This window comes from Zalophus californianus, chromosome 1, assembly GCF_009762305.2.
Source record: "Zalophus californianus isolate mZalCal1 chromosome 1, mZalCal1.pri.v2, whole genome shotgun sequence".
NCBI lineage: Eukaryota > Metazoa > Chordata > Mammalia > Carnivora > Otariidae > Zalophus > Zalophus californianus.
In genome coordinates, this window is record NC_045595.1 from 151,466,068 (window position 1) to 151,525,558 (window position 59,491).

The 59,491-nt window shown below is 38.5% G+C and overlaps 1 protein-coding gene and 1 long non-coding RNA gene across 9 annotated transcripts; one reads left to right on the plus strand and one right to left on the minus strand.

The window, feature by feature from the left end:
- Positions 1-13,795: 13,795 nt before the first annotated feature.
- LRRC58 (leucine rich repeat containing 58) lies at positions 13,796-53,063 on the plus strand. 8 transcript variants are annotated; one of them, XR_003518592.2, is made up of 6 exons: positions 13,796-14,437; positions 23,260-23,388; positions 24,045-24,322; positions 34,622-34,759; positions 35,921-36,319; positions 52,475-52,489. XR_003518592.2 is itself a non-coding variant. In XM_027587011.2 (4 exons), exons 1-4 carry the CDS (start codon positions 13,938-13,940, stop codon positions 52,525-52,527), a joined length of 960 nt encoding a protein of 319 aa, XP_027442812.1. In that variant the 5' UTR covers positions 13,796-13,937; the 3' UTR covers positions 52,528-53,063. The 8 variants fall into 8 exon arrangements, 6 of the variants coding, with proteins under 6 accessions (XP_027442812.1, XP_027442814.1, XP_027442813.1 ...); XR_004819547.1 differs by lacking the exon at positions 52,475-52,489 and having other exon boundaries at positions 35,921-36,605; XM_027587011.2 differs by lacking the exons at positions 34,622-34,759; positions 35,921-36,319 and having other exon boundaries at positions 52,475-53,063.
- On the minus strand, positions 14,913-31,784 carry LOC113918514. Its single transcript, XR_003518595.1, has 3 exons — positions 31,772-31,784; positions 22,940-22,946; positions 14,913-15,061 (listed from the first exon to the last, which is right to left on the minus strand). It is a non-coding gene; the product is annotated as an uncharacterized LOC113918514 (long non-coding RNA).
- Positions 53,064-59,491: the final 6,428 nt, after the last annotated feature.

Consider the following 59,491-nt stretch of genomic DNA (forward strand, 5'->3'; position numbering starts at 1 on the left):
CACTCCTTCACCAACTCAATCAGAACCATCCCTAATTTACTTTATAAAGGAGGATAGAGGATAGTGTTTGATATAATGAGGTGCGATGAAATGAAGAAAAAAATAGGTGAAGCACCAGGGGAAAATCCAAATGGTGAAAGTTCATAGGCAAGGAAGCTTCCAAGCCATCTACCCAGCAAAAAGCAGCCAGAGAGATATGCGGTAGAGTACATTCCAGCTGAACAACAGATGCAATCTGCTCATTCATCAGTAGCAATCATGTGGCTCTTGGTGGGGCTGGGCACAGACTGTCCCCAGAGTGCAGAGACCATATCTTAACCATCCTGTTTCACCAGTAGCTAGCACAGGACTTGACGCAGTTAAAAAAATATCCAGTGTGATTTTATGTGCAAATGTGACTGGGTCACAGGGGTGCCCAGGTATTTGGTCAAATATTATTCTAGGCATGTCTTGGAAGGTATTTTTGGATGAGGTCAGTATGTGAATAGGTAAACTAAGTTGACGGCCCTCTCTAATGTAGGTGGGCCTCAACCAATCAGTCAAAGGCCTGAATGGAACAAAAAGGCTGACCCTCCCTTGAGTAATAGGGAAATGCAGTCTGGCTGTTGAGCTGGACTTCAAACTGAAACATAGGCTCCTTTTGGGTCTTAAGCCTTCAGACTTGGACTGGAACTATACCATCACTTTCTTGGGTCTCCAGCTTACCTACTGCAGAGATCCTGGGACTTCTCACCTCCATAATCACATGATCTCTTCATATAGATTTTGTTTGTTCTGTTGCTCTGAGAATTCTGACTAATACATCAGGTGACATTTAAGTGTTTACAATGCATCAGACATATTCTAAGAGATTTTCTTGAATTTAATTCATTTAATTTGTACACTAACACAGAGGTAGTTACTATTATTATCCCCAATTTACTACTGAGAAAACCAAGGCACAGTGGGGTGAAGTAAGTTGTTCAGGGACACACAGCTAGTAAGTGATAGAGTTATGATTCAAACCCAAGCAGTCTGGCTCCACAGCCTTCCGTCTGAACTGTGTTCTTCTAACTGTAGACACTCGTCCTAAACTTGAGGAATGAATCGACTAATTTAATAAATGAATGAATATAAAGCAAGACAGATGAGAATGGAAAAAGAAGGCAAGGAGAAACAACCTGTATAACCTTTACAAGGATGGATATACATATAAAACATGAAATGTTTTCTTGCTCAAATTGTTATTTCTCTGATGTGGTTACAATCAAGAATCAGTGGATTATAGTTATTAAAAAATTCCCGTCTGAAGATTTGTAAATCTAAGTTCTAGGGGTTTTTTTGTTCTGTTTTGTTTTTTATTTGTTCGTTTGTTTTTTAGGAAGCTCCACGCCCATCGCAGAGCCCAACGTGGGGCTCAAACTCACGACCCTGAGATCAAGACCTGAGCTGAGATCAAGAGTCAGATGCTTAACCGACTGAGCCACCCAGGCACCACCTACATTCTAGTTCTAAGCCCCCTTTACTAGTCATTTGGCAATGGGCAAGTCACTTATTCTGAGTTACAGTTTCCTAGTGTATAATTATGATAAAAATACCTGCCTTGGGGCTATTACAAAATACCTTGGGATCTCAGGGGCTGTTTTTATATGACATGGCTCAGTAATTTTCCAGAGAGACAGAAAGAGTGGACCAGATGGGTGGATACCTTAGTAAGCTGCCCCTCTTCCCAATCTCTCATAAAAATATGTAGCTTACTCATGAGAGGTCCTTAATTCTAGCTTCTCAGGTTATACTCAGGAGCTCTTGCTGCAGCTGAACCCCTTCTGGTCCCAAAGGAAAGGGTCTCAGACTCAGGAATCTCAAGACTCTAGCCAAAGAACCATGAAACACAATCTACTAATGATGTAATTGGTAATATAAAAGCCAACTTCTGACTGATGTGTCTGCAGATGGTGCTACTTAAATCTGAATCACTCTTTTGTCTATTTCAATCTGTTATTTGTAGACCATTGTATCTTTAGCTTCGCAATGCCTGAGAACCTGGGCAAAAGCTCAGCAAACAACTAATAATGTGAGAAGACACTTTCAAAACTGTAGAAAGGTACTATGTCTAAAGCACTTGCTATAGTACCTAGTACACAGTATTAGGCTAACAATATTGTTATAAAATGTAAGATATTATTAGAACTAATACACCTTTCTCTTTCTCACCTACATACACACTCATTCTTTTATCTGGTTGGGTTTTTCTTGGCTGTGAGTGGATTGCCTCCCTACACACAAACACACAGTAACCAAGCATCAAAAGAAAAGAGCCAGTAAATGTAATCTGGATGGACCAGGTCTTGCACTAACTCTAAATAGATCTCTGGAGCTTGAGGATGTCTTCAAGCTGCTGCTACCTTTGGCAGAACTGCTGCAGGTTCCTAAGAGATGGCCTATGCCTGAAAACTGTAAATATGTTTGATCACTTTGTGAAGTAGTTATATTGTAGGTTTTGGACATATGTGCTCCTATAAAGCATTTTTGCATAGATACTTTTGGTTAGTTGAATTATATTAACAGTTTCAACATCTGTACATTGTCCATCCCAATATTTCTAAAGAATTGAGAACGAAGAATTATAAAAACCCTGTGTTGACTGCCCATCCAGATTTTTCAGGACAGGCCTGATTTCAAATATTCTGTGATACTATACCCTAAATCAACACTTGTCAGAGTCACTTGAATTGGGGAGGAATATCTAGATATTTTTGTTTTGGTTAGAGAAGTTCAAATCATAGGTGTGAATAACTGTAATTATCTAACATGAACTCAAATGGACAAACCAAATTGGGAGGGAGGGTTCTCATTTAAAAAAAATAAACACCTGGGTGTTTTTTTTGGGGCACCTGGGTGTGTCAGTCAGTTAAGTGTCTGCCTTCAGCTCAGGTCATGATCCCAGGGTCCTTAGACTGAGCCCCACGTCAGGGTTCCCTGCTCAGCGGGGAGCCTGCTTCTCCCTCTCCCCCTGCTCGTCCTCTATCTCTCTCTGAAATAAATAAAATCTTTAAAAAAATGTTTTACAATTTGTACCCGTTAGATTTTCCCATCTGTCCTTCAACATTACCTATGAAACAAATATAGCATTGTCATTCCCATTTAATGAAAAGACTGAGGTTCAGAAAGATTAAATCATTTGCTTGGTTTTTTAAAATCTCCAAATCACTATTTTCCTCACTATTCTCAACGTTGTTTCAGAAATACCCTCAAAGTTTTTTTGAAAAGTGACTCACCTGCATCATGAACTAGCAGCAGTAGGTTGACAATCACCGAAAAGAAAGACATTCTGATAAAAAGGAAGGTAGAAAATTTGTCTCAGCCTAGAAAGAGTATGGGCCAGCATAACCCAGCCACGCCCTGCTGGGCCTGAGGAAGGCCTCACAGGCACCCCCTCCAGGCTGCACACCCACCACACGTACTGTCAGCAAACAGGCTGCTGCACCTCAGTATTCTATGTGGGATGCCCACTGAATCCAGGTCACTCAGGCTGATACTATGCATATTTGTCAGATTTGCTATAGGAACCTGGAAATCTATTTCTATAATGTGCAAGTCTGTCTCTCTAGGTGAGTCACATTTGAATTCGTTTGGATCAGAGTCAGCCCCAAGATGATGTTTGAGGGGTCAGGGACAGCTTCCCAATTGTTGCTGACCTTCTGGATGTTGCCAGGGGAAAGTCAGCAGTGGAGGAAGTATAACAGTAGATATGCAGGTGTGTCTGGGAAGTTATGGAGTGATGCTTCCCAAACAGAGAAAAGTAACCAAGAGACAGTACTAAACCAGTCTGCCAAGCCAGGGCTGTACTTTAATTGGGATGGAATTAACAGGCCTAGGGCAGCTCTGCAAGAGGAAGGAGAAAGGGCTCAGGGAGCACTCAGTCCCTCTGAGAAGCCCTGAAACAAATACACATCTCCATATGGGTGAACTCAATCTTATTCACTGGCTGGATCCAGTCTCCCTCTCTGGTCTCATCTCTCAAGATTCCCCCACAGTCCAAGTTCCACCAGTACCATCCCTAAGTCTTGGTGCTAACCCAACCCTCCTCACTTGGCACATCCCCCATCATCACCACCCTCACCTGCCCCTCCCCAGACCCATTTATCATTCAAAACTCTCCCAAGTAGCACTTCTTCCCAAAGTCCTCCCTGATCCCAGTCTGGTTCATCATTCCCCCTTCTATATTTTGAACATACTTTTGTCATTGCATAGATCACATTGTATAGCAATTATTTCTGTACATGTTCTTTTGTCCCTTACTATGTTGGAGAAAGAAAGAAAGGTAATATAATCATACCTTTCAGCATACTATCCTTCCTCCTCTTCTTCCTATAATCTATTAAGGAGAAAAAAATCTACCACAGTCCTCCAGGTCTATGATACACCATACTAATAGCAACTATACATCGAATGCCTATGAATGACAAATTCAATCTTAAAAATAAGCCTATGAAGTAGATGCTATTATTGTTTCCATTGGACAAAGTAAGGAAACTGAAGCATAGAGAGGGTAAATAATTCATCCAACGTCATACAGAATCAAGACTCTCACCTTTCAGGTTAGCTGAAGTCTGTGCCTGTCACCTAAATGCTGTCCTGACAAACCTCTGCAACTTCACCACACACTATGGGAAGTTCCACCACCCAGAGCATCCAGCAAAAGAACAGGAAGCTTGTCGACTGATGAAGCAGGTGGATTGTGGACTATTACAATAAGTCTCTTTCTTAGAGGCCTTTTAGACCCTGGAGAATATGCACTCTACGGATTGACTATTAACAGATACAGAAGAACAAGAGAATAAAGGAGCAGGCCTCGCCAGCCAATGACCAAATAAAACACTTCTGGGGTCAGTGGGACAAGTGGAAAGATTCTTTACCAAGCTTATATATTCTAACTAGGAATATGACTAGTGAATGACAACAACCATTGATTCAGAAAATATCTCCCTGTGGTATATGTAGTAAAAAATTTGAAAGACATATCTAAAATAATATAAAATTTGAAAGGAAATATGCAGCTAACAGCTACTAGAGCTATAGTCAACAGAGAGAGAGAAAGAGAAAGAGATTGTAGACAAATGTCATGGAGAAAAAAAGTTATAGGAATGTAATATGTCTTTTCAACTCAATAAAATTTCATTATATATTTCCAAGATATTTATTTCCAAGGGAAGTTTTTCATCATTAGGAAAGACATAAATCTTAAAGCCTTCCCAACTGCCCTTCCCCCAGTAGATACAATCTTTGTTCCTCCCTACTTCCATTATATTTCGTCCCTTTATATAGTACTCCCTCATTTAATAAAGCATATTTTTAGTGATTCTAATAGTAATACAGATTCATTGTAAAAACATGTTTGAAAGAATAAAAAAGAATATTACAATCTCTTTTAAGTCCATCACCCAGACAACCACTATTAGCATTTTGGAATATTCCCTTTCAGTCTTTCATATGTGTACTTTTTAAGAGAACTCAGTTTGTATATACATTTTAGTGTACAGCTTAATTTTCCTCATGACACTGTTTTGTGAGCATTTCTACATCACTAAAAATATTCTTACAACCTGGTCTACTTTATTTCATAGTTATTTGTATGCATATCATATCACCCCTACTGGACTGTAAGTTCCTTAAGGGCAAGGGTGGGTTCTGTTTGTCTTCCATATGTCCATCATGGTGTTCCATATGTTTGAGGCACCCATAAATAATTTTAACACATAATCAAAATTAAATTGGATCCGGTGTTACAAAGTTTACTATATACAGGAAAGAAAGAAAAAAAAAAAAAACAGAAAAAAAGCAATTCATACCCTACTAAAGAAGAATATTAACTACACTGAAACAGAGAACTCCAAAAGTGCACCCAGGTATTGCCTCTAGGGCTGGTACCCTTTGCACCTCTCATTTACAGAGAAACTATGAGAAGTCTATGAACGAGCTCTATGCAGAAACATAACATGTAAAGGAACCAGATACAGTTGGAGTGGACACCTAAATGCTTCAGTCACATTACCCTTCATTTGGCTCTCCAGTTCACAATCATAGCCAACAATCTCTCTAAACAGTCTGTTTATTAAGAGAGCTTACCTGTATCACAGCTGGTCCCTCTGATCAACCAGGTGAGAGGAAAGTGAGGAAGAGTCAGCATGTCTTTGAAAGGACAGTTGTGTGGTAGTCCCCAGGGAGAAGGCTCGGTGATACTGTTACTACCAAGCTGTTGCAGCAAAAGGTCAGTAAAGAGCTCCATGAGACTTAATATTTCTAATAGCTGCATCTGTTGGCTAAAAAAGGAAGTGTTTGCAAAGGCATTATGGTGAAAGAGTGAAAACAAAAGAACACCATAATGTCCAATACTGGGGAATCATTCTGGGCCCATTTTAAGAAAAAAAATCACATTTTTGAAAAAGAATTAAATGACACAGAAAATGCTCACTATGCAATTTTTAGTGAAAAATAAAAATACAAAACAATATATGTTTACACCTATGTATGATTTCAACCTTGTGGAAAAAATACGCCAAAATGTTAACAGTGGTTATTCTGTATGGTGAGATTATGTGTGATTTTAATTGTTTTTATTATATATTTCTGAATTTTCTATAGTGACCTTTTAGATTAACATTATGATAAATATGTTATAAATGGAAAAATAAGGAAATGGACAGACAGAACTTATACACATAGTGTGGTGCAGAGAGTGAAGGTACAGGAAAGAAAGGAAAGGAAATTTAATCTCTATCCTCTTAGGGATAAGTATGATTTGTATCTCCATTAACCTTTAAGCTCAAGTTCTATGGTGGCCAGCTTTTTATTAGGGTGCCTTTCCCCCACAGCACATGGATTACTGGATCTGGGTCTGAATTAGGCTGCTCCATCCTTACACTCACTACATAGCCCAGGTGGACTCTAGACCAGAGTTTGAAGAACACTTCTCTTTGTAAGCAGATTTGTTAGAATAAAGCCAAGAAGATAAAGACAGGAACAGGAGGCCTCCTGCTGGGATGGGTGCCAGAAGCAGCGTCACCCTGGATCCCTCACCCCACCTGACCATATACGAGGCAGTTAGTTCCTCGCTTTGGATCTCCAGAACCTCTCAGTTCCTCCAATCACTTTCAGTGGCTGAGTGAAGAAAACACATATGAAGTTTCAAAATAAACTTGAAACTACATCCATTAACATGAACTGTTGAGCAACATCTTTTTTTAAGCCCCTACAACATCTAGCATAGACTTGTTTTTTACATAGTATCCTCAATAAAATAACTATGAAATGGAACATGATAGAGTGAAATAATTGTGATCCGTTTATATCACTTCTCTAACTCATGCTATAGGGCTTGAAGCTTGACATATATTTGACTTCCACTCTGACGCAGAGGAGGAACATCCTGATGATACCACAGTACCAAGAAACCAGGAAGAATACATTGTACTCAGATATAAGGCTCTATATAAGGTGCTACTTTCCACAGACTACTCCAAGCCTGGCAGTCTTTTCATGTATGTCTACATGAGCTATAAGGAAATGGGATGTAGAGCCTCCAGAAAGAAAAGAATCAGAGATGGTCTCCTCAACTGGTATTCATACCTCTCCCACCATGATCTAAACTAATTTATCATTTCAAGCTTTATTCTTCCTTTGCACCATATCATAACAGCACACCTTAGATTTGGGGGACAAAGTCACAATTTGTTAAATACTTTCTCCCATTATTCTCCAAAGTGTGGCAATACTTGGCTATTGTAACCATCAGCACAAAGCACATCAGCCAAACCAGACCCATCACCATTTCCCAGACATAGGCTGTAATTTCCTTCCTGTTTTTGTCATTCTTTCTCAAGAAATACCTTCTTCTTTTCCTTTCCTCCAATTCCATATACCTCATCCCATTTCTACCAAAAGCTTTCCTAATTACAGCAGTCTGGAAAGGTGCCTTTACTCTGAATTTTCATAGTATTTGGTTATGCATCTGTATGCCAGTTACCAAATGCTACTTTCTATTTCAGTAACTTTAGGTTTATAACAGTTTTATTGAGATAAAATTCATATACCATACAATTCATTTACTTAAAGTGTATATAATTCCATGGTTTTTACTATATTCACAAGTTGTGCAACCATCATCACAATTTTAGAACATTTTCATCACCCCAAAAAGAAACTCTGTGCCAAGCAGTCACTCCTCATTCCCTCCTCCCTCAGCCTCTGGCAGCCTCTAATGTAGTTTCTGTTTTTATAGATTTGCCTATTTTGGACATTTCCTATAAATGGAATGACACGTTATATGGTCTTTTGGGACTGGTTTCTTTCACTTACGTGTTCTCATAATGTTTTTCAAAATTTATCCATGTTGTAACATGTATCAGCTTCATTTATTTTTATTGCCAAATAAAATTCCATTGTATGGATAACTACATTTTATTTGTCAATTTATCAGTTGAGAGAACTCTGGGTTGTTTCCATGTTTTAGCAATGATGAATAATGCTGCCATAACATCTGTGTACAAATTTTTGTGTGAACATGTTTTCAGTTCTCTTGGATCTATACCTAGGAGTGGAACTGCTGGGTTACATGGTAATTCTAATTTTCATTAGCCTTTTGAGGAACTACCAGACTGGTTTCCAAAGTAACTGCAGCATATTATATCCCCAACAGCAGGGTGGGAAGGTTCCAACTTCTCTACATCCTCACTAGCACTCATTATTTTTTGGTTTTAGCCATCCTAGTGGATGTGAATGGTATCTCTTCATAGTTTTGATTTACATTTGCTAATGATATTGAGCATCTTTTCATGTATTTATTGGCTATTTATATATCTTCTTTGAAGAAATGTCTATTGGATTCTTTGCCCATTTTTAAATTGGATTGTTTTATTATGGGTTCATGTTTAATTTCTGTTACTTTAAGTATCTTAAAGAGAGTGATTATATTTGGACAAAATCATGAATTCTAGAGTCATATTCCACTATTTGGTTATCCAGCCCCATCATAACTGTATGACTTGGCAAGTTACTTCATTTTCCCACAGCTCAGTTTTCTTATCTGTAAAATAGAGATAATAATACCTACCCTTATAGAATGAGTATGAGGATTAAATAAAATAATGACTACAAAGCTCTTAGGACAGTGCCTGGCACTTAGAAAACCACCAATAAATGTTAGGCCTTATTTTTAGTTATCTCTATACATTTCCAATGTATAGTTCACTTTTTACACACAAAAGGTGCTCCGTGAGTATTTGAGAATGAATAAATTGGGGACTAGAAGTATTTTAACTTGTTTATAGTTGTTGCTATGACTAGCTATCTATGAAAATAGACATTTTTCCAAAGAAGACATCCAAATGGCCAACAGACACATGAAAAAGTGCTCAACATCACTCGGCATCAGGGAAATCCAAATCAAAACCTCAATGAGATACCCCCTCAAACCAGTCAGAATGGCTAAAATTAACAAGTCAGGAAATGACAGATGTTGGCGAGGATGCGGAGAAAGGGGAACCTCCTACACTGTTGGTGGGAATGCAAGCTGGTGCAGCCACTCTGGAAAATAGTCTGGAGGTTCCTCAAAAAGTTGAAAATAGATCTACCGTATGACCCAGCAATTGCACTACTGGGTATTTAACCCAAAGACACAAATGTAGTGATCCAAAGGGGTATGTGCACCCCAATGTTTATAGCAGCAATGTCCACAATAGCCAAACTTTGGAAAGAGTCAAGATGTCCATCAGCAGATGAATGAGTAAAGAAGATGTGGCATATACATACAATGGAATATTATGCAGCCATCAAAAAATGAAATCTTGCCATTTGCAACAACGTGGATGAAACTAGAGGGTATTATCCTAAGCAAAATAAGTTAATCAGAGAAAGACATGTATCATATAATCTCACTGATAACAGGAATTCTTAATCTCAGGAAACAAACTGAGGGTTGCAGGAGTGGTGGGGGGTGGGAGGGATGGGGTGGCTGGGTGATAGGCATTGGGGAGAGGGTATGTGCCATGGTGAGTGCTGTGAATTGTGTAAGACTGATGAATCACAACCTGTACCTCTGAAACAAATAATACATTATATGTTTAAAAAAAAAAGAAGAAGATAGTAGGAAGGGAAAAATGAAGGTGGGAAATTGGAGGGGGAGACGAACCATGAGAGACTATGGACTCTGAGAAACAAACTAAGGGTTATAGAGGGGAAGGGGGTGGAGGGATGGGTTAGCCTGGTGATGGGTATTAAAGAGGGCACATATTGAAAGGAGCACTGGGTGTTATACGCAATGAATCATGGAACAGTACATCAAAAACTAATGATGTCATGTATGGTGATTAAAATAATAAAATTAAAAAAAAGAAAAGGTAAAACAACGCTATTATGGAACATATGCTGAGCAAGTGGATAAAATTAAAAAGATATATAGTCACTCAAAATCCCAAAACAGTCACCGAGGGAAACACCTCCTCAGGTATGAGAAAAACCCCTAAATGGAGCGCCTTCGTTGGGAGTAATCATCAGGATGCTTTTATAGCTCTAACAAATGCTTAGCCAAAGACATCCAGATCTGAAAATGCCATGTCATTATTTGAATCTTCAAAAAATTTCAATAAAGAAGACTGGTTTGGGGAAAGATACTCAGGAAAGCTTCTTAATCTATCAATTCTCCAGCAAGAATACACTAAGGCAGAGAAAGAAACTGCTAACAATAACCAAACTGTAGACCTTAACTGACAAAACTGGCTGCAAACTCACTCTGGGCCCCTGTAAATATAGAGGCCATTGTCTCCTCATGATGAATTCAAAGACTACGGCTCCCTCTGCCTTCAGTGCTGCTTTAAACAGAGAATAACTGGCTTTTTGAGATCTGGGCTACAGTTGGTAGGAAGATGGCAGAACTTTAAGCCATCCAGGCCAAATTGGATAAACCAACCTGAGATTCAGCAATGGAAAGAATTCAAAGTAGCTGACCTTCATCTGACAACTAACGAGGAGACATGGAGTCAGAAGAGGAGGGAGAGAGATGGATTGAAATAACGAAAGCAGTGCTTCAGAATGCCTATCAGTATCCAGAGGTAGCTGGGTTGAAGGTAGAAATCCAGTTTAGCAGGCCTAGTGTCTTGCTATGACTAGGAGACAAGACAACAAGCATAAATTTGGGGAGTCAAAACTCAGGGGCAAGGAGAGTTCAGACCAACCTCTCAAACTGTAATCCCTAAAAGATGGCATGACCCAGGCAGAAAACCACAGTTTATGCAGGAAATTGTGCCATCATGAGTAAAGACTGTTCTCAACTTTCTTTTTACCCTGATCATGATAAAATAAGTGTGAGAGAATAATAGTTTTAACAATAACTACTATTACTATTATTGCTAATAATAATTGCCACTACTCATGGAGTATTTACTTTGAACTAGGTACTATGGTAAGCACTTTAGATTTAACCTTATAATGACTCTATGAAACAGATAATATTCTTCATAATCAAAGCTCAAAGAGAATTAAATAAGAGAAATCTGATTTCCAGTGGTGGGATCTGAAACCTAGACCTTATAAAAGCCATGCTTTAACATCAGTATGTTGCCTCCCAGCTAGTATGGTTTACAAAAGGATTCTCTACTCAGCTTATTTCCTGGTTTTTCTGCAGTCAATTGGGCAATAAGGCCATCTTAATCAGGTATGCCAAAACCTATTCATGCATTTATTTCATTTACTATTTATTGAGCACATACTATGTCTCAGGGAGGGGTGTCATGGTAAATAGACACAGTACCTGCCCCCAGGAAACGTAGGCAGGGTGGCTGAAGGAGGAAGTGCCCTTCATTTGATGTCCCTTCTTTTTTCAATAACATCCTAATCAGGAGACTTATCCTGAAATATAGTCAGTTTGACCCAAGAGTCACTTGATGGTTAAGTTTTGATAAGTGGACAAATATGCCATATACTCTCACAATTCCCTGAAATCCATATCCCTCTCCCTAGATAATGCACTTCGCTGTCTCCTCTTCCCTTCACACTCTCCAGTGCTCCCCCTGCGTCTCTGAAATCTCCTTCAGCTAGCCACAAGACCGAGCCCATCGCTGTGAAGGACAAGAAGCCACCAATGCTCCTTCACCTCCCACAGGGTTTTCAGAACTCTCCAAGCTGCCTGATAGTTTCAAGGCCCACTATAGTGGGACCGCTGAATTTAGATTTATCTGGCTGCAAGGAAGAGAGATGCATCCATGGTAGCTGAGATAGGGCTTATTATAATGAGCAAAAAGGGGATTCTTACATTATTTTGAACATTTCTTCAAAACTTTCTATCAGGCAGCTTCATTCTCTACTATTTGAGGCTATTTCCATCTTTCCCCCTTCATTTCACTGATTTGTAACCTTAACTATTTCTGAATCACATTCAAATCATTTTTTTCTCATAGTAAATTCCTGTCACTTAATTTTTATCACAGACACATAGCACATTTTAAAAGCATTATTTATATACTTTTATATAATAAAAGTATTATTTTAAGTATTTGCAATTTTCACATATGAGGGCTCCTACCAGTATGTGATCCTGATCCAAGACAAAGTCTAATTTTTAAGAGGACCCTTTTGAAACAGGTTTTGAAACATTCTATTTCTGGTCTTAAAAGTCTTAAAAACATTCTATTTCTGATTTAAAATGACAAAGTATGTCCTCCTACTTACTGTAACTCAGGCAGAAATTAAAATTTGGCAGCAGGTAAGAGGAATAAAGTTTCTCACACAAATGAGTGACAAGAAAAAAAGTTACTTTATTCTTTTTAGGAGAAAGGCAACTTAATGTCATTGATTATATACAATTTTTGAACAATTATATGCATAAAGTTTGTAAAAAATTGTTAAATATTTTTCTCATTTCTACTCATGACTTTCCAAAATTATGAAAAGTAATTTCAGAAAAGACTGAGCTTAGGGCAAATATGTTAATTAGAAGTACTAAATTAAAGCCAGCGTCGGGATTTTGCCAGTTAATTGTAGTTTTAACCTGCAGTAAAATCTCACTGCTTTCTTAGTTCTTAAACTGATCAATTAATTTGAGCTATCTCAAGTTAACGAACCTCTTCCATGGCTCCCAAATTCATTTCCAGCCACTACAACTTAAACCAAAAACCACAGAAATGCTTCTATAGCTAAAATGTAGAAACATCTTTACTTGGTATACCTTACTTTTATCGGGTTTCAAAAAGAAATTAATCCTGCAGGCAAACAGGGCAAGTAATTATCCATGCTCTACGGATGGAGAAACTGAAATCAAATTCTTTGTCCAAGGACACAAGGCTTATTTAATAGCAGAACCCGAGGTAGGATCCAGGGGTTCTGATTTCTAGTCCAGCTGTCTTTGCACTTTGAAGTCGGCTTGGTTAATCCCGCGCCTTTAAATTCCTGGGGCTTGCTGTAATGAAGCTGACTCACCACTAAATTCCTGTGTTCTCACTGAATCCCGCAGAGTAGGGGCCCCACTCCCAAACTGGGAACCAAGGGGGCGGTGCACCATGACGCGCCAACCTTCAAGGCCAGATAAGCAAACAGTCCTCGGGCTGTTTACCGAGGCAGTCCTGCACTCTGAGGACAGGTAAACCAGACTCCAGGGACTATAAACCGCCCCTGTTCAAACCCTCCGCGGTTCAAAGGACAACTTCCCAGCCACCCGGCCTCTGCCCCCGCCCGCACCCCTTCTCGGTGCCGCGCGCCACGTGAGACGCAGCCCGGCCCCCCGAGCGGCGCGCGCACCCCGCCGCCTAGCGTCGCGTGACTCGGCTGGGGCGCGCGGGGTTAGCGCCCGCCCGCGCCACTTCCGACGCAGCCCTCGGTTCAGGTTCCGGGGCGTCGCGGAGCTCCCGGCCTGTGGATCGCGCGGGGCGCTCTTCGGTTCCGGGGCCACGCGCCCCGCGGCGGCCGGGATGGAAGAGGCCGGAGCGGCGGTGGCCACGGCGGGGGAGGCCGAACTGAATTTGGCCCGCCTCAGCGTGTCTCCGGAGACTCTGGAGTTGGAGCTGGAGGCGCGGGGCGAAGAGCGGCGCGGCGCCCGTGAGGCGCTGCTCCGGCTGCTACTGCCTCATAACCGTCTGGTGTCGCTGCCGCGGGCGTTGTGCAGCGGCTTCCCGCACCTCCAGCTGTTGGACGTGAGCGGCAACGCGTTGACCGCGCTGGGGCCAGAGCTGCTCGCGCTGAGCGGCCTGCGCACGCTGCTGGCCAAGAACAACCGGCTCGGCGGGCCCGGCGCGCTGCCCAAGGGCCTGGCCCAGTCGCCGCTCTGCCGCAGCCTCCAGGTGCTCAACCTCAGCGGGAACTGCTTCCAGGAGGTGCCCGCGTCGTTGCTGGAGCTGCGCGCGCTGCAGACCCTCAGCCTGGGCGGCAACCAACTGCAGAGCATCCCGGCCGAGATCGAGAACTTGCAGAGGTGAGCGGGGCCCTGCCCCAGAGTAGGGAAGCCCCGGGCGGTGTCCAGGAGCCCCGGAGCGCTAGGCTTGGTCTTTTGTCACGTAACCAACCGTCTGCCTCCAGGCTCGCTCTTTAACTCTTTGGCAGTGATCACTGCCGGGCCATCTCTGCGAGTTGTAAGTGAAGATTCGGTACGATCGCGTGTGTGACAGCGTTTGGGACTGTGTTTGCCCTAAGTAGATTTTCGAGGCAGTTTTTCTTTTTTCTTGGGTTCCGGGGGTGGGGGGAGTGATCCCAACTGAGTAGGTACTCAAACAAATGTCAATCTGAGGTGGTCACTTCCTTGCTTTGACGTCTGTGGGGGTTTTTCATGCCTTTTAGCGTGACAGACAAGATACTCTGACCAAACCCTTGCTTTCCATTCCATTTCCTGCTGTCCTTTCTCTGTAGCAATACTAGCACTGTTTGTGAAGTTCAGTGAGTCATGCAGTTTACCAACACCTTAATGGCACTTACTAAATATGTGGTGAATGGATGCAGGGCCTCTGTTCATGTGCAGTTCCCTTTGCCTGGAATGTTGCCTGCACCTGGCAAACTCCTATTCATCCTTCAGAACCTATTGCCAGGGTTGTCTGTTTTCTTCCTTTACTGGTCCCTGGACAGTTATTGACTGAACTGTACTTCCTGTGTACCTCTTTCATCCTGCCATTGCATTTACCTTATTGATTATAATTCCTTGTTCAGAGGTCTGCCTCACCCACTAGATTATTCAGTAAATATATGTTGAATTAAATGGAGAGAGGAAGCGGAGAGGCAGGATAGCAAAAGTCTCCTAAAAGTGCTCTGCAGGGGTGTGAGAAATAGAGCAAAAGCAAGTGTATTGTCCAAAGTGAAAAAAAAAACCAAAATGTTTGTCATCTGTAAAATATTTTCACATCCTTTATTGAGTTTTCTGGGATAACAGAATATTAGAGCTAGAAAGAGGTAAGTGTAGTGAAAAGAACATTGACCTGAGAATAAGAACTCTTGGTGTCCCAGCCTTAGGCAGGTCACTTAACATATCCTGACCACAGCTTCCTAATCTGCAAAATAAGGCATTTGGACAAGATGTCCATTGACTCATCAACATATTTATGAAGTACTTACACCATGTGTCAGGCACTGTCCTAGGTACTGGGGATGCAGTGGTAAACATGGTCCTGTTTTCATGGAGTTAACCTACTAATAGGAGACATTAAACAATGAATTATAAACCTCATTTTTTAATTACAGTTTTGAAAAGTTCTATGAAGACAAATGAAGTGCCTTGAAATAACAGAGGGACCTGACTTAGTTTGGTCCTTGAACAGGTAACATTTGAATTGAGAATGGAGAATTGAGAATTTTGAAGGAAGAATAAGAATTAACTAGGCAAGGGTGGGTGGGACCAGTCTAGGTAAAAGGAACAGTGCATGTAAAAGCCGGAAGGCGAGAGGGACTGAAGGCCAACATTTTGAAAGGAGGACATTGTACTAGAGCATAGTGAGAAAGTGGCCAAGAGTGAAAGTTGGCAAATAGAAACTTGGACCAGTCCCAGGCCATGTTGGATCTTGAAGGCCATGGTAAAGTTTGGATTTTATTCTAAGTACACATAGGAAAGTTTTAAGCACATCAGCCTTGTTGCTGTGCAGCAGTGGAGTGGGGAGAGGGTGGAGAGATGAGATTTTGAGGGCTGGTTAGAAGGAGGTCATTCTAGTACAATGAGAGATGATGGTCACTTACACCTGTGTGATGCTAAGAGAGATATTAAGAAATAGAAAAGTTGGAAAGAGATTTAGACATAAAATTGACAGTCCTTGGTTCCTCCTAATTTTGAAGTTACATAATTCCAACCTTCCCATTTGAGTCTTCTTAATATACTAAGAAAAACCTAGAGCAATTATTTCCATCACGTGGGGGAAAAGGTAGGCAAAAATCCTATTTATTGAGTACTTACAATGCTGTAGGCCCTGTAGTAGAGACTCTAAATATCCTTTTTAATTCTCACAATGCCTATGTGAGATGAGAGGAAGAAACTGAGGCTTTGAGAGGTTAAGTTATAAGAACCCAAAGCCAATGAGTGGTGGAACTGGATTTGATCTCTGGGATCTCTGAGTCCAGACCCAAGAATTTTCCGCTGTGACAGAATAGGGCTAGAACCTAATCCTTCTGACTTCTGTTGCATATGTGATCAGGAGGATTGGTCAAAACTCTTGACCGATTGGTAAACTCTGGTTTACCTGATTTTCTAGCCAATAAACTATGCTTTTTGGTCATTGTACCTTTGGCTCCAGTTGTGTGTGGGATCTTTGTCAGTGTTTTCATTTTTCAGTTTTATGCTCCATATCTCTTTACTGGTAAGAATCAGTAAAGATTTAGGCCATGCTTCAAATTGAAATTCTAGTTGAGTGTAGGCTAAAAGAGTCATGTAGAAATACAATCTTAGAAATAGAAACAACCTGGGCAATGGCCTGATTCACCCCCCTCCCTTTTTTTTAACAGATGAGGACACTGAGATTTAGTATCAGTCACTTGCTTGAAGCCAGATAGTGACAATGAGACTCATGTGGTTCATGTACTTTAAAAGCTTGTGGTGAGTGATAGTATTTGAAAATGATTCGATATGCGGATGTTACCTCAAGAAAACTTTCTTTATCCACAGATGTATGGTTCTTACCTTTCTGTGTTTCTCTTCCTGTTTCCTGCCTTCTTGTACAAAGCTGCCTCACTATAATTCCATCTCTCTTTAACCAACCATAATGTGGAATGAATTTATATTTTTGTTATTCTTAATGTCACTTTTTTAAAGATTTATTTATTTGACAGAGAGAAAGAGATAGTGAGTGAGAGAGAGCACAGGTGGGGGAGCGGCAGGCAGAGGGAGAGGGAGAAGCAGCCTCCCCACTGAGCAAGGAGCCTAATGCGGGGCTTGATCCCAGGACCCTGAGATCATGACCTGAGCTGAAGGCAGACGCTTAATGGACTGAGCACTCAGTCGCCCCTCTTAATGTCATTTTTATTTGGGTGGAGGAGCAAAACATTTTCTACTTACATCTCTAGTTAAAATTATTGGCACTAAGGGCCTCGTCTATTTTTTCAGTGGATCATTGGCCCTTGCTAGAGAAAAGGCATGCACTTCAGTATCCCTAAGGATTGGAGAATCAAGATACTTTCCAAGAAGCAAATTTAACGTTGGTGTGTTAATGCTATACAGAAAGGAAAGGAAGAATTCTGTGAATTCTGTGAATGAGTTTTCGGTTTCAGTGTTTGTCAAGCACTAAAAAATAGAATTGTTCCAAGCCCGATGAACAGAAGTGCAGTGTTGACAAAAACACATCACAAGAACTTTTAAACACTACAGTTTTGCTTAACATTCAACAGTAGTTTCTTTTCTCCTTTCAAAAGCATTTTTGGAAACAGTAGAGTGTGTTTTAGATATTTAGTTCACCCAAATAATTGAAAGGCTTTAAGTCCCTAGAACTTTGGAATTTAGTTGAGTTTCAAAGTGAGAAATAGGTCTGAAAGTAAATTTAATATGCTGGTTGTGTACTCTGATTAATGATACCCACAAAGAATTTATATGATTTTGAAATAGTGGGCTTAGTTATATTTTAGAACATCAGATACTTTTCTGATAAAGTCACAGTAACTACTAAGGTTTGGTATCCTTTCTGTGTACACTCCAAAGCATTGATAGAAGCAGACATTGAGTCATAACTGACAACCAGACACTAATTTCTCTCAGTTCTTGACTTAAACAAATAGAAAGGACAAGATTTAAATTTGCTGTCAGAATCACTCTTCCCTTTCTTCACCTTATTTTCTTTTCTCCATCATTGATTCTCTTGCAAATTGTTATTTATTATTTGACTATTGAAATCTTTATCAAAGGACTCCCAAGAATGCTAAATTTTTCCCCGGATAGTCTTCTCATTAAAATAGTTCCTTTTCCAGGATAATTTCTGTGATTTGGATTTCAAATGTTCTTTCTATTCTACTCTCTTTTGTTCCATTCTATTCTAGTAGCTCCCCTCTTTGAAAAAGAGAGATTTCTGAGTAACCAAGCATTAACTTATACCATATTTGGTAGATCAGAAAATCCTGCTCAGGAACTCTTTCTTTCTTTTTTAACCAGTGCTCAGGTACTTATGTGTAGGAGAATTCAGTCTTATATCCAAACAGTTGATTTTTGCTACAAGATATTCTTTGAAAGAGAAAAAAATATATCAGAATTAAAGTTGTCTGCTCACTTTTACTAAGCATTATAATTCAAAAGAGAGATGTCATCTTGGAAAGATTTGCACAATCAGAAATGGGAAAAAAGTATCAATATATTTTTAAAATGACAAAACTTTAGGGGCGCCTGGGTGGCTCAGTTGGTTAAGCGACTGGCTTCGGCTCAGGTCATGATCCTGGAGTCCCAGGATCAAGTCCCACATCGGGCTCCCTGCTCAGCGGGGAGTCTGCTTCTCCCTCTGACCCTCCCCCGTCTCATGCTCTCTCTCTCTATCTCATTCTCTCTCTCAAATAAATAAATAAAAATCTAAAAAAAATAATAAAAAAATAAAATGACAAAACTTTAGATTCAAGTTAGCTTTTTAAATCACTACATATCAAGGAAGTCTGAGATTATGAAATAACAGAAATTCAACAAATGAAAGAAATTGTACCTGAGAAAATACAAATAAGGTACTTTTTAAAGGACTTTAAGTATGTTTTCTAACTTCAGAAAGGTAAAGGCAGGAACTTCATCAATGAAACAAGAATAAGAAAGTTAAAAACCAACAATTATGAAAACCCCAGTTAGAATTCCTAGAAATGAAAAAAAAATGTAATTATGAACTCAGTGTGCTGAATAGTATACTGAAGTCAGCTGATGAATGAATCATTAAGCCAAAATATCTTACTGAGGCATTCTCCTGGAATGCAGCACAAAAAGATAATGAAATGGAGAGTACAGGGGTACCTGGGTGGCTCAGGTCGTAACCCAGAGTCCTAGGATCTAGCCCTGCTGCATCAGGCTCCCTGCTCAGCTGGACATCTGCTCCCTCTCCCTCTGCCCCCTCCCTGCTTGTGTGCTCTCTCTCTGTCTCTCTCTCTTTCTCAAATAAATAAATCTTTAAAAAAAAAAAAGGAAATGGAGAGTATGAAAGAAAGATTTCTTTCATGTAAAATTGATCCTGAAGTTCAAACAGCTGTTTAGTAGGAATTTTAGAAAGAGAATAGAGAAAATGTAGGAAAGGCTATGTTTGATGTAATAGTAGCTGACAATTTTCCACAATTGGACTCTACCACCAGTTTTCCACAAGAGCAGTCTAAACTAATATCTTGAAACATCATAGTAAAACTTTAGAACTATAGAGAGAAAAAGACCCTAACAGCTCCTAATAAAACCGATTACCTACAAAGGAACAGTAGTAATACTGGCTGTAGTAAGATAATAGAATAGTATCTTTTTAGTGCTAGGGAAAAGTAATGTCAACCTAGAATTTTATGCCTAGCCAAGCTGTTACTCAACAGTGAAGGAAAGAGATAAAAACATTAAAGACAAAGAATTCAAAGATTAACAACCGTGGGTCTTTGCAGAAAGAACATGTTAAATATATACTCCAAGAAAAATGGACTTTAAAAGAAATAGCAAGATCTTTACTAGCAGGCTTATATTTCAAAGCTTGAAAACAGGCTTATCTAGGGCCAACCTATTTTTGGGTATGAGAACTAATTTTAGTAAAATTCAGAGTTATAAAAAAAGAAAAATAAAAAAGAAATAAGCTCCAGAAACAATGGTGAACAAAGAAATTGGTAAAACATATTGATGAATCTGAATAACTATTAATTGGAAATAAATTTAAATTTATTTTCAAATCAAGGTAGAACTAATTCTAAATGATATGAAGAGAAGGACAGAAAGGAGCATGGATGTGTGTTTGGGAGTGAGAGGGAGAGCAAAGGAAATTCAAGGGGTAACTACTAGCAAGATAGAAATAGCACATACAGTTCAAAATAGTAGAGGGGGAATGGGAAGAAAGGAAATTTGAATGAAACACAAAAGAGCAGAAGAGAAAGAAGATATTTAGATATACTGTGGTAATAGAAAACACAAGTCTAAACTTACAAAATCAAGTTGTATCCTGCTTATAAGAGTTACACTTAAAATAGAAATACCTCAATAAGGTAAAAGTAATAGGATAGAAGATGTACTAGCAAATCTCTACCATTTCACATCTGCACTACTCCATTAGGCTCCAGTCTAGTCATCCTACTTACACTCCTCCCATCGTACTCTCCTCTCCCCACCACTTACCAAGCTACTTTCCACACGGTAGCCACAGTGATCTTTCTAAAGTGTAAGTCAAGTTACACAACTTTGTTCAAAACCCTTCCTACTTAGAATAAAATTCAGAATCCTTACTGAGGCCCAAAAGGCCCTCTGTGATCTGGCCTTCCCATCCTACCTGTCTGACCACCACTGCTCCCCATCTACCACTCTGATGTACCCACAACTGGCAACACACCAAGCATTTTCTACCTTAGGAATTTGTACTCATTCATTTCATTCTGATCTCTGTTCACATGTCATCTAAAAGAAACCTTTCTTAACCACCCTGTCTAGAATTTCACTTCCGTAACCATCTCATTACCTCCCTTTTTAGGGAGGTAACACTTAAAGCTCTCGGACATAATACATACACATTCACTGATTTTTATTGTCTATCTCACAAGATTGTAAGGTAAAGAACTTGGTCTTATTTATACTGTGCTCCCTGGAATGGTGCCTGGCACATGGTAGATGCCTGGTTCATATTTGTTAACTAGGCACTTTATGTGATGTATAATATTATTCCATTTTGAAGAGGAAAAACCTGGGGCATAACAAGAATAAGTAAATGGCTTAAGTTCTTATACTGGTGAATGGTGGTTTAAATGAAATAAATACGAACAAAAATAAAACCGACAGACAATATTGATAATGAAAAGAAATAGCTTTTAAGGCAAATGGATTCAAAGGAAAAAAAGAGAAATGTTTCATATGAGTTAAGGAGCAGTTCAGCAAGGATTTATTTGCGTTATAGCCTCTATATTTTCAGGGGAAAGAGCAAAACTTGGTAATTATAAAGGGAAGAAGGAAAACTATGGTTCTGGTAGAAGACTAACCACCAGAGCAAGAAGGCAAAATAATAGATGCTATGAAAATTTTGAATTGCAGTTAATAAGTTCAATACTAGTAGCTCCACATTCATTTTACACGTGCAAAATGTGAACAAAAAAGACCATGCTCTAGGCCACAGAAGAACAAGGTTATGCAGAACATATATTTAACAACAAAGTTCCCAACAAATTAATAAGAGAAAGCCATAAAACCTGTGAGAAAAATGGGTAAAGAATAGGAACAGGCAATTCTCTAAAGATACACAAATGACCAAAAATATATACAGAGATGCTTAATTCACTAATAACTAGAGAACTGCAAATTAACAGAATGGTATCATTTTTCACACAATCAAATAGTTAAAAAAAATTAAAGCAAACAATAATAATAAGTGTTGCCAGGGTTATATGGTAAGAAGTACTCTTAATTTGCTAATTGTGGATTTATAATTAGCTGTAGCCCTGCAGAGTAACTTGGCTTTACCTTTTTAATCCTACTCTATCTTTTAACCTTATATCCTGAAATCTTCCCCTGGAACTCTGATTTAGTGAATCTGGATGGGGCCTAGAATTTGTAGCTTTAAAAGTCTCCCAGGTAATTCTTACCCTGGAAGTTTGGGTAATAGTTTAGTAGGCTATTTTTTCCCACATTCAAAGGTGTCTTAAAAGAATGCTAGTGTCCATTGAATTAGATTTAACAGGAAGACAAAAATAACATTATAATGGAAAAAATCTGTATGTATACATTTTAATTATACGTCTTATAAGAACTGATTCTGCTACTCCCTGCAAAAATCTTTTGGAGAAAGCCTTTCTACAGTCAACACCACAAAAAGTAGCAGTACATTTTGGTGCAATATATGCTATATATGTTGTTAACTTGATGGAAAATAAGGTAACTATCTGGAGCTTTAATTTCATGATAGTCGTCATTTTTACACAATTTATTTAGATAGCTCCTGAAGAATGCTTTTGCTATAGAAAGAACAAAGAAGAAATTTAGAGTTCAGCCATGTTTTTCCATTCTTTTCAGAAAAAGATAGTGGTTTTTTCCATTGCCTAAAAGTGCACCAAATCCGTGCCTACAGCACAAAATTCAGGCTTCGTATAATCCGGCTTTTCTTCAGCCTTTTCTCTGGATTCTTCAGTAGGAACTCTGCCCTTCTGTATTAAAAGATGTGTCCATTGTCAAAAAAAAAAAAAAAAGATGTGTCCATTGTCCCATAAAAGCTCTCCCCTCCAACCTGAAGTGTCTTATTTCCTCCCAGCTGCATGGACTAACTTCATGGTCCATCTGAAGTTACAAACTTTTGCAAAGCCTTTCCCAATCCCAAGTACTGTGTCCTTTTCTTACTTCTCTGCTTTTTTTAAACTCCTCTATCATTTATGGATTGCTCTGCTTATTTTGGTATTTTAATCATGTTATACTCACTTTTGGCCTTGTTTTGTGTTTAATTATAATATGGTCTAACAATACCCTGTCTTACCTGTTTACCTGTAATATAAACTCTCTAAAGATTGCATTATTTCTCCAGAGCCTGTATAGCATATAGCAGATCCTAAGTAAAAGATTTGCTGAATGAATAAATGAAATGTGTTTGTTGTAATAAAGACATTGGGATGTCTTGTCCAATTTTTGTTTACATTTTTGTTTTTGTTCATTTGTTTTTACAGTTTAGAGTGTTTATATCTCGGAGGAAACTTCATCAAAGAAATCCCACCAGAATTAGCAAATCTGCCTTCTCTAAGTTACTTGGTATTATGTGACAACAAAATCCAAAGTGTGCCTCCTCAGCTTTCACAGTGAGTAGTTTCAGGCAGGCTAAGTATACACAGAGATCCTTGCTTAGGAATTTTTGTCCTGCATTCATCCCACATGTTTTATATATGTAGAAGAGAATTAGGCATTCTCAAAGTAAATGATACATGAGAATTACAGTTCTGAGGTTTGCTGTGAGTTGAGTTGCTTATTTTTAACATTACTTTTAAATGTGCTGGTTTATGTCTCAAAATATTTGTTTAGCCTGTTTAATCAAAAATAGAGTAATTTGGCATCGATTTCCCCAGGTTTTATGGAATTTTACTGATTTTATATTTGATATGAAACATTCCTATCCTGATGACATAATGTGAAGGATCTTGATTTCTATTGCATTTTAAATCTTTCTTCTTATAGGTATCTGAATGATAAATCATGCTAAAAAATCTTTAAATCTAGCATTTATATTAGGCTAGCACATCAGAATACTGATTATTATTCTACGTTCTCTAAGATCCCATGGGCACATATCATCTCATGATATTTACAAGTCTACACTCTAGTCTAGTTTCAGCTCCTTTTTATTTTACCTCTGTTGGCCTTAATTGCTTATCCTCATGGGGAAATCAAGTTCTTCGCTTAGCTTTCTTGGTAGTTAGCTTGCTCGCTGCCATTGATGTTTGTACTGCATTCGTTGTAGGTTGCATTCACTTCGTTCCCTCAGTCTTCACAATAACTTGCTGACATACCTGCCTCGAGAGATCCTCAGCCTTGTTCATTTGGAAGAATTGAGTTTGCGAGGAAATCCATTAGTTGTTCGTTTTGTTAGAGATTTAACCTATGACCCTCCAACTCTCCTGGAATTAGCTGCACGGACCATTAAAATTCGAAATATTTCCTACACTCCCTACGATCTTCCTGAGAATCTTCTTAGATACTTGAGTTTAGCCAGCAATTGCCCAAACCCAAAGTGTGGAGGTAAGTTAATTCAGTGTATCTGTTTCCCACTCATTTAGCTATTTTTTATTTTGATGATCTAAGTGTTTTTAATTAATCACCTTCTTTCAGAGAAAGGCATTTAGCCTCTTTCTGTTTCCCTTATCCTTTCACCCTCTTACCAGTAAAGTAAGACATTTCTCCTTCCTCTCCCTTTCTTTTTTTTTTAGTGCTTTACAATTCATACAGAAGGAAAATACCCAGAAAGTCTCATCGTGTCTTGGGACTGTCACAAGATAGTAGAATAAGGCGGTAAAATAAGAGGAAACACAAAGGAAGCATAAACAGTCCTAACAGTTTAAAAAGAGTCTCCAAAATGTTTAGCCACTTTTCATATTTATTTGATGGACGTTTTCCTAGACCCACTGTTCTGAGTATCAGGTACTTTTATAGATTATGATTCAGGATGTAGGAGAATGGGCTGAATGTGCCAATTTTGGAATGTACCCTGGACTTTTATATTCTTGTAAATCCATGGTTCAAAATTTCTTGAATTTAGGGACACCTGGGTGGCTCAGTTGGTTAATCGTCTGCCTTCGGCTCAGGTCATGATCCCAGAGTCCTGGGATCGAGTCCTGCATCAGGCTTCCTGCTCAGCGGGGAGTCTGCTTCTCCCTCTGCCTGTTGCTCCCCCTGCCTGTGCTTGCGTGCGCTCTCTCTCTCTCTGAGACAAATAAATAAAATCTTTAAAAAAAAAAAAGTCTTGAGTTTATAGCATTTGGAGAGAATTAAAGAAATGATAGACTGCAAGGCAGAGTAAAATAGAAATTCAAAGTACTATTGGAAATCAAAGGAGGGAAAGGATACATGTAATTAGATCTGGAAAAAATGAGCTGATTCTTAAAGTATGAGTTGGATTTTTATATGGTAAGTAAGATTGAGGATAGGAAACTTTTCAGTTGGAGAGAGCAAAATTGTAGACAAAACAGTATGGGGCACAATACTGGATGAGTAATAATTTGGCTCAAATATACAGTTAGGGAAGTACATGAGAGAAGAGTAAAAGATACATTGAGGACCAGTTATGAAGGCCTGAAGTGCCAGGGTGTGTGGGTGGGATCTGGTGACAGAAAGCAGGTCGTTTTATTTTGGCTCTCTCATAAAAGACTGCTTTTTAAAAATCCAATCTCATGGGAGTACAGAAGGGTTTTTACCGTTGTAGGAGAAATGTAGGTGCTGAGGAAATGCTACATCATGATGATCAGAGCCAGATGAGATTTTCCCTGGAACTCCCATCGTGTCTTAAAACTGTTTAAAGGTTAAAAGAGAGAAAATGATTTAAATTTTTCAAATATTAAAAAATAAAAAAGACACTCTTGGTTTAAAAAAGATGACCCTCTAGGCCATTTCTTGCCACTCACTCTTAGAAATGGAAGGTCCTGTGCTGTGCCAGATTAGAAGTGCTTAAGCTCTTCTCTGTAGCTCTCCTTTCCCAAGTTGGCTTTTTTTTTTTTTTGGAAGTTTTCTTTATTTATTTGACAGAGAGAGAATGTGCACAAGCAGGGGGAGAAGCAGGCTCCTCCTCAAGCAAGGAGCCTGATGTGGGACTTGATCCCAGGACCCTGGGATCATGACCTGAGCTGAAAGCAGACGCTTAACTGACTTTAGTCAACCACCCAGGCATCCCCCAAGTTGGCTTTAACAGTGGTGAGGGATAGCATTCACACTAGGCCTTATAGCATAATAATCTATGTCTGATCTCTTCTTTGAATTCTAAAAATGGACCTCTACAAGAATTCTCTTTTCTCTTTTAAATGCTTTTGTAATGACTTTTTTAGTATACTGATATGTTATCTTAGAAACAAATATACTTCAAAAATTATTAGTTTAAAAATCGAGATTATACAAAAATTGAACCAGTAATGTTTTCCCCCTCAGACTCATTAGCTATTGAACACTGAGTTAAGCAAAAGTAGATTTATTTTTTTTTAAGATTTACTTATTTATTTTAGAGAGAGAGCTTGAGTGTGTAAGTTGGGGGAGGGGCAGAGGGAGAGAATCTTGAAGCAGACTCCCCACTGAGCACAGAGCCCGAGGTGGGGTGGGGCATGGGCTCGATCTCACGACCCCTGAGATCACCACCTGAGCCATAACCAGAGTCGAAATCTTAACCAACGGAGCCACTTGGGTGCTCCAGCAAAAGTAAATTTATATTTTGAGAGATTTTTTGTCTTTGTAGAATCTGAGATCATAGAAATGACAAGGTAGTATTGTACTGTTTTAGCTCATGGTAACTCTATAATGCTTTATTTTATTTCTTCCTTTTAGGATGCTAACACATTTTGGGGGATTTACTATCAGTATCGATTGACCCGTTTATTGAATTTATATACTTTCCTAAATTGTTCAAAGTAACATACCATGAAATCCCCTTTTTATTTTTATTTTTTTTTTTTTAAGATTTTATTTATTTGACAGAGAGAGACATAGTGAGAGAGGAAACATAAGCAGGGGGAGTGGGAGAGGGAGAAGGAGGCCTCCCGCAGAGCAGGGAGCCCGACGCGGGGCTCGATCCCAGGACCCTGGGATCATGACCTGAGCCGAAGGCAGACGCTTAACGACTGAGCCACCCAGGCGCCCCAATCCCCTTTTTAAAATATGAATTATACTGACTACAGGATCAGAAAATTAGAAAGTTAGTGGGGGGAAAAGATAAATAGAAATCATTGTTACTCCTTTGCTTGAACCACATCTTCTTAGTTTAGAGTCTTATGTGATACACATAGAGTAGTCGGTGCTGGAGGAATCTTAGAGTATAGAGGTTGAGATGGCTCTGCAGAAGGGTGACGGGACCCAGAGTTGTGGGTGTTCCAGTTATACCAAACCCTGAGCCACAGTGACCTCCGCTTTCCTCTCAGCTGTAGCTCTAGTTTTACTTAGCTGAAGGGCCCAGCTCAGGAGCACTAAATTAGGAATCAAAAAAGGTGAATACTCTTTCAGTCTACCTAACAATATATAATTATGTGAGAATCAAGTGAGATCATTCATGAAACAGCTTTGAAACCTGTAGATTTAGAGCCTGTGGAAACGTAAGATGGTATTTTGTTCCTTTTAATTTTCCCTTCCCAGTATATAAGAACAAAATACCAAAAGTGATCTCTTTTCTGCAAATTTTGTGTGTAACAACTAATCTTTTAAGATCATTAAAGGAGTTTTGTGGGTTTTTTTTAAGATTTTATTGATTTGAGAGAGAGCATGAGAGCACGAGCGGTGGGGAGGGGCAGATGGAGAGGGATAAGCAGACTCCCCCGGGATCATGACCTGAGCCGAGGGCAGTCGCTTAACCAGCTGAGCCACCCAGGCGCCCCTTGGGGGATTTTTTTAAGCTTCTTGACTGTAGGGTAGTACCAAGGAGTAGCTTGGAGGATGGTGGAAGAACTATACTAAACACTGTAATTTCTCCATCAGCCATTGTCCACTAAGTTACCCAGAGAAAACAAGCTAAGTAAACAGTATCCTTTTAATGCCAGCTCCCTTTAAGATAAATCTTATCTGGCCTTCTCTTAGTAGCCAAATTGCCATCTAGGCCTTCTAGTATTTCTGTAAATAGCTATAGAAGTAACTGTTGCTTCTACTTAAAATTCACAGAAAAGAAGACTGTATATGACTTTTCTTCAGAATGCTGGAGAAGGAGTTGAAAAATAAATGGCTCTTTGCTTTGTAATGATTATTTTGTACTTAATTCCTTCTTCTCTCCAGGAGTCTACTTTGACTGCTGTGTCAGACAAATTAAATTTGTGGACTTCTGTGGGAAGTACCGCCTCCCACTGATGCACTACTTATGCTCCCCAGAATGTTCTTCCCCTTGCAGTTCCGCCTCTCACAGCTCCACATCCCAGAGTGAATCTGACTCGGAGGACGAAGCTAGTGTTGCTGCACACAGAATGCAGAAAGTTCTTCTTGGTTGAAACGAATGCAGGGTTGTATGAAACATTAAAAGAACTGGGCAAAGGTGATTAGAAAAGAAAACAGACTTTGAAGTTCACTAGAAACCGTCACTAGAAACCATATCTTCATCTTGAATGTCCATGAAAGAGTTGGAGATGATGAAAAAGATTTTGCATTTCATCTTCCCATTCAGCAGGAATGAGTCCAGTTCCATGTTTGGATTCTTTGAATATAAATCACTCTGAATGATGGTTTCAGATTTAACTGATTGTTTGCAATTTTCACGCAAGTTTTGCATGAATCACACAGCACAATGGAGCATTCTGAAGAGCAGTGCTATAATAAACCATGAGTGGTATAACTTGTGACGAGATGAAGAAAGAAATGATCAGAGCTCTAATTATTACCAGAATTGTCCTTGGGTTTAGACTGAACACTATACCTTAACAGAATTAGCCCTCTCTTCCTGTACTGCCATTTGTCTAGATTACAGAGCTATTCAGATAAGCTCACAGATGGGTTACATAGGACCTAACCCTTTCTGACCTACTAACTGGTAAAGTAAGGGATATAACTTCTATGTGGGATTTTAAAACTCTTCATCTCTGCTCTTTTGTTCTATATGATTGCTGTTTCCTTTCTGTAATCCAGCAATGACTATTGTAGTGCCTTAATCCTAGCAAGATTTTAGAAATTTATTCATGGAATGATGCCAGAGCAGCCTATATAACCTGACATACTATGCAGAACACTTTAAAATATGCTTTAACAGAACTAGGTAAACAGCTGTATATCTGACATAAGAGCTCATGCCACCTTAACTTGAATTTTTTGTTTAAACATGAAGTGATCCCCTTGTAAGGAAATCACTTTTACACTTACTGGGAAGCAACAGTCTTGATTAATCTTTTCATTGTAAGACAGAATAATAGCTTTTGATTTAAAAATCTGTCCAGTTTCTTTTGACAGAAAAGAGATGTAAGCTTAGAAAGCTTCTTTGTATCTTGCATTAAAGGAGTGGGAAAATGATTTTAAAATTTTTAAGTCATGTCTGACTCCTTTGCCTGTGTGTACTGAACTGTAACTTTCTGTACATTTAAAAAAAAAACTAGAAAACCATTACAAGCCAAATAAAGTTGTGGGCAGCCATCATTTGTGTAAAGACTTTAAAGCAGTCTTTAAATTGTGTGAAATAGAATAATTTCCAAAACTAGTTTAACTATGGAATACTTTTCGAAAGTAATGTATTGATAACATAAGGAATTTGTTAAATATATCCCTAAAGTGTAGCAGAAAAATGTTTCACAAATTAATTGCTATTAGAAATGACCAAATTTTTATTAACTAGTTAATTTGCAATAAAAATTGAATAGTACAATTATAAGTTGATATTATAAAATATACAACACATACTAGCAGTCATTAGATAACCAATAATAAAATGATGTTTTATTGATAAATGTTACCTATACAATAATATGTAGGTCAGAAACGCATTAGAATATCAGGATCTCCCTTCTGGCTTCCTGACATTCACAACTGGGGCACACCATTTCTTAAAAGCAGATTGTTGTATAATAATAATAATGTACATATGTTAGGTTTTTGTCTTGTGTATTATTTTTTACTTTAGAAGAAAATATATTCTAGGATAGTTCAGATTTATTATGTGTTATTCATGAAACATCATGGAGTTTCATGACTGCAGTTGTGAAACGCTGCTATAGAGTGAATCCCTTCACCTTGTTATAATGTAACAATATGTTTTCCTTTTGACTCAGAAGTTTTCTATGTCTGTAGAAGTAATCTAGTATGTTTCTGCTGCCTAACAAAGTAGTACATGGGTGATTAGATCATAAAATGGAAGTAATGTAGAGTCTTTGTTCACTTCTCCATTTGAGCCACAGCAGGCTACGTATGAAATTATGAAAGATAAAGATAACTTAGGCAGTGCCTAAGTGAGAAGCCCAAAGTGTTTTGTACCTGACTTAGTTAATATCAATACATAACATATTTTCATAGAAAATAATGTATTCATAGGAAAATACCCAAATTGATAGGACCAAATTTTTCTGGCTTAAATGCCTCAGTTTACTTCCTAATCCATTACCAGCTTGGGTAATCTTCCAAGAGTTAGTCTTTTTAAAATAAATTGGTAGGTATGTAAGTACAATTAAGTACTTCCTGGCTTCCCAGAAAGAAAGTATACTAATTGATCTTTCACAGATGTAAACAGGTCCAACCAGAAACAGTTGCTGGCCTTGCTATATATGCAGATATATACCATAATATATAATAACTGTTATTCATGTACATTTCAAAATCTAAGATCAGTGTGCAACTGGCTTTAGTGACTTTTACTGAAATCTGCATTTCAGTTGTCAGTTCTATCTTTTTTTTAATCTTTGACCTAAACTTTTATAAGAGCTGCTAATAATTTCTAAGATTTTCCCTGTTTCTCTTCTCTACCTTCCCTTTTTTTTTTTTTTATAACTGGTGATTGTAGAAATTAGCCAGAAGATGAGATAGAAGGGACTTGATAATTTAGAAACCAGGTAATCAACTCCTAAATCATATCGCTGACTATGTATTTGAAATGATAGTCTATCTCTTTAGTTGCTAAGTCATATGTTTGTGTTTAAACTAGTTAATAAACTTTATTTTTGAGACTTAAGAATCTACACTAATTTTCATAATGAAATAAGTTTTTGATATTGCTCCAGTTGGACAATTTCAGTGACCAGAACTTCTCTGGGTAAAACTACTTAACCCACAGCATTAATGTGTTTAGAATGGAATTCTTCAGTGTTAATATTTGAAATGGAAATGGGTACATTGAACATTCTTAGTAATCTTTGTTCCTAGAATCCAATTCTCAGTGTCACCAACTCAGTTTGAATAGTCCTAGGAGTTTAGGAAATAAGATTAGCTGATACAATATTTTGCTTCCATGGTGCCAGGGATTGGCCGACCTAAGGACAAGCTAGTCAAGGTGTTTAGGATTCCTTGTATTTGAATACCAGAGGTAGATCTGAAGGTTAGTTCATATTTCACTTCTAAATGTGTGCCAGAGGAGTCTCTTATTCTGAAATTCTTACATCTGGAACTTTAAATTACCAAACGTACAAGTAAAGATGCATTGTAAATTGTACCTCAAATTCGAGAAATTTTTATGTCAGTGTAAATAAAAGTTAAAGACAGTCCATACTAGTGCAGTGTAATACTGCAGACCAATTCTACCAAACATCGTAAATACCAATTTAACCAAAGGAAGAGAAGGAAAAGGCTGATTGCTGGAGTATTAAATGAAAGAAATCTTTAAAAATAACAAAGGGCAGGGAAGAGGAGTCACCAGACACCCAGGGATATCCCTGAGCTAAGAAAGTTCTTTAAAGTAATAGTGAATTGTTTTAAAATCCTGAGGCCTGTTTGCCATCTGAAAGCCTTTATCACTAAATTTCTTTGGTTTCTGCTACTGGAAGATTATCCACATCCCTCCATAATGATGGGCCAGCGAATAAATAGGATTTTCTTACAGCCAACCTTGCTCTTTCCAAAGGGAGAAATTAATACCTCATTCACCTGGAATTTGTGGTACAGCGTTGGTTAATGTTTACCTTGTCACTATGTAAAAAAGAAAAAAATATTAAGCAAATAATTAGTGCAAATAAAGTTTGATCTTTTAAAGCATTTTAGCAGTATTTATTTGTATAAAAAGTTATTCTACATAAGACCCTTTGTAGGCAAAACAGTTATAGAATGTGTATATAATTAGTTAAGCTGCATTTATCTAGAAATACCTAATTTTTACTTAAATGATCCCCTCTCTTCTTACCCAAAGTAGATATTTTATTATGTTAGTGTAAATATTACTCCCTCTTTAGTCCAAAATAATCAGCTTTTAAGTTGTGCTGGATGTTAACAGGAAAGGCTGATGTGCATGTTTTTAGGCAACATGATCTGGAATGCATAGTTCCGATTCCCTCTGTATAGAAAAGTACTTGACTGTCACTGTTTCTGTATTAAGCACTCTTCTCTTATAACATTAATTTGATAAATTTAATAGCATCCACTTTTGTATTTTCATGATAGTCGTGATCTTTTTAAAGGCAGCAGTATCTTCATTTATTCTCAGAAAGGTGTGCCTTAAAACCTCCACTGTAGACCCAAAGTCTGGGGAACTGTGTCATTTAGTAAGTTGTTTGTGACGGGTAATGACCCTTTGCATTTGACTCTAGGGAGAAAGAATGTGAGTGACCTGAGGGATTCCTTCCCCTAAAACAGGGCCTAATGTCTATGAGTCTAGGGCTTTTGTAGAGGGAATCCCAATCATGCATACTATCAGAGAAGGTCAAGCCATAAGGATCAGAGTCCCCTGAGATAAAATCAGTGAGAAGGTATATTCTTTTTTATATTATAAAGAAAATGTATCTGCTACCACTAAGGGATGACAGCAGTTCCCAACCAACTTCATATTAATAGCATGACATAAAGATACTATTGCTGTGAGGCCTAGGATATTTTGTGAGTGGTTTCTTTGTAACACTAGCCTGCAAGGGGCTATGTTTTAACATTTTACTTGTAAATATCTCCATTTTTTCTATCATTCCTTGGTCCATATTTGCTAAGAATTGATGTAGAAAATAATAGTTCACTAACAACAAACATTGAACAGTCACAGGGTAATACTGATTTGGGTGCTACTAGACTTTTACCTCAGATTTGTCAGTCTCAATTTATCCTAAGGTATAGTATACAATCTAGTAAATATTAAAATTTATGAGTTTAATGGAGGTTATGTATATACCGTTGTACCAGAAAGCCATGGTTAGATTAAGTGCATTTACCAGAACTTACTTTCTTTGGCTGTGAATAAATTGGATAAAACTGTTTTATTCCGAGTGTGGTTAGAAGAAATTGGGATAAGATTGAAAGTGCTATTGCTGGTACAAAAATATTACTAAATTGGTTAATTCTTATGTCTACAACTGATGTTTTAAGAGAATCCTTTCTTAAACGGTTGGCATTGATGTATGTTATTGAAAAGGAATATTAACTTCAACAATCACTTTACAACAGTACAATCAAGGAGAGCCCTGTGTGCCTGTAATTGGTGTTTGTTGCATTTCTGAGCCCACTTGTTTTCATGAGAAACAAAAATATTATGGGAGAAATATTTTAAGTTACCAGTATTTTAACTTTTTATAAAGTTTGGGACTTTAAAGTATTGACAAAGGATATTAAAAATATATGTACTTTTACTTTAGTCAAATTACTAAATTTCATTGTCTTATTCCTTAGTTTTATGTATTTGAAGTCTTGTGTTTTAGGAATATCTATATAAGTATCTAGATACTTAAAACTTAATGATAACAATAAATGTAATTCAATGTGACTCAACAATTAAATTTTCTTTTCAGGACAAGAAATACTTAAGTGCATCAAATTTATATATTACTTTGTAATGGTAAATGCTCTAAAAAAATATTTAAGCTACTTCAATTCTATACCTCCTTTTTTCCCACAGGACACACAAGAAAATGTGATGTTATATTAACCCTCTGTGTGAATTTTGCCTTATTAAACATTGTGCCTTATTTTATTAAAAGTGCTTTCTTGGAATTTGAGTCTGTATTCTGAAAAGTAACAGTATTTTAACTGAATTGAATTTACTTTAAGAAAATCTAAAATCCTTAAAATGTTGGTATTGGCCTGATTACTTGCTGTACCACTGCTCATCTGTTTGAATTTCTTCAATACATGAATACATACATTAGGCATGCATTAGCCTTTACTGTCTTGCTAGATTCAAAGGGTAAAAGATGAATTAGACTAGGTCCCTTTCTACCATAGTTTCTTCTGCTTCCACAGTCTTAACAGACTTATGGATGCATGCTCAAGTAAGAAGTTGGTGAGGTCATTTTGCTAATGAAGGTCAGGTACTTAATTGTGTTTAATCTGGAATCAAACAGCTGTAACACAGAGTCGTACTGACTGAGCACATTAATATAGTACTTAGTATTATTCTTTAATGCCATTATGTTGGTGACCCTATAACACCTGACATTCTTCTAGATTCCAAAATTTGGAAGAATTGTGGCTGGTTGTGAGTTGAGTGAGGTAAGCAGAATAGGTAGGAAAGACACACTGCAAAACAGGTCGTGTTTCAAATTTGCTGACAGGGAAAAAGCGTAACACTTCCCTGGTTAGTATATAGGAGGACTCCTTGGTGCAGAGAGGCTCAGAAATAGAAGGGCACAAGAGAAAAACATCAGGTGTAACTCTGATCTCTTTCCTGTCTTGAGGATAAAGCTCCCTAACCTGCCCAGTTGGGGATGTTCTTAGAATAAGTGTCAGACGAAAATTTTTCTTTAATGGCTTCTCTAATTGTAGATACCAAATAGGAAGCCCGAACACCCCGGGGGACGGTGAGACTCAGACGTGTGCTATCCGTCACAGCGGTCACTGTCCACTTCATAAGCAATTCCTTCAGCGTTCTCGAGAATGTTAGAGCTAGAAGAAACTTTCAAGGTCTGAAATTAACTCACTTGTTTGAGATGAAAAAATTTAAGCTCAGAGAGACTTGCCCAGGATTCCAAACGTCTGAGTCCTGAATCCTATAGCCTCTGGATTCCCGCCTCTCTCACCCACTGTAGCGTCCTGCTTGCTTGTTTTAATAATGTGTTCTGTGGCAAATCAGTAACAGTATTAGTACTGCATTTTAACTTGGCAATCAGCATCAAAGTGGTGCTCTCTGCATTACCTCTCAGCGTATTCAGAATTTTAGAGCTGGCAGGAAACTGGAGATAGGAGTAAATATCTGGGTAGCTTGTTACTGTTTACAAGCACATTCAAGAACCTACTTCATTTAATCCTCATGACAATTGAGTTAGGACTAGATTTGGTAAAGTTTGTCGGTATGTTTTCCCTCTTCTGAGTTTAAAATTAATAAATTGACATAGACTTGAGAGAGGGATCTAAATACCAGCTTTATCATAATTGGGCTTCTTATATTCTCCTTAAATTGAATGTAACCAACGAAAACCACAGACTTCTCCTGCAGGGGCTGTGCACCCCTGGGTGGCATTCCACAAGGCTGACCATAACACACCGTAGGTCCAAAGGAGGTCAGGTCAAATTGTAAACCCTGTAGTGCTGCCCAAAAGAGAAAGCTGGAACAATTATCTTCAGACTTTGGCCATCTGAGGAGATGAATTAGTCTTTCTCCCACAGGGAGGAAGAAGATGATAGAAAGCTTTCTTCTGGGCAGCTGTTCCTCATTCTGGTTGCACATTAGAATCATCATGGGGGCTTTCAAACAAATGCACGGATCCCCATCTCCAGACCAACTGAAACCTGATCTCTAGAGATGGAGTTTGGGCATCAATAGTTGTGGAAGCTCCCAAGTTGTAGGTGACTCAGTCGCCCAGCAAAGATGATAATTCTCAAGTGAAAGTCCCATCATGGTAACTTGATGTCAGTGGACTGGTTTTTAACAGATGAAGAAATGGGCCCAAAGTGATGAAGTGAGGTGCCCAAGTTCTCTTAGATAAATAGTGACAGAGCCGGGGCTAGAATCCATTGTGTGTGTGTGTGTGTGTGTGTGTGTGTGTGTGTGTGTGTTTTAATTGAACACTTACTTTAGACCAGGCACTGACTGCTAATCTAATGTTCTTTGCTTCTCCTTCTCAGTCACTTTCTTTTCTGAACTGAAAGTGCTTGGAGGATATAAGACGGTATGTTCAAGTAGATTGGTCATATTGAAGCCAGCTTCGACTACATCAGAATGTCTGCTGAATCATGGAACACAAAAGCAGCAAACAGATCAACTTTATCAGAAAAATTCATCGAAGTATGGCTTGGTCACATATTTCAGGTTACAGCCACAAGGCAAGAGATAACCTTTCCATGGGTGAGGAAAAACTTAGCAAGTTGTGTACTGCTTCTTTTGACCACAGATAAACACCTGGCTAACATCCTAAGCAGCAGTGAGGAACAGGTTGACATTACCAGGAAAGATAAGAAAATGTAGACATCTGCCCAGAGGAAAACACTATGGCAACCCATAAACATAGATTCCATGTTAGGAAAGTAAGTTCAACTCAACTACACATTTTTATAAGCACTATGCACAATTTCAACTGCAGTTTCTTTTAGATCTAGCTATGAGACCGTATGATTATTTTACTGCTTAAATCGGAATAATAAGGCACTCTTAAGATCTTTGTAAATATGGAAGATTTAAATGGAAAAGTAAACTTATTCATGAAGCCATGGAAACTCATGGAAAAGAAAATATTCTTAAAATGTTATTATGAGTATTTTCTTCCTACAAATAAAGACTGGGTATAAAATGTTGCTTTGGGTGTTTTAAAAGCTGAGCTAAAAAAAAAAAAGCTGAACTAAATAAACATGAAATAAGTTTAACTTGGAAATTAAGCTTATGTTATAGCTATAAAGCTACAATTTTAGAAGTTTGTCATTATTGTTAATTTTAACCTCTGGTAACCTTGACAGTGGTCTCCGAGGCTCTTCCTGATTTTAAGTCCACAGTTATCTGTGCTTAAAACTCCTTTCTGTTTTGGTAGCTCTCAAATATTTGTAAGTTCTTGCATCACTCCCTAGACCCTTTTGAATCATCTCTGTTTAGGTCTTTTCATCTTTCCTCCTAGGCCAATGCACATGCAGCCAGAGGCAGAGGTAGTAATGAGAACTTGACCCCTGAATCTGCAATTAAAATTCTACCCTTTATGTAACTTAACAAGGGTTTGTTGTAGTGGATGACATGTCAATGGGCAGCTTGGAAACAACCTTTTTTATTTCTGCAGAGGGCAGCATGTCATACAAAAAAGGCATGTGTGCAACTGACTCATGGATAAGAAGGAATCAGAGGAATACCAGGCGCATATGACTTAGGCTGTGGCATAAATTATAATTAATTTTTAGCTCTGGCTTGCTCTAGGAATTTCTCTCTGGTTCTAAGTAATGGCAGAACCAAAGATGTAGCAGTGAGAGTGTGAGAATTCACCATCACACCACTTTACACAAGAGGACAATTCAACTCTCAGGGTGAGAACCCAGCTTATCTTTAAATACCTCAGAGAAGATTTTACTTCTTTAGCAATTGTGAAGCTTAACAACCTTAGAGGAAGTATTCCTTAAGGTTCTTGTGATGTGTACTGGCCAGATTAGATATGGAGGTGACTTTTAAATCATGTCAGCATAGGGGCAGAGGGACACTAATCATACACGTCTGTAAGTGTGTGTGCATGCGTGTATGCACATACAGGCACCCGTGTACATGCACGCTACCCATGATGCAGTTTTTGTACCTCTGGCTCCAAAATGTCACTGCTTCCTTCCTCTCAGCACTTTTTTCTGTCCTTTCTTCCAATCCAAAATTCCTCCCACTGCTCTAAAAGCCAGTGAGTCACCCTTCCAACAGTCCCTACCTTGTGTTTGTGCAACACCTATTAGGAAGAGAAAAATGAGAAAACAACAAGATCACAGCTCTATCCAGTTGAGACATAAGTCCAATAATACAAGAACTAGACATCAAGCTGTGGTAAGCTGAGAAAAGAGAATTCTTCACAGTGAAGTTTTCAACATTGACACTAAGAAGCCGCCAGACTAGTGTAAGTACAGGAATTGATGTATCTAGGAGGAGGAAAACAGGACAAGATGCTTCCAGACCACTCCTGGCTGAGTGTTTCATGGATGCCCCAGTAAGGAAGGTTGAATCACAGTGAAGTTATGTAATATTATTTGTAAGTTGCTACATACATGTATGTACATGTTAATTGTTGTAAACTTATCCCGAAGAGAAGATTCACTCTTTTACATTATTTTTGGTTATCCTTATGAATTCTCAGGTATTATCATCTCTTCAAGGTGCTGTTAAGGAGAAGAACTTGAGGGGCGCCTGGGTGGTTCAGTTGGTTAAGCAACTGCCTCTGGCTCAGGTCATGATCCTGGAGTCCTGGGATTGAGTCCCGCATCGGGCTCCCTGCTCAGCGGCGAGTCTGCTTCTCCCTCTGACCCTCTCCCCTCTCATGCTGTCTCTCATTCTCTCTCTGTGTGTCAAAGAAATAAATAAATAAAATCTTAAAAAAAAAAGGAGAGGCACTTGAATTGGGTCAAATCAGTATTTATATTCAGATAAGCCCAAATCCTTGTACAATCCTACATGCACATACACACACAGGCACGCATGCAAATATACACATCTGCACACCCAAAGATTGAAGTTTGATCACTGGATGCAGAGAGCAAAATGTGTCTGTCACATTCACCTGACCATGTGGCCCAGAGAGGAATAAATGAGCTGCTAGGTGATCCTGCAGGCAGTGCTGGGCTTACTGTGTGATAGGATTGGGTTTTTTTTTTTTTTTCCATCCTTTGGAAGATGCAATGCCAAAGCCATCATTACAGCAAATCTACCAAGAAGTAGATTTGACATAAAGCAGATGTTTCTTTCCTCAGAGCAGGATTTGAAGGGATCTGCTTATCATTAATAAGCCTATTACCCTAATAAGGGTCATTTTCCTGTGTGTGCCCTTTAGCCCCAGATAGCTAGCATTGAATCTCTTTTCTTTATGCAACCGTACATAAGGGCAAGATTAGGCAATCCTTCATATACTAACAGATCCAGAAATATGGGCCCATGGGTGCATGCCTCATAAAATTAGGCAGTTAGGGAAGTAAAAAGGTCGTTAGATGCACACACTGATTTAAGGAAATCCCTTGGTACTAAGAACCAGTCTTCAAAAGATAGCTGCATCACTAAAGGTTTTTGGCACTGGTGTCTTGCTTTCCTTCCTTTTCTTCCTCTTCATTCTCTGATTCCCCTGTCCCTCCTTTTCTTCCTCTCATTTTTCCTTCTCCACCTTCATTATAACAATGATGTGTAGGTCACAGAGTTAGACATGGAGGTCAAGAGGAACTCATGCTGTCTAAGAGCTTACTAAGTAATTGAGGACCAGAACACCAAGAAGATGGCAGTTTGAGTACAGTTGCTCTCTCTCCAACTAGCAACTGTAATCTTTTGTCAAAGGGCAGCTAAGACCTACGGGTGTATGAATAAATGTGAGGCTGTGGGCACTGTATGAGTTCTGGAGGGGAGGGAGGGTGCCGGGATTCCCCCATCCAAGACGACAAGACAGACCATCATTGGAAGTGCTCAGGGCAAAAACAAACCAATAAATCCGGGAGAAACTTGGCTCTCTAAGATCTTCTGGATCCTAAGGTTAAAAGTTGATTTCAGCCCTACATGGATGTTTGGCTTTTTTCTGGTCCCCAAAAGACAAGAAGGAACTGAACGGTGAGCTGTCTTTCCTGCCCCTGAGGCTGAGAGAATCCATAAAGACAGGGAGAAAGGTATCTTCCTCCCCGTCTCAGTAAACGTCTTATGAACAGTTTATCTCTATACAATGAGCTCAAAGAGAGAAAACGCACATCCACCCTATCTATGATGGCTGCTTCTTAAGATCCTCCACAACCAGATCTGAGCCCCACTGAGTCAACAAAGGAAATAACAATATAACCAAAGAGACTCAGTAGCAGAGAGGAAGATCAATCAGAACAGACAAAAGAAATACCAAGAAGATACACGTGCAAGAAGAAAGAAAAACCTGTGGCACTAAGAAGAGAGAGAGAAAGAGAGAGAAGAGAGGGAGGGAGCCAGAGGGGAGGAAGAAAAGGAGGGAGGGAGGCAATGGGAAATGGAAGAAAAAAAGAAAAGATTTTTTAACAATACTGTGCCTAAATGAAAGGAGAGAATGATTTCCGTTGAGACCTAAATTAGTGGGCTAGAAGGTCAAATGGAGAAAATATCTCAAAGCACAGAGCAAAGATAAAAAGTGACTGAAATCGTGAGAGAGAAGATGAGAGATTTGAGGATAGATCCCAGAGACTTAATATATAATCTAGGAAATCTGGATGGAGAAAAAGGTACATATGGAGGAATAATTAAACATGTAAAAGGAGAAATTTTTCTTAGACCAAGAAATACCTGAGTCTAGAGATTGAATGGAATCTGCAAGTTCCAGGCTGAACTGATGAAAACACACACACACACACACACACACACACACACACACACACAGGAACATCCTGGTAAAATGTTTGAACTCTAGGGGGACAATTTTTTTTATAAGCTTCCACATAGAAAGTTGCCTTATGATAAAGAAAACAGAATCAGACCTCTCCTCCACCTCACCAGCAGCTAAGTGAATGGAATAACATCTGCAGACTTCCGATAGCAAAGGACTGCGCCTCCAGAACTCCATGACCAGCCAAGACCTAATTCAGTTGCCACAGTGAAAGAAACTCGCAGATATGTAAGACGACAGGGAGTAACACCCATATTTTCCCACTAAAAATCCTTAAGAAGAGGCTCTAACCAGATAAAAGAGTCCAAGAAGATAAAGAAGGAAGGAAATGGTAGTAACAAAATTTAAAATAAATAGATCAATATAAAGACAGATCTAGATATATAAAATATATCTATGTAGATAATCATAGGCTAAGCAATGTGTAAACTGTTAAAAAACAAAGACCAGCTTTGAAAATCCCCTGAGCAGACAAAACCAGGTTAATCATACAAACAAAGGTTAATTTAGCTTATTTTGCAACACTAACTTGACCTGGGTCATTTCTTGCTTATGCCTCTGGAAATCATAAGCAAAACTTGAACTGTTTGTCAGGGTGGATTAACCACGGATCAATTCCATATCATGTAAGAAGATTCTGGGGACGCCTGGGTGGCTTAGTTGGTTGGGCGTCTGCCTTTGGCTCAGGTCATGATCCCAGGGTCATGCGATTGAGCCCCGCATCGGGCTCCCTGCTCAGCGGGGACCTGCTTCTCTCTCTCCCCCTGCCCCTTCCCCTGCTTGTGCTCTCTATCTCATTCACTCTCTCTCTCTCAAATAAATAAATAAAATCTTTTTTTAAAAAAGAAGATTCTAATATTATAACCAATTGCTGTGAAGAATAAACAGTCACTGCTTTCTCACTACATAAGCTGCTTTTTAACAGTATACCCCTGAGCCTCACTTCATATTTTGGTTTAAGTGCTCCCATTTTACGAAATGTTTCTTTGGTATGTGCACAATAAACTTTTACTAACTACTACTTCAGTGATTCATTGGCTTTACTTCTGTTATTTCTCAGCTTTTGATAAGTGTATAATTCAAACAAAATAATAGCACAAAAGGCAAAAAATTATAGGAAGTACAAGAAGAATTGGATAAAATGCACTTATAGCAGAAGAGTTCAGTACTTTATTTCAGAATTAGACACATCTGGTATATAACAAATATGGGATGACATAGGAATTGAATAATACAATCAATAAACTTGAAGTAATAGCTCTGTATAGAATCATATATCCCTCAAACAAACAACAGAACATTTTGGGGGGTACCCATAGAATATTTACAAAAATCACTCATATTTGACCACAAAGAAAACCGTGACAGATTCTAAAAACCGCATTCTCCTAATTCAATAAATTTGAAAATAAATAATGTAAGGGTGACTAAAAACCATATACAGAGGAAATCAAAACAAAATTACAAATTATCTATAAAGTAATGAAAAAGAAAATACTTTTTACCATAACCCAAATGTCACAGTGGAAACTGTAGTCAGAAGAAAATATGAAGTTTAAGTATATACCTTAAATGTTGTCATTATTAAAGAAAATATCAAAAATAAAGTTCATTTTTATCTTTAGAAATTAGAAAAAAGCAACAAGGTAAACTAGAAGAAATTAGGAGAGGGAATGAATCAAGATTAGAGCTAAAATGAAAGTAATAGAAAAGAGGTAGAAAATACAAGTAAGTAAAAAGTCCTCCTTTGCAAAAGATGAGTAAGATCTGACCTGATTAAGAAAAAAAAGTGAGGGGCGCCTGGGTGGCTCAGTCGTTAAGCGTCTGCCTTCGGCTCAGGTCATGATCCCAGGGTCCTGGCATCGAGCCCCACGTCGCTCCTGGCTCAGCAGGGAGCCTGCTTCTGCCTCTCCCTCTGCCTTTCCCCCTGCTCATGCTCTCTCTCTCTCTGTATCTCTGTGTCTCAAATGAATAAAAAAAAAATCTTTAATAAAAAAAAAGTGAACAAAAAGAAAAAATTATGAGTTCTGTAGAAAATGACAAGTAGAGGAGAAATTAAAAGTATAATAAGAGAAACCTCTGACAACAAACTGGAATCCTAAGGAAAATGAGTGATTTCCTAGTAAAAATACAGATTACCAAAATGGATCCTGAAACAAGGAAAATATAAGCAGACCATCTAGCATAGAAACACTTAAAATTGTACTTAAAAACTTTGCATTGGAAAGTGATGGATCACTAAATTCCACCCCTCAAACTAATGCACTGTACGTTAACTAACTTGAATTTAAATAAAATCTTGGAAGAAAAAAAAAAGAAAAGTTGGGGGAAAAAATCCCAAATGTTGCATTGGAAAAGACCCCAGGATTACATGAGTTCATAGCTGAGTGTTAGTTGACCTTTAGAAAATTATGGTATTATTTTAAACGGTCAAAGACTAGAGAAAAAAATGTGAGTCTTCATTTTAAGAGAAAAAATGGGACTCTCTTCATCAAAACTTGATATTGTTATCATATTTCATCTAATCTAAGATGCCAATGATTGTAAAATTCACATTATCCTATGTACCATTAAAAAAATACTGTTAGCTAGCACTTACAGTGTGTATTTTAAATTTATGGAAAGCACTGCTTTAGTCTTATTTTAAAAGATTATTTATCGGGGCGCCTGGGTGGCTCAGATTGTTAAAACATCTGCCTTGGCTCAGGTCATGATCTCTAGGTCCTGAGATCGAGCCCCATGTGGGGCTCCCAGTCAGCGAGGAGTCTGCTTCTCCCTCTCTCTGCCTCTCCCTCTGCTTGTGTGCTCTCTCTCTCGAATAAATAAGTGAATCTTTAAAAAATAAAAGATTATTGATCTTCTACCAGTCTTGTGCGTTCGTTAAAAAAAAAAAGAATCCACCTTCATACTCATACTCAAGCTCTTCTGAATCATTTTCAACTCAGAGCTGCTGATATCTGTTTTTTTCCATACAATATTGTCCTCCATACCATCAAAAGTATTGGCAATGCTGCCCCTCCCAAAAGGAGGTCCATCATTGTGTCTGGGTTTGGGTTTGTTTGTTCGTTGTTGGGTTTATTTTCCCTAAATGTGTATGTTCCTTTGGCGTTCACAAGTTTAATGCCATAGCTTCCTTACTCTTGTTGCAGGTGTCAGTGGAAGGTTTCCGACAAGTTCACACAGGCATAGGTACGGGCCACAACGGCTGTGTCATGGCTTAGGTCCGGCTGACAGCAATTGTCAGCCACATCCTTATTTCCAAGGTACTAAAATATGAAAAAATAAACCTCACCAAACTGGTAAAAAAGAGTAGTACAAAAATAGAACACGACACACTACGCTCACATATGGAATAGAGGTGAACACATTCTAGATAAGTTATTAGCAACCAGAATCCTGCAGGGTAGCAAAAGAATAATAACCAAACACTAGCCTTCACTTCTGAGGAGCAGTTGGGTGACTAACAGGGAGAGAAACTGAGTGAAGATAGTCAAGCCACGACTAGCACAGTGCTGGTATCACTTTTTTTTTTAGAAAAACAGTACTTAACCGGAAGTACAACCCTAGTTCAGTTGTTTAGCATCCCTGTAACTTGGCCCGTACACGTCCCTCCCTGGGTCTCGGTATCCTCGAGTCAAGGAGGGCACGCACAGCCAGGGTCTTTTTAAGCTCTGTTGTTCTGGGCATCCATGGGTCTAGGACAGTGTCTCATCCACCAGGAATCCAGCCCGGGTTTTGTGTGGAACTCTGTGCAAGTCAAACCCTTGGTTACTCAGGTAGAAAACTGGTCACACTGCCCAATAAATCCTCCTGCTCTTTAATTTCACCCAACAGTGCCGAGTCTAATCACAACTCGGATGGAAATAAAAAATTACCAGGCTCCCCTCCCCGACTTATTCCAGACAAACATGCATGTCCTGGCTCCTTTCTGAACCCCCCATAAAAGCCTCAGTCAGGCCTCATGCAAAATAGGCTTCAGGGAGAGTCACAAGACAAGGCATTGAACTTAATTTTACTGCCACCTCAGCGCACTCTCACACATTCACTCTCTTCCTGCAGCTCTTTATTTTCCCCTTAATACTTCTTTCACTTAAAATTAATTTACATGTATTTATTTTTTTATTGTGGAAAAATTTACATAACATAAAACCATTTTAAGTGTACAGTTCAGTAACATTAAATACATTCATCTTGTTCTACAACCTATCACATATTCATTTTAAAAACTACATATTCACTTAAAACTACATATTCATTTAAAAAAAATAACCTTATGCCCTTAGTAACAAATTCAAATAGTACCTAAAGGTATCAAATGAAAAATGAGAGTCTCTCAGTCATTCATTTCAAAGAAATCACTCTTAAGTTTCTTTTTGGATCCTTCCAGAAACATTTTTAGTTTATATGTCAGTACATACATTCTATACAGTAAATACTTTAAAAACATTTATACAAGCAGTTTCTTATTTTCAAAGATTTGTGCATATTGTACTGCCCCTTGTTTTTTCCATTTAACAAAATATCTTGGAGCTGTTTCTATGTCAACTCATACAGCTCTACCTCAATCTTTATTGTTTTAAATATGAGATTATGAGACAATTGATTTAACCAGTATCCTATTGATAGCTTTATGTTGTTTCTAGTTTTTTGTTGCTGTTTTCTCATTGCCGTTGGTTTTGCTATTACAAATAATGCTGCAATAACCATCCTTGTATATATAACTTGTCATACATTAGCTGCTATATCTGTCATCTCACTACCTGTGGAATTGCAGGATCAAAGGGAACATGCATGTAACTGGTTTATTTTAAAGACTCTCTTCTTGATACAGTATTAACATAAAGTTACCAATCATCACGTTTACCTATGTTTTATTTAATACATTTCAGGCTCTTAAGGGCAGCCTGAGCAGATTCCATAACTTCCCAGCCCATTTAAAACTTCAAAGCTGATTCAAAGCTCTCCCTTCCCTTGAGATACTTGGGGGTGGGGGCTCCTTCAACGATAGAAATGGAATGGAGGCCAGGGAAAAGGCAAACATCTCTTGACTTTAAACAGCGTGTTGGCTGTGCTGCTTCTCTGGCTAACCCAGGCAGATGGTTATGTTATTTGAGTGGCAGGCATCAAAATTTTGAGTTCTTTGAAGGGGTTTGGTGAGGCTTCCCTCTCTGTTGCACAGTTCCTCTGACATAGACAATCTGGCTCCAGCTCAGCCTTCTATTCATTCTTTACCTTAGCTCTTAACATTGGACTGACCACTGAACTCCTTCACTCCACAGCTCTTGCTCCCTGAATGGGTAACCTTCTTGGATGGAGTACTGACAAGATAATTCAAGCACAGATACTTTCTGTAGGGTCATCTCAATCCATAGGACAACCAAGTGTCCTTGCCACACCAGATCATGGAAAGCCGGCTGCTATACACTTTCTCCAACTCTTTCTCTCATATTAGGTAGGCACAGGGGAAGCTAGACCTGTATATACCCAAGCAGACCTCCATTAGGGAATGAAATGTCTATCTCCCTTTCTTGCTGGTGCCCCATTTCTATTAATGATTCTCTTGGCATACCCATTCACTTGGATTCAGAGAAGGGAAAACACTCATCCTTCCCTCCCCCAAAGAAGGGTAAAACCTCTCACCATGATCACTGTAGTCTTTTTTCACAAGACCATCACTGACCATTTCTTCCATTCCTCTCCATTTTTCTTAAATTGACTCAGAATGCTGTTGGGGGGCTGGTGGTGGTGGTAGTGCCAGTTCTCCTTCCTTCCAGAAGCCCTACGGATGTGTGTGACCCCATCTCAGGGTGATCAGTTGATGGTTCTCTTGAAAATGTATACATATCTAGTTTTCCTTACCTAGTGCCTTGTGGTGTCAGATGTGGGTTTTAAATGCAGTTTAGAAACAGATGAAGTCCCTCTCAGTTTCTTGTTACATGCATTTAGCTACTTATAAACTACTCTCCAAAAAGTAATGCCATCAATAGCATATGGGAATGCCTGGTTTGCCCAAGCCCTCTCTAACACTCCCTTAACATTTCTGAAGACAAAACTTTCTGACAGAACCAAACCTCTCAGCTTTCTTTGTCTTCTACAAAGGGAGGAAGAAAAATAAACCAGATTGGAAATGCACCAATCCCCCCTGCTATCATATGAGTATTTCCTGTGTAGATGTTGGACTACATTTTTAAAGACTTATTTATTTATTTGAGAGAGAGAGAGAGAGCCGGGGCGGGGGTGGGGGTAGGAACAGAGGGAGAGGGAAAGAGAATCCTAAGCAGACTCCACACTGAGCATGGAGCCCTACATGGGGCTCGATTCCACAACCCTGAGATCATGACCTGAGCCAAAACCAAGAGTCGAATGCTTAACTGACTTGCACCACCCTGGTGTCCCAGTGTTGGACTATTTTGTGTGGATTTGCTTGACCTCTAATAATTAGCTACAGGGTAATGTCTTGGTTCTGCCAGCCTGAGAGCAGGTACTACCAGCCTGAGAGCAGGTACTACCAGAAGGCAGTGCACCTGTTGTGAATACAGGGCCTGCAGGGTAGAGGAGAAACCATCAGTCCCTGAGGTCAATATTAAGGTGCTTAGGGAGAGACCTCAAGGGGAGACTGTGTAAAAAAAATTTGGCTGGCCTTTGTTCCTGAGCCCTGGGAGGTAATCTTCAAATCCTTGAAATTTTTGGAGTGATAGGAGAGTCTGTTATTTGTGGTCAGCCCCTCTGACCATACCTGATAGTTTATGTTAATAAGTAACTCATGGTGGGCCCCTAGATAGTTTATGCTAATGAGATGGCTCAGGATGGAGACTAGCCACGCCAGAACGACTACCATGTGATTAGACAGTTGGGGTTTTAAGTGACCTGATATCGGTTCAACTTCCAGGAAGGGAAGGGGTCTGGAGATTGAGTTCAGCTACACGAGTGACGATTCAATCACACCTATATAATGAAATCCCAACTAAAACTCTAGACACCAAAGCTCAGCAAAGCTTTCCTCTACTTTGTGTATTGTCACACATATATGTGCAATGTGACCTTGAGGATGATGGAAGCTTTCTTTGCTCTTGAGATCCTCCTGACCAGCCCCACCCTCTTCCTTTGGCTGATGTTGCTTTGTATCCTTTTGCTGTAATAAAACTGTAATTGTAAGCATAGCATTTTCTTGAATTCTCTAAGTCATTCTAAAAATATTTTCAAACCTGAGAGGAGAGTGGGAACCCCTAAATTTGCAGCCAGCAGGTTAGAAGTTGGCTTGGGGACCCCTGAACTTGCAGCCAGTATCTAAAGTGAGGGCAGTCTTGTGGACAATGGTGCCCTTAACCTGGGGAGTTTGGCCTAACTCTGGCTAGTTGGTGTCAGAATTCTTTATGGGGAGACAGAATCTCTAGGCAAAAGTTGGAACCATGAGGTCCAGTCACCCTTACTCTTGTGAAGAATCTATTTCCATGACAAAAGAATTAAGAAAATTAGGGGCACCTGGGTGGCTCAGTTGGTTAAGCATCTGCCTTCGGCTCAGGTCATAATCCCAGGGTCCTGGGATCGAGCCTCCTGTAGGGCTCCCTACTCAGTGGGAAGTCTATTTCTCCCTCTGCCCCTCCCCCTATGTGTGCTCTCTCTTTCTCTCAAATAAATAAATAAAATCTTTTTAAAAAAAGAATTAAGAAAATTAATTTCCATCAGTTCTTCTGCTCGTTATTGAGAAGAGTCAAACAGCCCTGTGGCTTAGCAGATAGATTGTGTGCCTGCAATGTCCTATCCTATCTCTGCTCCAGAGATTTGGCCCAATGGGCTACTTCTATAGGCCAAGGGAAGAGAACAGTATGTTCGTCAGGGACAATACGTTATTCAACTTTGCGTCCCTCACTGAACACATACAATAGTTCTTCTCTATGATAGTTATTCAAAATAATAATAGCAGTAATAGTAGTAATACTGATTAATGAAACTCAGGAAGGTCCACATATAGTGGCCAAAGAGCTTGAGAATCATCCATCTCATGGATTAAAAAAGAATAGACGAGGCCAAAACAATGAACACTGAGAGGAGATGTGATAAAAATTTATGAAATAATGAAGGGTGTGGATGAAGTAACCAGAGAGTTCTTACTCTCTGTTAAATTTCAGAGTATTTAAATCTTGAAGCATGAAAATTTAATACAAGAGGTATACACAGTGGGTAATGGCCTAAAAATATCCATTACTCAGAGAAACAGTGCAAGTTGAAAATATCAAAAGGGTTGAGTGGAAACTCAAGAAGACCAACCAAAATAGATTACTTCCTAAGAAAAATTAAAAATTTAGAAGATTTATCATAACTTTTTGAGGTCATGGGGCAGAGCCAAGCATTCACACGATATGTGCTTAGGATTCACTCCAAAAGTAGAGCCCTCAGCTGAGTGGATAATGGAGATGACTCAGTCTTATCTCCCAAAATGAGGCGACCCATTACATCAGATCCTGGCTTAGTCTGCTTAGGATTCTCTGGGACTCATTCAGTTGTCATGCTGAATTCTCTGTCCTGCCCTCAGATGTCAGTTTATATACCACAAAAGAAATCATTTCGGTTCTCCCTACTGAGTCCCTGACAAACTTCCATTTCAACTGGCATTCTCAGATACTCTGGTGGGTAGGGATACTGGACAAATTTTGGCAATTTGTCATTATTTACTGAGGAATCCAGCTCTAGGCCAAAATCCTATGTGTGATATTTCAGACCTGATCACAGGAAATTACAAGATTTTGCCTGGCTGGCCTAATGGGGAGAAGCTGCCCTCCCCACACCACACTTCATGCAGTGCCAAAGCATTGCAATTTTCTGGTGGGGGAGTTTCAGTCAAGGACTCAGCCCTCCTCCCCACTGCAACCAGCCCCGCTCACACACACATCTATATTCCTAACCCTAATGCCTCCACTTAGAGCCCTCTTTACTGGGCTTGGCTGAGATACAATTCTCCACTTTGACTCAGTACCTTTCCATTACTGTCCCTTCCCTCTCTCTACCTCCCCCTGGCCCAAAGGTCCATAAAGAGGCAGGAGCCTTCTGTTCAGGTCTGCTTGTCATTGAGATGATTCCCCTCACATGTACTTCATTCACCTGAAAATTTTTAAAAATATGTACATTAACAAGCTATATACCCAGCAATACGAATTATGCAAATAAATGTTGGTGCATCTATAAGATATAATACTATGTAGATGTTAAAGTGATAATGGAAATAAATGAAAAGATGCTTATTGTAAGTGTTCAAAGCAGCATATAGTCTGTATTTGTATTCATGTAGAAGAAAGTATTCAGTCAGAATAGTTACCAATAGTCACCTCCACTACATTACCAATAGTTACCTCTGGGTGGTGAGGTTATACATGTCTGATTTTCTTGCCTATCTGTATTTTCTAATCTAGGACAACAACCTATCATTTCTTTAATAAGAAAAAACAAAAAAAAAGTTATTATTCTTAATGTGCATGCTCCTTGAATGAACAGTTCTAAATCTAAGAATTCATCTTAAGAGTATAACTTTAAATGTGCATGCAAAGACTTAGCTAAGTAATATTTATTGCAAAGTTGTTTATAATAGTGAAAATCTAGAAACAACTCAATTTCTAGTGCTAGGAGATTGGGAAAAAATATTAATACATTCATAGGTTATGATATTAGACAGCTAAATTTAATATTTAATGAAAATAGGTTCAAAATATATAATAGGTTTTACAAAAAACAGTTTACAGAACAATGTATTTCCATATCTTTTGATCCAGAAATTCCCTTCTAGGAAATATTAACACAAAGAAACAAGTATAAATATCTTGATTATGTCATTTCAGTGAAAATTTAGAAGCTACGCAAATTTTATCAATGGAGAATGCTAAAACAAATAACGGCACGTTCATATAATGGACTGTTAAAGCAACTGTTAAAAAGAATGAAATAAAATCCTATCACCTAACATGAAAAACATCATGATATTTTCTTAAGTGAAGTCATACCTGTATGGATTATAAAGTACATTCGAAATTTATATTTCTATACTATTTCAATAGCTTTACAACAAACATCTATAAGTTTTATGATCAGAAAAAGATGTAAAAACATATTCAATATGATAAATGATATGTGTATGTGAGAGTGTAATATGCATATAGCAAAAAGTGTGAAAGAATATCAAAATGTTGACAGTGGTTATTTCTGGGTGATGAGGTTAAAGCTGATTTTTATTTTGCTGTTTTTGCTATTCAATATTCTTGGAGATTTTTACAATAAATATGTGATTTTATAATAAAAAAGTTAAAACGGCTTTAAATTTTAGGACTTTCATTTTCATTCTTAATGATCCCAAATGCCCTGCCCAGGGCTTGCCTACAGCTCCTAGCTTCCCCTCGTGGAAATGCAGTGTCATACAACTAAGGCAGCTAGTTAAAGGCAAAAAAGACAAAGAAGCTCATTCACAAAAGACCACATATTTTATGATTCCATTCATAAGGAATCCAAGAAAGGGAAATCTATATATAGAGAAAGTAGATTAGTGGTTGCTTAGGGCTGAGGGGTGGTTGGGGGGGGAAATGAGGGCTAGGAGGTGACAGCTAAAGGGTATGGGGTTTTGTCCATTTTTTTACTTAAATATTTTCTTGTATGTGTTATGCCACTTATGTTGGTGAATATATGCCACAGTGGTTTAAGAGAATTTTAGATTTCAAGAAAGTTCAACAACTATCAGAGCCATGCTTCTTCATTATTCCCATTTTCCAGATAAGGAAACATGCTAGAGAGCAAGTAGCGTTGGTTGCACAGCTCACAAGTAGAGGCAAGAAGCCTGTCTGTCACCACAACCCCCCCCATGTGACCTTTAGTTGGAGATAGGTTGGAAACACTTTCCTCTCAAGGGCCTCTTTATGATGTCCCCCTTATTTAAAAAATGTGATAAAACATACAAAACAAAATTTACCACTTTAACCATTTTTTTAGAGAGAGTGTTGGGGGAGGGTGGGAAGAGGGAGGGGCAGAGGGAGAGGGAGGGAATCTTAAGCAGACTCCACACTGAGGCTGGAGCCTGATACAGGGCTCTATCCCTCGCTCCTGAGATCATGACTCCAGCTGAAATCAAGAGTTGGTCACTTAACCAACTGAGTCACCCAGGCACCCCCCCAATTTAATGATTTTTAAGTTATATAGTTCTGTAGCATTAAGCACACTCAAATTTTTGTGCAAACATCACCACCATCCCTCTTCAGAACTTAGCCTTCCCCAATTGAAACTTAATGCCCATTAAACAGTAACTCCTCATTCTTCTCTCCCCTACCCCACAACCCCTGGCAACTACCATTCTACTTCTGTCTCTATGAATTTGACTACTCTAGGTCCATCATATAAGTGGAATCATACAATATTTGTCATTTCATGACTGGCTTATTTCATTTAGCATGATGTCTTCAAGGTTGATCCATGTTGTACCATGAGTCAGACTTTCATCCACTTATAAGGCTGATTAATATTCCATTGTATGTATACACAATATTTGTTTATTCATTCATCTTGTGATGGACACTTGAGTTGCCTCCACCTTTTGCCTGCTGTGAGTAATGCTGCTATGAGCACGAGTATACAAATACCTGTTCAAGCTCCCAATTTCAGTGCTTTTGGGCATAAACACAGAACTAGAATTGTATGGTAATTCTACATTTCATCCTCACCAGATGGGGTTTCTTTCTGAGGTAATAAAATTGCCCTAAAATTGGTGATGGTTGCACATATCTGTGACTATGTTAAAAATTACTGAATTATAAAGTTTCAATGGGTGAATTATATGATATTTGAATAAATAAATAAACCTGTTTTTTTTTAAGGCAAAAAAAGTATTTGCTTAAGAATGCTAAGGCTGAGCCCGTCTCAACTTTCATCCCCAAAAAGGGCTGGACAACCAGCAAGCTTCCCAACCTCAAAGAACTGGCAGTTTACGTCAACTGTGTTGGATTCTGGACATCTAGTTTCGGGGAGTCTGGTGCTTATTAAAACTCTCCCTCTGGCTGCATGGGGCCACAGTGCATTAAACACTGGGTGACTAAAGTGGGTTGGATAATGTCCATTTTATTAACTTAATTATTCTTAATACAATGTTTACTTTTGTTTCCCACAGGTGTTCCCCCTCTATATCCTGTTCCTGCCTGTCCCATGGAACTTATTGCCTGACAAGTGAGGCCTAGGAGACAGGTTCCCTGCTAAGACTCATAATGGTAACACTTTCCATTGGCCTCCCATCATCCCAGCAAGCACGAACAAAAGATGTCTCTTACCTTTTAAAGTCTGGCTGGGGGTTGAAAAGTTAACCTAAGTGTCATTTGGGTGCATAACTGTAACATGAAAAAAAAAAAAAACCCTTTACAATAATCTACTAATTACTGTGACTCAGTCCCTCTGGTTCATACAAGACCAGTATCCACACATGTAAGGACCAGAAATCTTCCCACTCACTTTACAGGAAATTATTTAATTTGTGCTCCTGAGACAGTTCTTACCCACTGTGTTACTGGAATTCCTCTGCCTTTCTTGGTCAAAGATGATGCTGTTGGTACTTTTATTTCTTAGGATGGATTTCTCACATTGACATCATCTTTAAGTTTTTTAGGTATGCTTTTAGTGTTCATATGAATATTCACTACAACTCTCTGAACTTCTTTCTTCATTTTTAAAATAAAAAACTTTGCCAGTTTTGATATTCTGTGATTGTATACCAAGTAAATTATAGAGGAAAGTATTTTTTTTAAAGATTTATTTACTTATTTGAGAGAGAGAGAAAGGGAGGGAGCGCATGGGGGGAGAGGCAGAGGGAGAGAGGAACTCAAGCAGACTCCACACTGAGCACAGAGCCTGACATGGGCCTCAATCTCATGGCCCAAGGTCCCGACCAGAGCCCAAACCAAGAGTGGGATACTTAAACAACTGTGCCACCCAGGTGCCCCTAGAGGAAAGTATTTATTTGGGGGAACGTTTTTCTTCTCTTAAGGACTTTAGCCTCTAGTGGGACCCTTTTTTTCCTACCCAGGGTCACAGACACTTAAACATTAGGCTCTATTAATCTGCTTGAGTTTTTTATGGTAATGCTAGATTAAAGAACACAGCCTAGATTAGAAGCCAAAATGAGCTTCAGACTCCTTCTTCCCAAATTGAACTTAACCACCCAAGCATAAGTAGAACTTGTACACTACAGGCTATCTACAGAAATAGGTTCTGCTCCAGCTAATCTACCGTACAAAGAAAAGAAGAATGCATATCTCCTATGGGCAGCATCATTCCAAAAGAAAGCCAAGGAAGGACTTGGCCATGGGAATGCAATGATCCTTTTTCTAAAACAATAATCACACAAACCATTCTACCTCCCACAGAAGACAACAGATGAGAGGTGAAAGTAAGAAGGATTGCAGCCTTCTCCCTAACACTTCCAAGAAAGCAGAAGGACTATGTTTTGGGTCAAGGTAAGAAAACATGAAAAGGGAGAGGTTGGTATCCCTTACACTTGATAAATGTTTGTTGAAAAAATAATAACAAAAGAATAAATGCCATTCTGACCACAGTCCATTCTTAGAATGTAGCATTTGCAAACTACCCACAGCCTTCTAGGTATGAGTGTATGTTGGAGCCAGGTTTTGGAGGTCAATTTGGGGCCAGGCAGGGAGCATCTCAAGAACCTGAGCTGGGTGCTGAGTCTCAATGCCTGATATTACTAGTTGGTTAAAGAGGATGAGGCCTGCGGATTCTAATGACTTTCAGGTCGATTTCAAGGTAAAAATTCTGGAGCCTTATTTTAAATTCCAAACAAAACAAATGAAAAGAGAGTTAAGATGAGGAACCAGGAAGGTGAAGAAAGGAGGGTCTTTTTCATGAGAAGGGTTAGCATGGGTGACAGGAAGAAGGGATCTTCAGGGCTTAACCTGGTCAGAGTTCTATTGCTAGTTCCAGTTCATTGATTCAGTGTTCAGCTAACACCATGGGAGAGTCTACAGCAAGAATAATAGCTCTGCCTCTCCCAAACACACCTGCCAGTCCGATGCAGGGGTGCTCTTCCTTCTGATCTACTTTGAATTCCCCCACTCCAATTAAGTAGAGTCATTAATGTCACAAACAGTTCCAGCAGAAACTTTACCCTCAGAAAGTTTCCATCAAAACATGCATGGATGTGTTCTCTAGCCCCCTTCATGGTACCTGTAGTAATACCTCAATTTATAATTCAGCTGGATGCCCAAGTAAGTCCAGGTAAGGAGATATTTCATAAGTTACCTTTAAGTAATAGCCCAGAGTAATGTTAAGAATTAAATTTAAAAGTTCCCCCAAACTTGGGGCACCTGGGTGGCTCAGTCATTAAGCGTCTGCCTTCGGCTCAGGTCATGATCCCAGGGTCCTGGGTTCAAGCCCCACATTGAGCTCCCTGCTCCGCAGGAAGCCTGCTTCTCCCTCTCCCACTCCCACTGCTAGTGTTCCCTCTCTTACTGTCTCTCTCTCTGTCAAATAAATAAATAAAATCTTTAAAAAAAAAAAGTTCCCCCAAACCTTGTGAACTGAAAGTTCAGTTTAATTCAACATTCACTGTTGGAGAAGAAAGGTGTTAAATATGATAAAATTATTCAATAAAAACAACATCAGTTATTCTAAACATGGAAACTACTAAGCCATTTCTGTTAAAATCAGTCATGATACAAGAAATTTTCCATCATTGTTGTTCACCATTGTTTTGTAGATCTTAGAAAATGCGATGAGAAAAAAATGTTAAGTTATTATAAATACTGTGAAAATATTAAATTATTTGTTTTTGATATGATTGTTCATCTAGAGTTTTCAAAAGACTCTATTAAAAAACATAATGGAGTTAAATCACAGTTGGGTAAGATGACTAGATACCAAATAAATTTCTTAAACCTATTATTTTCTCCATATAAGCCAACTATGTAAATGGGGAAAATATTCCCCTCAAAATAGTGACAAAACTATAAAATATCTAGTAATAATTTAACTAGAATGGGAGAAACACTTCCAGAATAGCAGAAAAGGACCTCCAAAAATCCACACTTTATAAAACAACAAGAACAAAAGTCTTGCCACACACAACACACCTTTATAAAACAACAACAACAAAAATGATCAAAATAAACTTTTTCAGAACTGTAGAAATTAATCAAAAACCTGAAACAATCTGAAGAATATTTATTCAAATAAAATGGCTGAATCTTGATAAGAACAATAAGCTTTCTGGCATTTTAACTTGTCCTCTTCCTATTTGCCTCACCATAGTTCTGCAGTAGACTGAAAAACCAGCAGCCTTATAACTATGGTAGCTGTGGAAAGCAGCAGTCTAGCAGCCACTGGAGAGAGCATAATGAAGTTGGAGCTCTCCCAAAAGCCCCATCCAAACAGAATTGTTATTATGTGACTATCTGGTAGCTCCCAGGAAAAACTTCATTCACAGGGATTATCTTTATCTGACCTGACTCAGACCTTGATCACTGAGAGAAGCTCTATCCCCAGGGTGTTTGTCAAAAACATTCAGTGACAATTTTTTAATATTACAGCCTCTTGACACCACAGTATGAGTTGGGAAAAACAAGAAGCGGGCCAAAAAAAACTTAAAAGAAAAATCTGGAGAATGAGATGTTCATAGGGGGGATTTAAAAAGTTCAGACATGTTTCTGGAGATGTGGAAGGCCAAATATATATGGAAAGCAGTGTGCACACCCTGAAAAGACCTGAAAAGACCCCAATCTGTCACCTCTGGATGACCTGGAGGCTCTGAAAAGCAGGAGGTGAAGGCTAAATCACAGTTGTAAACTGCTGGAGCATTAAAGTCTTGCCACACACACACACACACGCACACACACACACACACACACACACAACTCTTTGGCAAAGGATGGGAAACTTATTGTTTCAAAGCATTTAAGGAAATCTCTGTTCAATCATTAGCTGACTACTAAGCTAACTGAGCAGAAACTTCAGTGGCAGCACAGGACAAAGAACACAGACTTCACAAAACAAATACAAGAAAGTCACTAAACAAGCAAACAAACAACAGCAGTAGCTACAACACAAAATAACAAGAAATAAACAACAACAAACCTTGAGGTTGGTGAAGGAAATCAGATTTACAGAGTTGTCACTATATAATTTAAAGTGCCCTATTTTTCAACAAAGAAATTATGAGACACACACAGAAATAGGAAAGTGTGGGGCATACACAAGGGTAGAAAAGGCAGTCAATAGAAACTGTCCCTGAGGAAGCCCAGATTTTGAACTTACTAGACAAAGTTTTTAAGCCAGCTATCATAAATATGTTCAAAGAATCAAAGGAAATTGTACATAAAGAATTAAAAGAAAGAATGAGAACAGTGTCTCACAAAATAGAAAATATGAATAAAGAAATTATAAAAAAAGAACCATGTAGAAGGTCCAGAGTTGAAAATTATAGTAATTGAAATGACAAATTCACTAGAGGAGCTGAACAGTTTTCACAGGTAGAAGAAAGAATCTGCAAACTTGAAGATAGATCAATTGAGATAATCCAGTCTGAAGAACAAAAAGAAGAATAAAAAATGAACAAAGCCTCAAAGACTTTGTATGATACCATCAAGTGTACCAACACAAGCATAATGGGAATCTCAGAAGAAGAGAAGAAGGGAAAGGCAAAAACAGTATTTGAAGAAATAATGGCATAAAACTTCCCAAATTTGATGAAAAACATTAATCTACACATTCAAGAAGCTCCACACACTCTAAGTACAATAAGCACAAAGCAATCCATACCAGAAAACATCATAGTCAAACTGTAGAAAAGCAGACAGACTCTTTAAAGCAGAAAGAGAAAAATGGTTCTTCAAATACAAGGAAGCCTCAACAAGATTAACAGATGACTTGCCATTGGAAACTATGGAAGTTAGAAGGCAGTGGGGTGACACATTCAAAGGGCTGAAAGGAAATACTGTCAAGCAAGAATTCTGCATCTAGCAATCATGCCCTTCAAAAGTGAAGGAGAAATTCAGTCATTCCAAGAAAACAAAACCAAAGATTTTGTGGCTTGCAGACCTGCCCCACAACAAATGCTAAAGAGAGTCCTGAAGGCTAAAATAAAAGGATACTAGACAGTACCCAGAATCCACATGAAGAAATAAATAAAGAGCACTGGTAAACTTAACTTCATAGGTAAATGTATAAAACAGTATAAACGTAACTCTTTAAGATTTTTTTAAAGATTTGATTTATTTGAGACAGAGAGAGCAAGCTCGAGCAGGTGGAGAGGGAGAAGCAGATGCCCCGCTAAGCAGGGAGCTGGATGTGGGGCTCCATTCCAGGACCCTGAGATCATGACCCTAGCCAAAGGCAGATGCTTAACCAACTGAGCCACCCAGGTGCCCCATTTGTAAGACATTTGTAACTCTTTAAAAGACAACTGCATAAAGCAATAATTAATTATAAAACTGTGTTGATGGTTTATAATGTATAAAAACAAGTAATATTTGTGTGAAAATAATAGCACCAAGGAGAGAGGAGGGAATGATACCATATTGGAACAAAATTTTGTATGCTATGAAAATTAAGTTGGTAACACTCCAAATAGATTAAGTTCAGATGTTAATTACAATGCCCAGAGCAACCACTAAGAAAATAATAAAATATATAAAATTAAAAGCAACAGAGTAGATCTGAGGATTTTAGTGCCCAGAATTAAGGACAATCATTTTAAGACAATGCCAACCTAAAATTCAAGATTCAAATTACTGCAACAGGGAGTCTATTTGTTCTAGTATGGGTTATGACATTACTGTGGTCAAAGGGTGGGGTTCCAAGATTGGCAGACCTCTAGAATTGCATGGGAGGGATAGCAGGAAGCATTTTCCCAAAGGAGTGAATTTGCGGCAGGAAAAAAAAAATGATAACCACTAAATGTGTTAACACTTTGTTAACCACAAATTTGATTATCAAAATAGTCTATTTAATGTGACTCTGCCAGATAATAATATACAGGAAATTTGTGCTATAATATAAATACAAGTACATTTGTGAATGGGGAAAAGTAGATTTATAGTGACTAAGTATGGCATTAAGTAGTAGGATGATATGTCAAATTCTTGAATAAATCATGAAATACTGAAATAGAAGATTGGTTTCTGAAGATACTGCAAAATCTGGTTTAGTTTCCTAAGCAATATATTGTCTGTAATCATAAGGCATGTGAAATTAACTTGATGTCAACTTGAATAAGTTGTGGTTGATTTTTTAAATTCCCAAAGTTAAAAGATAAGAGATTGGGGAAAGTACACACAACACATACAACATATTAAAGAGTTACTATCTGTAATGTATAAGAATTGCTTACACTTTGAAAAGAAAAAGACAGTAACTCAAGAAGGAAAATGAAATATATAAATAAGCAATTACAGGACAGAAAATTCGGGGGGGGGGGAGAATAGTTTCACCAGTAATCAGAGAAATACAAAGAACAACAACTACCTCTATTCCCTTGTCAAACTGGCTAAAGTTATACAGAGCCAATCGTTACAACCTTTTAGAAGGCAACCTGTTGACATTTTAAATAGACCAATCTCATACCTAGGAATTAATCCTTCAAAAATCAAAGTACCAAGGCATTTAGATATACATATAAGGATGTTTATTGAAACATTCATGGCAGTGGCAATTTTTTAAAAAAAGAATTTGCCATGAATAGAAGAACCTGTGAATAAATTTTGGCATATCTAAAACATTATGCATCCCCTAAAATAAATGAATTAAAGCAATTCTAGTTGCATTGAAAGGATTTTTAAGACTTATTATTTCATGAGAAAAGCAAGAAGCAGAGAAGCGTATATACTGCAATACCTCATTTTGTAAAATAAAAAACAAAAACAACTATATATATGAAGTTATGTTTGCATGCTTAACTTTTTAGATAGTTTAGGGTGAGGGAGAGTAGTGAGGGGGAGAGTCAGGTAAGAAAAGATTTTTAAAAGTGTGTCTGAAAGAAGCACACATGAAGCGATTCCACGTGGGCATATATAGATGGATATGTGCATAAAGAGATGCATGAATATATGATCACTGAAATACTGACAGTGGTTATTTCAGGGTGTGGGAGTTTATTTCCTTCCTTATACTTTTATGTACTTGAACT

Bases quoted from the DNA above. Each gene is read 5' to 3' on its own strand.
- LRRC58 (XM_027587007.2), top strand. From the start codon at position 13,938: ATGGAAGAGGCCGGAGCGGCGGTGGCCACGGCGGGGGAGGCCGAACTG. The intron at 14,438-23,259 runs GTGAGCGGGGCC...TTGTTTTTACAG, and splicing joins GAGATCGAGAACTTGCAGAG to TTTAGAGTGTTTATATCTCG. The intron at 23,389-24,044 runs GTGAGTAGTTTC...CATTCGTTGTAG, and splicing joins GTGCCTCCTCAGCTTTCACA to GTTGCATTCACTTCGTTCCC.